Genomic DNA, 56,879 nt, shown 5'->3' on the forward strand with positions numbered 1-56,879 from the left:
GGGTTGCCTTTAAAGACGCTTCAAAATGTAATGCCTTTTGTAACTTGTCTTGGCTAAGCTCCCACCCTGTGGCTGTTTTCAGAATGGGAAGGAAGCAGTCATCCATTGGGGGGGGTTTCAGCCCCCACACCCAAGGTGGGGTAGGTATATTACAAACCCCAGCTATAGGGAGGCTCCAATACACCCACCCCACTATTCAGTAGGGGATGGGGAACCCCTGGAAGGAGGTCCCTCCCTGCCTTCCCCCCTCCCATTCTGAAACCAGCGAGCACAGGGAGAGAGCCTGGCTGTTGCTATGGGAACCTGGCTGTAGGCTCCCCCCAGCTAGATTCCCCTCCCCCTGGAACCAACAACAGCGCACGTCTATCTGGTCGGAGTAACGCTGTAACTCAGAGCGCTTTGCAGAACGGGCTCCGAGTTACAGCTGGGAGCTGCACCTCTGTCTGAATCCCAAGAAGGTGCTTATGCCCGATTTCAGCTAACTGCCGCCATTCGGAAGTTGTAAACCACTGTCTGAGTAGGTTGCAGCTCCTAAGCGAGGCTGAGCGTCTCCAGACCGAGACCCCAAACTGGCCACGGCCTCGCGAAGGCGCTTGTGGAGAAGGACCCGGAGGGCGAGTAGCAACCGGTCAGGAAACACAGCACTTAGCGGCGGGGAGACTTTTTACTGGGCACCCGGGTGATCTAGCCACCCGCCGTCGCTGGTTGGCTCATTCCCCTGTCCAACAAGCCGTCGCCACAGCCTATTGGCCAGCAGGACCCCGCCCCCCGCGCCGTGGCTCCAGGCTGCCAGAGCTCGAGCCCCAAGTCTCACGTTACGCGAGCGGAAGCCGGCAGCCGCCGTTGAGGTTCGGCGGGAAGTGAACGCTTCGCCAACGTCACAATGAGGGCGGCGGGGATTGGGCTAGGGCGGTGACGGGGGCTCCTGCCCTGGTAGACAGGGGTGAGACAATAAGGGAGACGCGCCGAGCGGCCGCACGCCCGCCCGCAGCCCGCGCCGCGCCGCGCCCCTCCCCCCGCTGACGTCGCCGCCCGGCTCTGTCCGCGCGCCGCGGCCCGGCTCGGCCCGGCCGTGCCGGCACAGACCCGCCCGCCGGCGGCCCCGGGGAGCGCCCCCCCCGCACCGAGACCTGCGCCAGGTGAGCGCGGCTGGGCTGGCGCTGCCCGCCAAAGCCGGCTGGCTGCGTATGCGTGCCAGCGTGCGGGGGGGGGGCACTTCCGGCTAACGGACTGGGCGGGGCTCGCGCCGCTTTTGTTCCCGGTCCCGCGGGGCCGCTTCTGACAGGCCCTTGCTCCTGCGCCCGGCGGCTCCCAGGTCTCCCTTCCCTTCCCCTTCGGTTTGGGCGTTGGCGCCCACGGCCCCAGGAGTGGCGGCAGCAGCCCCAAGCCCGGTGTCGTGGGCGCCCGCTCCTAACCCAGGCCGGGGAAGGAGATGTCAGCGCTGGGCCGGGCTGACGCCCCCCGCCCCCCCTGGTCTGGGCCTGCCTTGTGCCCACCCGCAGGCCCAGCTGCCCTTGGTGGAGGACCCTGTTCTTCCCCCCTTCCAGTGTGGAGGAGCTTCCTGGCAGCTCAGCTTCTTGCACAGCTTTATTCCTCTAAGTTGCTTGGAGTGGGAAGGAGTCCCCTGTGGTTCCAGGCTGCTAGGCAAAGATCCACCCCCGCCCCCCACCCCTGGCCAAGCTGGCAGCTGGTTAGTCTCTTTCCTTCTCACTTTCAGTCCCATTTCAAATCTTGGGTTTGGTTCTGAGCAGCTCCTAAGGGGCAAGCGACAAACTGGAGGACCTGGGGAGGAGAGTGAAATTCCAGGGGGCTGCTGCTCCTGCCCTGGGGGCAGAAATGTGTTCAATGTGGCTGTATAAAGACTGTGAAGTACAAAGGGGACTGGCGGGGGGGGGGCGGGACAGGAAGGTGTAAATATCTCACAGAAGGATTATGTCGCAAGAAAGGAAACGCATTGGTTGATAGGAGAAAAAGTGAATGGAAGCACTAAGAAAGTATTTGGCACGCAGATAAGATGTGGGTAGAGATTGGCTGATACAGTGAAATTTATGAGCCGAGGCCAGAGAGTGCAGCTGAAGAGCAGTTCCAGAATCGTCTTTCCATTGCATCGACAGGCTCACTTTTTTTCAGCAGGGCTTTCCCCACAAACCTGAGTGTTGCAGCCTTCCACATGGGTTTGAACCTTTCTTTTAAGGTACATGCTTTGAGCTCTGCCAATAATATGTGGCTATGTGCTTTAATGTGGCTAGCTTGGGATATCTAGCCTCAGCAGCATGGAGCTCTGTTACAGGGTAAACCAGCCTTTGCTGAGATTCATGCTGTTCTGGCCAGACTGTTGTCAGTATCTGAATTGGGTTGAGTAATCTTTAGCTATATTGCAGTCACTTTTTTAACTGTAGTCTAGAAAAGCCCTTTATTTCTAACAGCAAAACTTAGGGGGGTAGGCAACATTTTTCTGCCAGAATTCTGACTCCAGTATTCTGTAAGGCCTTAAAATTGGTGTTCTCTTTGTATTACTCCAAATGTCCTGTAGTATTGACATTGGCAGATACAGATTCTCCCTAGCAACCCAGTACAAGTTCAGAAGCCGTCAGCTTCCTGTTATTTTCCTTCAGTGAATTTTCTATTGATTTATTTATCCTCTATCAGTCCTTGGGTATAAAACCTTTGTGTGTACCCAGATGAAGTTCCAGTTATTTATGAAGCATCACATACTTTTATATGAAATCTTGTGACAGTTAAAATGCAGTTCCTTGATTAGGAGGTGGTTAAACTTTTGTGCTCTGCATCATATCTGAATCCCATTAAAAAAGAAAGGAATTGTCAGGTCCATAAACATGAAAATCTATGCAGTCCAATTGACTTTGGTGGGACTGCTTATGTGCGTCTTTGAGACCTAGTCAATTTGTGTCTTTAGTGGTTCCCACTAAAGTTCTCGTGTCCTACAGATGTGCAAATCCGTCAGACTGCTCCTGTCTGCAACAACCGGCTAAAGTAAAGATATGTACTTTGAAGCTTGCTTTGGAGGGTGACCAACCTCAGGCTAATTTGGATCAAGCAGTGAAAGTAGGTTCTAAAATGAAGGCCTTCTCTTATTAGTACAGTATTCTTCAGCTCTGTCTTTAAATGAAAATCCCATTTGTTTGTTTCCTTTGCATGGTGTGGAAGAGGGGGACACTACTGAGTAAACAGATCCTCAGCTAATTAGCATCCTGGTAGTTAAAACTTAAATTGCCTAAAGAAAAACGGGCAACTTGGGTAACAATATTGGGATCATGTACCCTTAACAAGGTATGCAGCTTACCAAGTAGGCTGTCACTTACTTACATTTTTTTCCTCAGGTAAATTCAAACTCTTTGTTCTTGAGAGTTTTGCTGACAAAACCTGCCTTAAAGCCATTACTATGCTCAGTATTTTCTTCATAGAAACAAAGGACATGATCTTCCTGTTGCCACCTCTTTTGTCCAAGTGTTCAGGCTCATCAGCCTTTTAATGTCTTTGTGCTAAGATGTTATGTTTTTGACTTTAAGTTGACCTCTGAACCACTTTCAAAATGTTTCTCTGTATTGCAGTAATATGCTTGTTGGAGGATGCATCGTTTCACTTGGGGTATTATCTAAGGCATAGTACTTTTGGGAATGCTTAAAATGTACAACTGTTGTAGAATGTTTAGATTTACCTACCGTCCATCTCACTAAAAGTCATTTTAAACTAATCAGTATTACAGAGATCACTGTTCTTATTTGTTCAGATAGAAGGTTTATTTGTCACTTAATGAATTTATGCTTTATGGTCTTGTAATGCCACAATTTAATAATGCAAGCACACCAACCTCATGCTGATCACCAATGTACATTACTACTGCCTCATCTCAAGTATGATGTCACAATCTTCTACTTTTATACAACTGGGAAAATGAGAAAGGAGGAGGTAGTATTAATATGTCTTAAAAGAAACATTTTGTGTTACAGAGTTAATCAAGCGAGTGACTTGGATCCATTGGACACTACACAAACAGAGGCTGCACTGACATGCAGCCTTCTATGTCTCATGTATCAGCATTCCTGTGCTTTAAAATGGGGGCGCTTTATCTAAAGATCATTGAGCTTGAGTTCAAGCACGCCCACTGCCATTTTTAAGTGTGGGGACATTTTAATTAGAGCAGCTCTCGGATCCACTCTAATGAAAGCGCTATCCCCTTCCCACCCCCAGAGCACATGTAAAAATGCCCATCTGTTTTGGCTAGGAAGCCCTTAGCAAATTAGTATTGCAATTTGGAGTTCTTAAACATAGCTTTTCACTTCATGGTTCCATGTGGACATGCATATTTTAATTTTTTTAATGGAATGAAAAAGTAACGTGTTACAAAATTATATAGAAAAATAGTACTTGTGCTGTATAACTTGATTCATTGTACTAGCTGAATATTGACTTCATGGTGCACACATTGCTCAGAGATGCCAACTGTTCAGATAGAACATAATCTCAAGTGCTTCAGTTGTGTTAACTTCCAGTGTAGATGGCCTTGTCACAGTATTCTAGTTTAGGGGGTTTTGCTTCATTTGGTAGAGTACTAAATTCCCTTTTGATCTCTTATAATAGTCTGGGTTGTAAATATGTGTGTAAAATTCTCTTGGAGGGCTAGCCAGCCTCAGTAGGATCTTGGCACAGATTGTGGTAGAATATGGTGATGATGCAGTAACCACGTTCAGTTAGCACTATCAGTTATTTGTCCTGTACACTTTTAGGAGTGGTGCTGTTCCTGTCCTTTGCATTTTCTTCCTCAGCTGCATTATTCTCTCTGATTGCACATAATTTTGTACTTGCAGTAACTTCCCTTTAAAAAAAAAAAAGGGATGGGGGAAATTTGCATAGTTGGAATATCATGCCTCATGAGTCCATCGAGTTGGCTCCTGGCAGGTTGTGTGTTAGTGCTCTTATATAAACAAGCAGAAGATAAATTCTAGAACTGTGCAACAAGTTTGGCAAACATAGAATAAATGTTCAAGGCACTCAGCAATACTATCATATCCTTAAGGAACACAAGTCTTCTCTGCAAAATTACTACTTCACAACTGTTGCAGTGCCATCTAATTGTGAATTTGTCTAGGGAAGTTCAGGGTTTCACATTTGCTTGTCCCTTAGACTTGTTGGAATATGGTAGTTGGCTGTGCTGGATCAAAAGTGCTTCTAAGAACATGGAAATGTTCTGTGGGCGTACATGAATTTGGAATGTTAGTCTTGGGCTGTGATGATCTGAGGTAAAATGGAAATCACTTCATGGATTTGTAACATGCTATGGTTGCATTCTCATTTGTTAAATGTTGCCTCCCCATTTTGTGTGTTGGCTTGTTTTGCTTGTTTTTTTGGTGGGTTGGGGGTGGTTTTATATTGGTATCTTTTACGATAGTTGTCTTGTAAAGACCTATGTTTTCTTTCTCTCAGTACTCAAGTTTTTTTAAATTAAATTCTCCTTTTCTGTAAAGTCAAAAGTACCACAGGACATTGAAGTGCCTTGAGGCATAAATCCCTATTAAGATGCCTTTCCCAGTGACCCTGTGTAGTACATTAGTTTCTCTGCTGGGTCATGCAATGGTGTTGAAGTGATGTTGTCCTATGAATCTTCACTCCCTGACTTGACTGCATAGTTAGAAATACTTTAAAGTAACACCCTTACACATTTTCAGATTATGGTAGCTCTTAAGACAACTTTTGTATTTAATGTTAATGGTTTGATTCAGCATCTTATTCTGCTCAATTATATTTGCATGTCTTTCCCAAAATCGCACAAGCACATTCAAATTTTGGAGAATGGTCCCAGTGAAAGGACATGCCATTTTTATTAGCTTGCACAGGGATATTTTATCTTAACATCCAGGTGGATCAATGGAGATAACTGCTTAAGTACAGCAGTGGTCAGAAAAAAAAGTCATTAAAGGTGGGAAAGATAGATGGGAAACCACACTAAAATATTCTAAGATCATGATGTTAAAGCAGTGATACTTTGTTGCAGAGATGTGGGGCAGAAAACTTTCTGGAAAAAAACTTCCAGTGCTTAATTTTTCCATGGGAAATTTTTCATTTCTAAAAATTCATCGTTTTATAAAATTCATTAGTTATAATGAATGGATGGCAATACAGTATTAGACAAGCTTGGCAATTTCAAAGTTGTAATTATTGTTTTCAGGTGGTTATCCCTAGGAAGTGTGTGAGAGGGCACATATATGTTTTATTGTTTTGTAAACAGGAGGGTAAATACACTTGCACAGTAATCCAAACCAAAAATGAAGTTATGAATTCACTTAATTGGCTGTGCCAGTCAAATCAAATCCAAATGAATCCATTGCTAAGCTTGTTTCTATTTCTCAAAATCTCTTGCTTCTGAATCGGTCAGAAGCACAATTAGTGAAGAATATGCAGTATGATGATAAGTTGCCCTTGCCCATAGACTCATTGGTAAAACCATCCTTTAGTGAATGAGAATGCAGTTCAAGTTATTCTGAATCCGATTTGCCTCGATCTGATTCTGAAATGGAGTGAATAAGTAGTGCAAGCGATTCTCCAGCTAGTGACAGTGAAACTGGAGGTGCCACAATAACCTCAGTGGAAGAGAGTTCAACTCTGTTGAAGTAGATGAGTAGACAACCATGGCGCATCATGCATAGTTCTTTTGGGTGTGCTAAAGTTAGTGTGTCAACAGTTTTCAGTGGCTTTGGGATTTTTTCCTAATCAAATGTTTCAGTTCAAATACTTGTGGCTATTGGGACATAAAATTAACATGGGGGTATTTTTTTTTAGTTTCCTTTACTAAATATAAGTCATATAACATGCTACATCAGAACATAATTTATTTAGGGCAGTGGAAGATTTTTCAAAACTCACATCTCTGCTTAGTTGTATTAAAAACTGCCAGCTCTAATCATTCTTTCAAGAACCCATCCACATAGTAGGTTTGGAGAGTAACAATAGTTATAAGTAGGGGTGTACCAATAAAAATGTCTTTGGCCAATACAGGTAGCCAGTTTATTCACCAGGCATATTGGCTGATACTAATCCAATAACCAATTTACAGGAGCACAGCTGGACAATGTGGAAAGCATCACCCTGCAGGCAACTCTGTGGAGAGGAAGATGCATGGGGGGCAGGGTAGACTGAGGTCCCCATGGTAAGGGAGGGAGTGAAGCTGGGGCTGGGGACACTGCCCAGCCAGGGCTGTGAATGGGACCCCCTGAGCTGGGAGTGGGACGGAGCCACAGGTATCTCTCTCATCCAGGGGATCAGCATCGCAGTACTTAAAAATGGTGTTGGGGGTGCTTGAACTAAACCTAGCTGCAAGCACTGCCACCGCTGTTTTTGTGTGGGGGCACTTTTAGGGGCAGAGCCAAGCAGGGCAAGGGCAGAAGCTGGCTACCTGCAGTGGGCTTGGAGCTCTCTGCCCTGCTGCTTTTGTCCTGGGAGCCACATGCTGACTATACAACCCCTGCTCATCTGGCAGCGGGAGGCAAAACTCGCCACTGCCACTGCTGCTGGATGGGCGGGGGCATGCAGCTAGCATGTGGCTCCTAGGCAAAGGCAGAAGGGCAGACAGCCTAGAGTGGGCAGCCTGCTTCTGCCCTACGCACAAATGTGAGGGAGGGAAGAAGGGAGCATATGCCCCCCCCCCCAATGCTTTCCCTGGGGGAGCCACCTGTCCTCCACACCTGCCCCCACTCCCTGCCCCAGCCCCAGGGTCCCATTCACTGCCCTGGCCAGGCAGTGCCTTCCGCCCCTGCCCCACTCCCTCCTTCGCTGTGGGAGTCTTAATCTGTCGCCTCTTCTCTCCCCCACGTTCCTTCTTCTCCACAGACTGTCAGGGCGCTGCTCTCCACGCTGCCTGGCTGCTTTCCTGGCTGTGTGCATGTACGTGGTTTCTGGGGGCCCTGGCCAGAAGGCATATTGTATTTATTGGTGCCGTTATCCGCTACACCAGCCAAAGAAAGCCTATAGCCGATTAATGTTGATTTTTCTTTTTATTGGTGCTGATCTGATATGACACTGATATATTGGTGCACCTCTAGTTATAAGAATGGAGGGGAAACTCCACCTGAAGAGAGAAGAATGTGCCTCCATACCTCAGGGTAGGGAGGGAGAGGGGGGAACGCAACAAAAGTACATAAAATAATGAATAGTATGGAGAAGGTAGGTAGGAAGCTTTTATTCATATTTTTTGGTATTCAAAAACAACATTTAGTGAAAGTGAGAGGGACCAAGTTTAAAAAGACTAGACATGCTGTCAGATTGTTTGCCTGTGGATCATTAGTCTGATTTAGTATGACAGTTTGTCAAGAACTGTCTTTATTTTGGATCTAATGATGTTTTTCATTTCCATGGAAAACACCTGTGCTTTATCTTAAGTATTTTCCTAAGAACATGTATTCTGGGTTTAAATTTTTACCAAAGTAGAAACCTTTTTAGGTAGTGTAGCTTTCATTATCAATGGCCTGCTCTAATTTCAGAATCTCTTTGTAGGGAAGACACAAGTGTCTTGTTTACTGTATGCTCATGGCCGGAAAAAAAATCTAATGTATTGAAATTGAGGTGCTGGCTCTTGAAGTTACTGTTTCTGCATGAATTTCACTTCTGCATCCCCTCCCTTTAATTATGAATCATGCTGTGAAGCTCCCCGAGTCTGTTTTCTGAAGGTCTGCTCTGACCATGTACCAGCCTGTTTTTTAAGGCCCCTAAGCACTCCTAGCAGTTTGTTTTTTATATGTGGTTATCAAAACCACTCCCTGATAGATGCAGCTTTTTGCTGTAAACCCCACTTGGAAGCTAAATTATTTCTGTGATAACCTTTATGTAAGACTTGTATCTCTTTGGCTCTTCATCTCCAACTTTTAAACCAATGTAGGTATTTTCGAGCTTGGCCATCTCTATTGTTGGTTTAGCTTAAAGCTTTTGTTTTTTGAAGATACTACAAGTCTGACTATTTTGGTGGATTTTAATTGGTAGCAGTCTCTGATGTTAAAGCATGGCTTGGCTCTCAGCTGTGAGTTGATGATTGTCTCAACTCTCCAGTGAGTTAAACTGCTTGGCTTCAGTGGCTGTTAAGTGTTCAGTTTCACTTCTTTAAGTTTCATGTTGGTGCAGAACCTGGTATAAGGATAACTGTTCAATTTCACATTTTTAGAATGTGTCTGGGGAGGGTCAGTTTTTCAGGCTGCTTATCTGATTCATTTCCTCACATTTTTACGAGTAGATAAAAGACCTCTTGAGCACTAATAGTTGGTGTCAGATAAATGAAACTCAGTACCATGGTGTCCTCCTGAGTACAGTGCGCCCTGTGCTTGTGGTTAGTTCTTGTCAATGCTTCTATGTTAGATGAGTGCATTGATGGAAAGAAGATAGATGCAGCACATAAGTAACGCTAGTGAAATCACCAGTGATGAATGACTTCTGAATTAAAGAAGTGACTGTGCAGCCTGCAGTCAGTTTTGATTTAACATCCCAGACCATGACATGGTACTCTGAAGGGAAGTGTAGAGGAAGGGCTGTTCCATTGGGGTCCTAGACCATTGACTAGTGTCATGCTATATTACTAGGGACTGTGACTAGTTAAGGCCCCTCTCATCTAAGCTGGGAAATACCCAGCCCAGATAATAAGGATCCTTCTCTCACCAGTACCTGCAAAGTGGTGCCTTAGGAAAGGGAGAACAGAGAGGTGAGTTCCTTTAGCTCTCTGACGTGTCAGGGTGACTTAAAGGGGGTGCAATATTGATGCAGTAGCACTCTTCTCTCTGCTGAAGTGTGAGTGGGATTGCAAACAGTGTGCCAGCTCTTGCTTGTGATCTGTGTGCCAAGAATTGACTAGATGAGGCCCCTAGTACTGCAGAAGTACTCTGTGGGTTTGAGAAGTTGGCTTCTGTCCCTGTCCTGAGGACTAAGATGTATGGGACTGGAAGTCATCTCAAATCAGTGAATCTAATTCCCTACTAATGCAGGCAATTGCATCAGAGTTGTGAACTCCATTTTTTTGCCGTTTAGTTATATCTTGCTGAGATAAGAATGCTGCCCTGGTGAGATGTGTGCTGTGATACTAGGACATCGTGTGCCCCAATAGTGCTGCCACATTTCTCAGTGTTTAGGTTTTTGTGGAACTTGGTGTGGTGAAGGAATAGCTTTCTTTTGTATTGCCTGTTAGATGGTATAAAGTTGAGGTGCTGCTTGCTTCTCCCTAATCCAGTGGGGTTTTTTTTCCCCCTGCATGCTAGTTTGGACTGTAACAGTTATATGCTGAGGCAGTGCAGCTGATACATGATGAGCAGGGATCCAGGTTTTCTGTTTCCTGTGGAGAAATGTGAATTTTCCTCTTTAAAGGAGAAAATTGGGAAACTATGGGTTTCCCTTCGCAGGCTTGACAGCCTTCTAAACTGCAAGTAGCTGCTTGGGGCTGAGGGGAACAGAGCGAGAGGTGATTGGAGGCAGGGGGTACCATGTGCATCTGCAAGCACACTTTCACATGGCTGACATACAGCCAGGCAGGGTGGTGGGAGCAGCCCCAGCAGCTAGATGCAGGTCAATATGGAGGGTTGGGGGTCGGAGGGCCAGGGCTTAGGGACTGTCTGGGGGAGAGTGGGTGTGTGGCAGGGGTGTGTGGAGGGCCTGGGTGTATGAGATGGGGCAGGTTCTTGCCGGCATTGTGGGAAGATGTCTGGGCATGGGGGCTGTGCCTACTTCTCCAGTGGGAGAAAGGGACAGGGGGGCAGGGAACTGCACAGCCAAGCCAGCAGCATCAGGGCCAGTACCTATGGTCACAGGGGCAGGGCAGCTGGGAGAAGCTGCCTGGGGTGGGGGGTCTGCAGACAGGCTACCTGGTGTGGCACAGGAGCCCCAGCCCAGGGCAGGGGGTGCCACAGGCCTCCCCTCCTTTTCCCTCTAGTCCTCGGCTGGAGGGAAGAGGAGCCACTGCAGCTGCTGTGCTCCAGCCTGGGTGGAATGGGGATAGCTGGTGGGGGGGCAAAGGACTGCGGGTCGGGAGGGAGGGGCACGAGCAGGTCCCTGGGGCTGGGGTCAGGAGCACAGAGCACCAGCGGGGATGGGGGGCCTGTGGGTAGGGAATGAGGCACATCGACATGGGAGGGAGCGCTGCGACTTATGAGTCGGAGCATGGGCAGGGCACTGGCATATCAGGCTTGCTGAGCACCACAAAGCATCTGGGAGGGGACAGCTGCAGCTGAATGACAGGCCAGTGGGTGCTCTGATTTTTCCATGACAAAAAACAAAATAAAATGCCAAAATATAGATGTATTGAGAATTTACTTTATAAGAAAGATTGAGACACTGGTAGGCTTCCAAATTGCTTTAAAATTGTAAATATATCAATAAAACGTGTTAAATTTATATGGCTGTGTGTGTTTATAGTGGTATTTCATTTTAATTGTAAAAAAGTGTGGATTTGGGGGTTTTAAATCAGAGAATCTGGTAGTTTCTTTTAATCAGAGCGTTTGCAGTTTTTAAATGGAGAAAACTAGGATCCCTGACATTGAGCATGCTTGACCTGAGTGCAATTGCTGTAGCTGGGTACTAGGGCTTTGGAGGTTCCCAGGGCCTAGACAAGGGTCATGGGCCTGTTCAGAGGGTCTCCCATCATTAAGTCCTCTTAAACGTCTTTTAGTTATTGGTTGCTGAGCTGTGGATCTGTAAAGGTGAAACAGAGGACACTTGGCTTTCTGTTTCTCAGTGGTCCTTCTCTTCAGTTCTGCTCTTATGCCCCTAACTTTTTCATGTAGCAACACAGTCTTTAGTGTAGTGGTTTAAATGAGGGAGGTCTGAATTTAACCGTTGACTGTTTCATATGACTGTCATTCTTGTATTGGCTGGTAATCCTGGGAATGTAGGATTGGAAAGAACTATGAGCTGAGTTAACCAATTTCCGTGGTCTGAGGTATGGTCATGTATACCTATAACATACTTGCAGATATTTGTTGATTTTTGTATGAATATAAGTAGGGATGTACTCAAATCACAGAGCCTAGGGCCAAATTTCATGGGCTTGCCACAGCCCCAGGCTACAACTTCATGGATGCCTCCACTATGCCTCTGGCTGGGGCAGCCAGCAGCCAAGTGGACTGCCACCTCCTTACTCCCCCCTGGCCCAGGCTGGCCCAGCTCCTCACCTGACCCTGGCCTGTACAGAGTGGGGGGAAGCCCCCCTCATGACTCAGAATGGGCTGCCACCACCCTACTGCCCATGGGCTAGGCCACACTACCCCTCCTTCCTGTCCCTTCCCAGGCCTGCTCCTCCCCCTCCAGCCTTGCTCCCCCCACTCTCCCCAGCCCTGTTTGGACATGGGGATGGACTGTGGCTGGCCCGCTGCTTCCCAGCCAGACCATGCTTTCCCCCCTGCCCAATCCCACTTCCCCCCACCATGGTCTGGCTACACTGCCTCCCAGCCCAGCCCTGTTCCTCCACAGCAGTACAGCACAGAGCAGTACCTGCAGCAGGAGCTGGGCTAGAAAGAGAGGAGTGAGCTGTATCTTCCAGGATATTCCTACTTTACTCACTTAAATACTGAAGAGTATACGAGAGCTCTTCCCAATCTTGAGAGGAAGTGATTGGAATGGTCTGAGGCTTGAGTACTCAGTATGGCACAGCTGCTGATTCACTGTGCCAAGAGCCCTAGATAATGTAGAGAACCAGGGAGTTCCTCTGTGACTTGTTCTGAAGGCAAGGGCCCAAGATCAAAAACCCAGAGTGGATAATGCCTTCAGAAATGGAGATTTCCATGGTAGGCGGGTTTCCATACTGAAGGTGGTGAATACCTCAAAAAGAACTTGCAGCCTAAGCAGAACTGTGGCTAAAAAATAAGGCATGTTGTTTACATGATGTTTCATGGGGATTTTAACTGTTTATCAGTAGGTATCTCCGTAAATTGTGGATGAACTGCCCCCTATATCGGCTCCTCTAATTTTGTTTCATTTTGCTGTTTACCCCCCTGCCCATCCCTGGCCCTTTTTGGCAGAGGAGCCCCGCCAGTCAGCAGCAAGCGGCGAGGACCCCTCTGCCAATCGGCAGCAGAGGTACAAAAACCATGGCATATCTTAAATGATGGTTTTTGCTTCCTCAGCTATCAGTAGCAAGCAGCCCAGCTGGCAAGGATCCTCCATCAGATGGGGGGCTGGGGGAGCAAACAGCAAAATAAAAAAGATAAAAGGAGCCACTGTGGTGGGTCTCTTTCTCTGCAGTTTACAGAGATCACTGTATCAGCTGCAACATGGTTAAACAAGTCTTTGTTGTTAGTATGTTAGACAATTTTCTGTAGCATTTAAAAGTTACAGCTTGCCTCTTTTCTGGGTCTGTTGAAACTGTTATGCTTACTAATCACTTTGAGGTCTTAGATTAGATTGGTCTGCTAAGATAATGAATTATTAAGCTACATAAATCTTTGGAGTTGCACTTATATGATTTTTTTTTTTTTGGACAAAGGTTGTATGTTGGTGTGGTAATTCTTGTTAATATAAGTTCTTGTTGCATGGGATTTTATGGAAATCTCATGTAAGTGAATTAATTAGTTGAAAAAAGCCCTGCTTTGTAACATAACATTACTTTTTCCTTTTCTTCTATTTACAGTATTTGACACTGTGTACCAAAGAAATGGTTATGGAGAAGCCAAGTCCCCTGCTTGTAGGGCGGGAGTTTGTGAGGCAGTACTACACTTTGCTAAATAAGGCACCTGACTTCTTGCACAGGTAACACTTTTAATATAATCAGCTTTCTCCTTGAGTAGCAGTGGCAAATTAATCTAAAAATAGATGTGACACACTATTAATTTACTTTATCTAAATACTTTTACGAATAATCTGACTCAAATTCTTAGGTTTTCAGTTAAAATGATACCACCACATGAGCCAGGTAGGTTATTTCAGCTCTTCTGAATTATAACCAGAAGTTATTGGACTTTATCTGACCAGGTCCTTTTGTATCTATGGAGATATATCTGCCATACAGTCACTTGATAACTAACTTATACTTAAGTGAAGATATCAGTGGTATTTTGGCCTAGCACAAAAATCACTTTGCTATCTGAAATTTTTGTAATCTACTAGTTGTACAATGGTAGCATAACTTAAAGATTAGCGAGTTCTCTTTTTTTAATTTTGGAGGTCATTTGACCACTGTTTTGTGTTTCTCTTCATCATGAGTTCAACATTGTGGCACATGAAGACATTTTGCTTGGCACACCACCTTTTGGGGCGGATGGCAGGGGAGCTGTGAGTGGTCCTTTCCCCGCAGTCTGCTCCAAGGCAACGAGCTGGTTCTGGGCTCCACGGATTCTGATGAAGCTGCTTTCAGCCTCTGGCTTTCTACCACAGTCGGATGAGCTCTGGCAGGCCCTTGCAGCTTGCCATAGAGCCTGAGTTACTCTCAGCAGGCAGTGGGGAGGCTGCAAGCAGCTGCACTCTGTGGAGACCTAGCCCAGCTCATTGCTGGGGATGGTACATGCGCACCTGGCAAACAGCAGGGAAGGAGCCAGGATTGTGTTGCCATAAGAAGGATTGGGCCCCTTGTAGCTCCTTCACCATTCACCCCTGGCACACCAAGATATTACAAGTCAAGGTTGTGGGGGTTTTTGCCACTTTGCCCAAAAACATCACTGACCCCTGAGCTAGAAGAATAAAATCTGCTAATCAAATTAGCAATGGACTCATTCAGGTATAGTACCTAAAGTAAAAAGGTTTTTTCAGTTGTTTAGACTGAACATTGCTTGTAAGAAGAACTGTTTAACTGAATCCTAACCAAAGGTATGCTACTGCTGCAAATTGGGGATTTGTTTTGACCAAGATAAGATCACTTTTCCATTTTTAACCAATCTAATTGTTTCATCACCCTGTCAATAAAACTTTTTTTCTGGTTTTGCTTAAATTTTGCATGCCATTTGAAATTTTACTATGGGTTAGCCAATGTAGGACTGAAGCATAGTTAAGATTGAGTAAAGCTTTTTCAGCACGCTAAAATCTGTTCATGTGCCTGAAAATTCCTATTGTCTGAAGTCCTTAGGGTAAAGCTGGTGGTAGAAATTTCAGATCATTTGGTTAATATGTACACGAGTTAAAGCTTGCCCAAAATGACTGAATTCTAATATTGATGTTATACATAATATTTGCCTGTTTATTACTGAAGAAAGTGTGAAGTACAGGCAATAATTGCTGCATTTGAGTTGCCTGATGTTACGCTGTCAGCCTTGGACCCTAATAATAGGATTATAGAATATGAAAAAAGGCTAAAAATTTAGAATGCCCCAAAACTTAGGAAAAAATCATATGAGGTTGAACTAGTCTTGCATAAGGACACTAGTCTTGCATAAGGAGTGGCCTTAAACTTACGTCAGTGTAGGTCTGATGTGTTTCAACATGCAGCACTAAGTCATAGAATTAAAAGTTGTTTGGCTTGCTGTAAGGCAGGGGTGGGCAAAATACAGCCCACAGGCTGGATCCGACCTTCAGGGTCCCTAAAAAATTTAGAGAATTAGTATTTATCTGCTCCTGTCAAAGATTTTAGGAGCTAAGGGCAGTAGGACCCAGGGGAAGCCATGGTAGGCTCCTGCAGTAGCAGGGCCCACCTGGCCTGCCCCACCCATTCAGAAGCCCCTGCCTAGCAGAGGCTTCTGGCTTAGGACTGTAGGGCTGTTTGTGCCTGCGCCGGCATGGGAAATTCAGGTAAGAGCAGGGCGGGGAGAACTGCAAGGATTGCCCCAGTCCTTGGGGCTGGGCTGGCTCCTGTTGACTTGCACAGTCTGGCCATGCAGCCGGGAGGCAGAGGTGAGCAGAACAGGGCCTGTACCGGTGTTCCAGGGCCAGCGCCGGCAGGGCTTAGAGTGGGCTGGCAGGAGTGCAAGGCGTGGCCTGGCAGAGGTCCATGGAGCCAGGCTGGGCTGCTAGCAGGAAGAGAGGGGACCTGGCTGATGGCTTGGTGGCTTTGGGCTGGCTACAGTGCTCCTTGGCTTCCTGCTCCTTCCTGCTGTGCAAGGCGGAGCGGCCCTTGCGGCATCCCTCAGCGTGGAAGAGGATGATGAGGTGGGCTTGACCATTGCTGGCTTCTCCCACCACCACCACAATGCTCCTGCTGTACCCAGCTGCTGTGCTCTCACACCCAGCACAGCTGCTGCCACAGCCCCACACCTGCCAATCCTCAGCTGCTGTCACTGCTGTTCCTGGCTGCCATGAGTGCCTCAGGCTTGGGGCAGGGACATGATGGTGGTAGCGGCGTGGGAAGCACAGCATTGTTGCCTGGTGGCCACCACCCACCACTGCAGCAGCAGCTGTGTAGGGAGGTGGAGCGCAACAGCATGGCGGGAGCACTGTGGTGGCAGTGGCCACACTGAGCGGCCCCGCGAGCATGGTGACAAGCAGAAGGCAGCGGTGGCCAAGCTCACCTCCTTTGCCATGGCTGTCACAACCATGCTGGCGGGCCCAAGGTGCACTGCAAGGGCCACTCCACCTCAGTGCTGTGGCGGTAGGTGGCTGCCACCAGGTGACAAAGCCAGGCTACCTCCACCACTTCCCCTGCCGCTGCTGCCCTGCCACAAGCCCTCAACAGCTTGCCAAAACCTGGTAAACAGACCTCCAATCAAAATAATTGACCGCCCCTGGTGTAAGGCATAGGCCAGTGGTTTTCAAACTGAGGCCTGCGTACCCCTGGTGGTCCACAGACTTGTCTAAATCAGGTGTGCAAAATACAGCCAGCGGGCCGGATCCAGCCCACAAGGCCATTCTGTCCAGCCCGTGGGGCCCCTAAAAAATGTAGAAAATTAATATTTCTCTGTCCTTGGTTCCTGTCAAACATGACAGGAACCAAGGGGCAGTAGGATCCAAGGAATCCCAGTGGGCTCCAACAACAGCTTGGCCGCCCAGCCCTGCCCCCCCCAGCCCAGTAGGGGCTTCTGGCCTGGGAGCATGTGGCTGCCCCATGCCAGAACCCCAGATAAGGTGAGTGGGAGGGAAGTGGGGGGTGACCCTGGGCAGGGAAGGAGCGGGGGGAGTGGCCCCTTCTCCACCCTATGGCCGGTGCCCCATGTTGCAGCTGCTCAAAACCCATGTGGGGCTGCCTGTGCGAGAACCCCATGGGTTGCAAGCAGTTGCAGCAGGGAATGCAGGCGAGGAGGAGGGGCCCCTACCCCCCCCCGGGGCGCTCAGCTTTTCCCTGGGCTCCTTCCCTGCGCGGAGAAAAGCAGTCCTTGCCTGCCCCATGTCCGGCGCTCCCTGCTGCAGGTGCTCGCAGCCCACACGGGGCTGTCCAGAGCAGGCACAGGCAACCCCAGGCAGGCTGCGAGCAGCTGCAGCGTGGGGCACTGGCCATGGGGCAGGAGAGGGGCTGCTTCCCCACCCCCCACGCTCAGCACCACCTTGTAACCTGGCCCCACTGTCAGGCTGGCAGCAGGGGCGGGTTACAAGCTGGCGCTGAGCGCAGGGAAGAGCAGTTTCTTCCCTGCTGGCAAGCAGGGGGTCGGGGCTGTGCGCTGTCCCCTGCCTGTACTTGCAGGCTGGGGGGCACTGGGTCTGAGTGGACGAGGAGCCAGTGGGAGCACGGAGCCTGCACCAGTATCCCGGGGCCAGTGCTAGCAGGGCCCAGAGCAGGGTGGCAGGAGTGCGGGGTCACAGCTGGCAGGGGCTCTATGGAGCCAGGCCAGCTCCCCACTCTACCTGCTGGTGCAGCCCAGCCCGGCTCCACAGACCCCTGCCAGCCTGTGCCCCACTTCGGGCTCTACCGGTGCTGGCCCTGCGACATTGGGACCTTGGTCCCAAGGTGGTGACCAGGGGGTGGGGCACCTGTTAAGAGGTGGGGCTACTCATGTGGCCCTCGACAGCCTGCCAAAACTGGGTAAGCGGCCCTCCGCCCAAAATAATTGCCTGCCCCTGGTCTAAATGGGCAACAACAACAAATGATCAATGAAAAATGTGAGAATACCCACACTAAGAGTTCAGAGGGCCTGCAGCTTCATTTCAAATTTTTTTTATGGGTCCAAAATCAGTAACATGCACTATGAACTAATGCCTAGAGGAGGAAGATGAATAGGGGGCGTACCAAAACTGGCAGAAGCACGCTGCATGGTGGCTCTTTTAATCTTGCATTTTGCCAACTGGGGGCAGGGGTTCATGGTGGAGAGGGGACCTGTTGCTCACCTTTGGTTGGGAGGAGAGAAAAGCCATGGTTTTAAATACGGTGCAGTTTTTGCCTCCTGCCTCTGATTGGCTAAGAGGCCTTGGTGTGGTCCCACTGTTTGCTGTTGACCAGGTGGAAGGCTAAAACCATGCTACATTTAAAACCACAGTTTTTGCCTCCCTGCTGATCAGGAGTAAATGGCAAGGCCCCTCTGCCAATCAGCAGCTGGGAGTGAGGAGGACATGTGCCTGGGAAACGGCAAAATTAAAGCAACTGTCACACAGGGCACTTCTGTTGTGATTTCGGTAGGTTCCTAAAGATGATCAGTGGTGCTGGTTATACCTGCATGCTGCTGTATACATGTGGGAGTTTCTGGTGAGGGTAGATCATTTGGGTGTTTCCTTGTATTCTTGCATCTGGCTAGGGAAGGAGAGACCTGAGCTACGTCAAGCAGCAAGAACTCAGAACATTTACCAGCATATTGCTTATTGAGCTATGCTAGACAAATATCACTAACTTCTGAAGAATTTCTGTGAGCACACAATCTGTTGCTGTGCCATCCTAGTTTGCAGATTATTCTGGTCTGTGTTTCTCTGATTGTATTATTAAACTTCAGAAAAGCCAAGACTGATCATGATCTGTCATATTTCGGATACTGAGAATTATGTAGGTAGATGTAACACTGCTAAAAGACGTTTTATTTTGGTTCTACAGTAAAAGCTGTGTTACTGTGTAACTTTACCATTCACAATTCTCTATTAACCGGCATCTGTCATAGGCGGCATGTTGCTGTTCAGGAGAGCTGCCGAGCAGTGTCGCTAGCAGCAGTCTAGGCTGCCATCTACCATTGTGATCGTGTTGAGCTTGTGCTGTGACTTTATTGCTGAATATGTTGCCCGTCCTGTAACTATGGCTACAAATACTCCATCAATAAGCAGAGGGGAGAAGTTAAAATACTAAAAATTATTATATCATAGTTAAAATGTCATATTAAAAATTATAACAATGTTATAATATAAATTACTATATCGTAGTTCAAATGTAGGCTTAGTTTCTTTCTTGAAAAAAACATAAGTGTAATTCTCAGATAACGGGCATATATGATTAACCGGCACACCCCATTCTCCATGGATGCTGGGTAACAGAGCTTTTGCTGTACTTGAAAGCTGCAAGCAGAAGCAATCTCTGCTGCTATTGTGGAGGGAAGGATAGATGAGAAAAGAAACCTGTTCCTGAACTCCTGCAGTAAGAGCTAGTGGTAGACAGCTGTTTACCTTTGCAACACCTGTAAAATGGGAAAATAGGCTTCAGGTGCCTGGCCTCCATTGGCTGGAGATGTCATTGGAGGCAGCTTGGGAGGGGTGAGGGGTAGGGCTGTCACCTGTTAAGAAACTTAGTCCCTTACACATTCATGCTGTTAATTTGTCCTTGCTTCTGTGACATTGGGGCATAACTTGGTAAGATTTAAGAAGTGTTTGGCTGGCTGTATGAATAAACAAACAAGTGCCTTCAGAGTTAAAATAGCTGCAAAAGAATCCTGGAAGTGATTAAAAAAAATAAAAAGGCTATGCTTGCAGACTTTAAACTTGTATCTAAGTATTAAGCAGTGCTAGACAGGGTTGGTTATCTCACATCTGTTCGTTGCGAGTTTTTACACCTTCCTTTGAAACGTTGGGTTTTGGTCTTCAAGCTAGGATATAAGTTTTGGCCTTTCAGCTGTATCATCCTGATACAGTATAATCAGGGCCATCCCTGGTGGTGGGGCAGTGAGCTGGGGTGACTGCCCCCAGTCCCGCGCTTTGTGGGGGCCCTGTGGAGCTGGATGGAATGGCTGCGGCAATTCCCTTCACTGACAGACTTACTGGCCGGACACTGATCTCCAAGCTGTTGAGCTGGCTGCATGCATGCTGCAGCTGTGCACATGAATGCATCATTTATCAGCAAGATTATCGGCCACATCAGCCAAAAAAAAGCCGATTGCTGATAAAGTCCATTTTCCTTTTATCTGTGCCAATACGATATGGATTAATGTGTCGGAGTACCTCTGGTTTGAATAGTTTTTGTTCCCTCCTTCTGAAAAGAATGCTTTGAGGTTTTTTTGTAAGTATATGGTGCTAGAACCTACTTGCAGCGGTAAAGCCCTGGAGCTACCCTGTGGATACTACAGAAGATCAAATCTTAACAATTAAATATTGTTCCTCTAACTTGCACTGAAGGCAGTATTCTGCAAGGTTTTCATTCTTGATAAATGCTTCAGAAAAGTAGAGTAAGGCAAGTTACTTTCCTTTCATGCAGTTATACAATTGCACGGTCAAGAAGTTGCAAGTCGGGGAATTCCAAAGTTGGGACTGACCATGGCTAAAAATTCAAAGCATGGGGCAGAGTTGTGCTCTTGCTATCTCAAGCATAAGGTGGAATTGCACAGACATTAGTTTCAAAAGTGTATAAAATGTATCCGGTATCCCTGTTTTGCATGCCAGTCTCCCAGAGAGAATTTTGGAAAAAGTTCTGGCTTTGCTAAGTAGCAGTAGCAAGTTGATGGGATAGTTTGATCTGTACTTAATACAAATCTTTGTTTTGTGTGTTTGTAGTGGGTCTATGACATCCCAACAGGTATGCTGTGGCACACTGGTGTGCTGTTGGACATATCCAGGTGTGCCACAGAATCTTTGGGGGGACTTGGCTCCTGGCAGAGTTTGGCTACAGCCAGTGCTACCTCATGCCACCACCCTGCCCCAGCAGGCCTTGTGCTGATAACTCCCACCCCCTGCTCTGCGTCCAGCCACTTGCCACCCCTTTCCCCCCTGTGCTACGTTCAGCTGCTCTTTCCCCCCCCCACCCCCGTGCTCCACATTTGACCAGTGTGCCTTGGGATGGGAAAGGTCAGGTAAGTGTGCTGTGGGACGGAAAAAGTTGGGAAATGCTGGTCTATGGCTGGGGTGGCAAATCAGGGTGGATAAAAATCAACAATTTAAAAAACAAAACAAATTGGATTTTTTATTTAAATCAGTTGCTTTGATTTAATCATTTTATGATTGTGTTTGTTTGCTTTCTGTTAAGATGATTTAAAAAAATAAACCTTCTATAAAGGTAGTTTTAATTTAAGATATGGTGAAGCTCAAAGAGATCACCATGGAATAGGGATTATAACGTCTAATTGTATACTATTTGAGACTATATATTCATGTAACCTTTTTAGAAAAGTGTTATAAATAGGACACAACATCGACTATATTAGGGGCCTAATCTTATACAGGTTTCCAGAGATTCCTGTATACATTAGTAAAGATGAAAGAAAACCACTCTACCCAATGGGACTCAGTGCTCAGTCTGAAAGATTCCATTAAGCATCTTTGTGATGCTTAGTTTCATTTCTCAAACTGTGGATTTGTTTCCAGAGACAGCATCCTCGTTAACAGTAGTATATGGAGATGAGAGATAACAGACCTGATTACCTATCTTTCAGCCCTATTGTCTCTCTGAAAGTTTGTGTACATAGAGTCAAGCCCCTACCTCTCTCTAAAAAATAAAAAGTTTCAAGAAGTTAAATGAAGAGAGGATTCTTGGGGGTGGAGTAGATCTGGGCAAGGAGGAGGAGTCTGGAGATAAATGTAAGGAGGGAGGGGAAGTAGGAACAAAAGAGAAACATTTTGAGCAGAATATTCCAGAAATCTTGTGGGATACACTTCTGAGTATAGTCTGGCCATTGATTTGAGATCTAGTGAGGGAATGGTATGGTGGAAGGGAAAACCTACCAGGGCAGCAGGCTTGCCAGGCTGTAAAAGAGAGAAATAAAGATGACAAGACATCTAAAAGAAAGTGAAGAAAGCCCCAGACTAATGACATACGGCTACAGTGCTTGTTTGATGTCTTCCTAATACATTGTGGCAAAAATATCCCCCATATATCCATGATTAATCTAGTGCAGTGGTTTTCAAACTTTTTTTTCGCAGACCACTTGAAAATTCCTGAGAGTCTTTGCAGCCTGCTTAAAATAAAAAAATAAATCAAGTGCAGGGCCAAGTATAGATATACTCAATTGTTTTGCAACCTTTCTGTGGACTACCTTAATGGAGCTCACTGACCAGTGGTGGTCTGCAGATCACAGTTTGAGAACCTCTGATCTAGTGAATTGGAGAGCGTTTATCTTCCAATGATTTCACAGGTATCTGCTTCAATTAGCTTTGATAAATAAAGTAACCAAATGATAATTCAGTTTTCTGATGTAGGTGCAAAATTAATCTGAAAAATGTCAAAATAAATCACTGCTTTAAAATGTATAGTGCAGTGATCTCCAACCTTTTTTAAACAGGAGATCACTTTTGGAATTTAAAAGCAACCCAAGATCTATTGCCCTCCCCCCCCCCCCCAAGGTAACTCTGTGGGTAGAGGAAGGAAAGGTGTGGGGGGAATTGAGGCAGATGGAGAAAAAGTTATTTGGGGGCCCCCAGCAGGTAAATTTGTGGGGGACGGGGAGGAGAAAGGGCGGGGGGTGTGCAGATGGAAGTCCTAGCCCCACTTCCTCACTGCTGGGGCCTTGATCTGCCCCCCCCCCCCAATGGCAGTGAGGAAGGGAGTAGAGCTGGAGCAGGGGCAGACCCTGCAGCCAGTGGGGGGGGGGGCAGGGACGACATCCCAGGAGGGCACGAGGGGCACATGCCCCCGGATCTGCACGTGGGGCAGGGCGGGCTGCAGCTGTGGGCTGGGGCTGGGGCTGCGGCGGGAGGACTGGCCCACTGGGAAGAACCTATCCCACGGCAGCAGTGCTGGGAATGGGGCTGCAGCCACCCAAAAATTCACTGTAGCCACCCCAGTCTCTGCTACCAGAGATGCCACCTGCTCTCAGCCCAGCCTCTGCTGGGAGTAGCCCAGCATAGCTTTCTCTTCTCCCTTCCCCCCCCCTCAACCGAGGGCATGGGGGCTGTTGGCATGGGGTAGGGCAGTTGCTGCTGTGGGGTTGGGCTGGAATGGTGTGCTGCACTTGGGGTGGGCAGCAGAACTGGGAGTGGGGCTTGGGGCTACAGTGAAATTTCGGGTGGCTACGGCCCTGCTTCTAGCGCTGCCACCGCAGGCTAGGCTCTTCCTGGCGGGCGAGCTCCCCTCTCCAGGAAGAGCCCAGCCTGCAGCTGCAGTCCATTGTGCCCTGCGTGCAGATCCTGAGGAACACATCCCCAGTGCTCTCCTGGGGTATGTGCCCTCCCCCTGGTTGAGCTGCTTGCGGCTCTGTCTCACCCCACCCCGGCTGCAGGGCCTGCCCCTGCTCCAGCCCCACTCCCTCCCTCACTGCTGGTGCAGCTGCCTGTGCTGCCCTTGTTTGTGGAGGACATGTGCTTCCCTGTCTGTACACAGTGGAGGTGCCCTGAACCCTGCTGCAGCTGGCCCTGGAATGGCTGTATGCCATGTGTGTCTCGCTGCTGGACTGAGCCATGCCTGAATGTGGCCAGCTGCAGTGGGGCTCGAGGTGCAGTGGCCACTGCCTCTGCCCCATGCAGGAAGAGGGGAATGTGTTCTTGGGGTCTCCACTGATGTTTGCCCAGCGGGGGGGAGCCCCCTTTGCCTCTGGATGGCTCCCCAGACTCCAATCCTTTCACCACTCGGCCAGACTGGGGCCCCATGTACCTTCCCCTTCTTCTGGCTGGGCTGAACTGTCCCTCCCTCACCGCAGAGGCCTCGTCCCCCAGACTCCCCCAGCTTAGGATCGATTAAAAGAGACTCCCTGATAGTGTGGACCTTTTAAAAATGAAACCTACATCTCTCTCTGAGTTGTGAATACTATGTATTAAGGTTCTATCAAACAACAAGAATGCACTTATTGTAGAAAACAGTGATAAAATTGAGGCTTCCTGACCAGTGATTTAAATCGACTTGATATAAATCCACCCAGTGGCAAAGTCATCCATTGACAGCCCCAGGGCTGTCTGTAGGGTATGGCTAATTGGGATGACCACCCCAGGCCCTGTGCTTTGGGGGGCCCTGCAAAGCCAGGTGGAACATCTATAGCCCTTCCTGCAGGACCTGCTTGGAACTGGCAGCTCAGCCCCATGCCACGGAAGAAGCATAGAGACCCAAGCGTGCCTCCTTTCCTGGGGTACTATGGCCCCATGCAGTGTTAACGAAGCCCCACACCTTCCTAGGTTTGGCTCTGGGCAGCCCCCTGGGTCCTGCCTTGCTTGCTCTCTCTGGTCTCTCAGAGTTCCACTCTGTTGTCTCATCTGCCACACCTTGATGTTATGATTGAGCGGGGGATTTTGCTTTGGGTCTTAAGCTGCTGTCTGGACTGAGGCTCCCTGGCCTTGGCCCACTTTACTTTGGCTGGACCCCTCTGCCTGAGGTCCACTGCCTGAGGGCCATAGGCAGAGGGGCCCCATTTCCACTCATGCCACCGTGGGCTCTGGGCCCCTCAGCCCCTGGTCTCACCCTCATAGGCTTTGGGCTTTTCCCCCCAATATTTGCTGTCTGGCACCACAGTCCTGCTAACAGCAGTGCTATACCCTTCAAAGGGTCTAGGACCTACTTAGAGTGCCCTCAGCACCCTTCTCAGTGGCCGCCTCTGCCCCTAGAGACACAACTCGGTCCTCCAATATTAAAACACAAACAAAAAGACATGAGCGTCTGCTGTCAAACAAAAGGTTTCTCACTCTGAGTCAACAACATGCTGTGGCAACCGGCTACAATGTAAGGCCCCAAAATACCTATCTTTGTTTGCTTGGTGGTGCAGGGGCTTTCTGCAGCTTCCCTGCAGCCTGGAGTCCTTCCTTCTTGTCCAGTCAGGCTCTTCTCCTTGCTGGAGCTCTGCTTTTTGCAGCCTGCAGGGCCAAACTGCCCCCCTTGCCTCAGGCCCTGGGCTTATATCCCTGGATCACCTTATCCACTGTTTCCACCCCAGGCTTGTCAATCGTTGGCAGCACTTTGCTGACCACACCTGGGGTGGTCAGGCATTTTATCCAAGGGCCCCCTGCTGCTATCAGTTTGTGCAGGAGGCTGGAGCCAGCCAGCTGATCCCTGGCTCCCTCTCCTTCAGTGATGGGGCAGGAGCCCCATTAGTGTTGTATGAAATAATTATTCCTGAAATTACAGAAAATAATGTTGTTAAATTCTTGGAGGACTTTTGTAGTATTAAAAATGGGCTTTTGAAGATGATGCCTTTCAAGTCTTAACAGATTTCTAGATTGCATGTGCCAGTTTGGAGGGTAGGTGTAAATAATAGTTTTAAACTGATCATTTGATTAAACTGGCCAATCAAAACTTTTAATAGAAGAATTCTAGTCTCTGAAAAATAAGTAGACAGTATGTGCATAAAGGATGCCGAAAAAAGATATTGAGTAATGTATGTAAGCTGACTGTGTGAAAGCATAAAGGATCAATATTAAAAATACACTGTCCCCTTTACAGTCTGCATTGCTATCTTGACATTTCACTGAATACATCTCGTTCTTGCTAAATGCCACCAAAGAAACAAAAAATCACCTCATTTACAGCCTCAGTTTTCAGTTGTTTAGTTAGCAGTAACTGACTTGGTTATTTATAAGTATAATTTGAGTAAAACTTTAATGTCAAAGTGAAGGAGAATACAAGGTCATAAACCAGTGTAAGTTTTTAAAATAAGATACCATGTTTCTCTGCAAATTCATATAAGGAATGCATGTTGTGTTTGAGACCATGTATTTTAATGAGTTATTTAGAGAGAGAGAGTGTGTGTGTGTGTGCACAACAAAACCTAATTAAGACTTCATATGCAGCCTTCTCTGTTTTGAAGCAAAGATAGATTTTTGCTTTCTGTCTAGCAGCTCTGCAGAATAAGATTTTTTTTAGAATATCTTCTAAAGGTCCTGATTTTATTTTTTCTGTGTGTATACATCTGGTGTGTTGGGAGAGGGCTTCCTCCAAATCGGGAAGATAGACTAAATTTGTAATCATTCTGTGCAAAATGACAGTTGAATTTTTAAGCACACAATCACTGAAATCTGAAACTAGATGGGACTCATTTAACATGGTAACTGTACTAAGTAGGCAGAAACATTGGTGAAGTAGGGCCCATTCCTTCAGTATGTAGAAGCTGCAGAACCAGCTCAGTACAGTTATGCATTACACAGAAACAGCTCTCCCTCACCCTGCTGCCCCCTTTGCCTCAAAGATCTCATGTAATGACATTTTATTTAAATGCAGTCAGTATCTCTGAAATTTTTTGCCTTTATGTTGAGAGGCTTAAACTTTGTTTTCTTGTTTCATAGGTTTTATGGCAGGAATTCTTCTTATGTCCATGGAGGACTGGATGCCAGTGGGAAACCCCAGGAAGCAGTATATGGCCAAGCTGTATGTATCTGAATCAGTCCTTCAGTCTTTCTCTTAATGGCTGATAATTGATGCAATGTCAATAAAAGAAGATCATGTTTTTTGTTATGGTTTGCTTTTAATGAATTTCTTACCTAATTGGTGAAATGACACTAGTAGATTACTGCCTCTGCTGTTTTGAATGCCTGTGTCACAGCCAGAAGGAAAACGGTTTCTTTTCTAGTTGTAGTTGTTAACTTAAACAAATGTACACACAACTGGAAAGTTTATACAACAATAACCCTCTGTCTCCACCCTAAGAATCTGTGCTGGATTTTCACTTTTGGATCTGTCCCTTCTAAGCACCATGAATCTAGGGTTGAAGCATGTGTGTTTCTTTTGGTCCTGATCTCCTTGCTTCCTGAGGAGTGCTGTTGTGAAAGGTGGCATACTGAGTTGTGTTCCTTTTTTACCAATGGATTGGATACCACCTTTTGGGTATAAAAATTGAACTTTGTATGCTTTGTGGTACAGAGGGACACTATATGGCTCAGATAAGTTGATGATGGGACTTCTGCAGGTACTTCAGTATGTGAAATTTGAGGATTTTTTTCTTACATAAATGAGTTCTTTGGCTCACCACTAAGCCTTGGGAAGTCTTAGTATATGCTGTCTGTTGCAGCTAGGCTGGAAAATTGGTATAACCACGGCTGATTACCTGACCAGGCTGGGAAGCATCTAAGTTGTAATAAATTATCTGTTTGCTTCTAGGAAATACACAAGAAGGTGATGTCCCTGCAGTTTAGTGAGTGTCATACGAAGATTCGTCATGTGGATGCACATGCAACCTTGAGTGATGGAGTAGTTGTACAGGTCATGGGGGAGTTGTCAAACAGTGGGCAGCCAATGAGGAAGTTCATGCAGACCTTTGTCTTGGCTCCTGAAGTAAGTACAGTATCTGTTGTTTGTCTTGGTTGAACTATTGATAGTAGAACCCTAGTACCCCAGGCTGAAAGGCAGTACTCTGTGAGGCTGGAGGGTTGTATTGCTAGGCACCTTCATTGAACAAATATGACACCCCTGCTTGATAGGATTTTGTTCTCTTTAGTTCTACTTCTGTAGCATGGCAGTAATCCAAAGTTTCTTCTAATTTGTATACCAAAACTATCATCTATGCAAATTAAAAAGAATACATATTATGCCTGTTGACACAATTTAGATTGATCCATATCTCTCTGGTAACAAATGTGAATAGTAATTTAAGCAGCATAAATTGCTGCTTCAGTGTGCTAGAAAAGGACACTTATCCTTCTTTGCATCTTTTCAGCCCTATTTAATGAAAATGTTTTTGTGGTAGTGTCTTAGAGCTCTGGAGCTTTGACTACTTTGCCATTTTGAGTAACTCCTTCTGTCAGACTCTTTTCTTAGTAGATATATAGTTATGTGCTGCCATGTAACATTTTAGTGGCCAAAGCAAAATGGCCTTCCAGGGAAATACCACCACTGAGTGTCTGTGAGACAGGTAGGAAAAATGAATATTCAGTAATAAGAAGCATAATTATTGTGAATGGAAACTGGATAAAGTTTTATTCTCACATTTGAAACGGTTGAGCTGATGAGTTGGTCACAGCTATGGACTTCAGTTCATTATTTAAATAAAATAAGCTATGCACAGTCAGCATTAATGAGATGGGAGGACAGTGAAGACTACTTCTAAAACAATTTACTGACATTTACATACTATTGTGTTGAGTGCACTTGAAAGGAGTACTTCAATTTAGGAGTTGTGGATTGCATGAAAGCTTACAGTTAGCAGTATGGACCTCTCATCAATCCTTTTCAAGTTGCTAGTGAATATATACATTTCCCCTCCACAGGGATCTGTTCCAAATAAGTTCTATGTTCATAATGACATCTTCAGATATGAAGACGAAGTATTCGGGGATTCTGAGGCAGAACTTGATGAAGGTGAGAATTTTTTAATATCTAGGGCAGTGATTCTCAACCAGGGAGTTGTGGCAAATGATTTGCATGATAAACCCAGAGGATGTGTCCAGAGAAGCAGGAACATGTGTTTTCCCCAGGGACAAGTAGCAGCAATATACCTTGTGGCACTGCTGTTTGTCCCTGGGGAACACCTGTGCCATGCACACTCTGGTGCATGACAGGTCACCCTGGGTGGGGTAGGGGAGGTTGGAGCCTGCAACTGTTGCTGGTCCCAGCAGCCTTATCTGGGGTCCTGTGGGCATCTAGGAGCTCTCTGTGGTGTTTCTGCAGCAGGAAGCCTACCTAGCAGTCATGTGTGGCTCTGGCTGACCAGGTTCAGGTTTTGGGCAGTGTGCGCTGCCACCAGGTGTGCTGCCCCACTTGGTATTTTTTTGGCGTGGGTTTCTGACCCTGGGATCTCCTGGAGTCACCAAAAAAAAGCCCTGCACCGCAAATTAGCGGTGCAGGTAATGCCTGCATGTGGGGGGTCTGGCGTCACAGACGGGTCTGCAGTGTCATATACCACATGCCCACACTCGTCTGGATGTGCCCAAAGATTTCAAATTGGAATCCACAGTATCAAAACCACTTCTGACCTGTTGTAATCTGTGTTATTTGCAACAGAATTGCTGGGGTTTTTTCTGTTTTTGTTTTTGGAGATTTGTTTGGATTACAGAGAAAATAAGTGAAGCCAAGAGCTGGTATTTTTCTGGGGGTGCTTTGCGACTAAAAGGGTTGAGAATCACTGATCTGCGGTTTTACTCTGTCTAGAGATCCATGAAAACGCAAGTCCTTTCTCATGTTCTTTGTGTGGTGTGCTTTTGGGTTGAAGTTGCAGATTTCTATGACTCCATGCCATTTAGTATAAAACCTTTTTGCCTGTGACCCAGCATGAATTAAACTGTCCTTCCTTAGACTGAAACTATTTGGCTTAGGTGGGGCCTAATTAGAGTGACTTCAGACTTTGAAAAAGAGGCATATCTTCCATTCTGGAAAAATTAACTGCATCCTTATGTCAATCAAAATCAGAGTAAATATTTCATGTAAGAAGTTGCTGTCTTGAAATGGAATTGTAGAAAGTAAGTTTGGAGGGGACCTCCAGAGGTCATCTAGTCCAACCCTTTGTCTGAGGCAGGACTATGTCTATCCAAGCTATCCTGTACAAATCCACTGTCTAACCTGTTAACAAAACTACATCGTTAACCCTGACACAACCACAAGACTTTTCTGTGGCAGATTAGGATGCTGAAGCAGGGGGACCACAGCAGCTAACATCCTGATGCTACAAAGCTTGTTAAAATAGGTCTGAGATCCAAGGAAGAGGGCCATGCTCCCTGCTACAGAGGATGGCCAAACCCCCCACAGTCTGTACAAGTCTGACCATGGGGTAAAATTCCTTCCTGATAGCAAATATGTCAATCAGTCTGACACTGAGCACCAGGGCAAGATCTTCTAGCCAGGAACCTCTGGGTCTAAGTCCCAGCAGGAGGACTGGCACACCCCAATCAAAATTCCCAGCCTCAGCTGCACCCAACACTTGCATCGGAGGGAAGGTATAAGAAATCCTCAGACTCATGCAGCAACAGGAGGGGAAAAAATTTCTCCTGGCCCCATGTAGCAACCAGCAAAGCTCAGAGACATGGGAAATAACCATAGGAGAACATAGGCATAGCTCCTTCTAACTAATGCCTGGCCAGTCTCCTCTTGAACACCTCCAGTGATGAAGAGTCCACAAATTCCCTAGGCAGTTTATTCCATTGCTTCAGTGTTTTAAACAGAGACATTTTACTTGGTATCCAGTCTAAATCTGCTTTGCTGAAACTGCAAGCCATTGGTTCATGTCCTACTCTGCAGTAAGAGAGAGAAGGTGTTTTTCCATCTTTATGGCAGCCCCTCAGGTATTTGAAGGCTGCTACCATGACCCTTCTTTAGCTCCTTTTCTGCAAGCTGAACATACCTGTTGCTTCAGCCTCTTCTCATATGACTTGCCTTCCAAGCCCTTTATTATTTTATTGCCTTGCCTACGGAGCTTTTTTAACGTCACGGTGACGTTTTTCAAATGTGGAGCCCACATACTTCACAAATACACTTCAAATATTTGAGTATTGTGTGCATTTTTTCAGTATTTTTTAAATATGTAACGTGAGCTCATACTTGTGCAAATTCTTAATATTTGTCTATTGAGTTTGGCTTTTTGGTTCTGTACAGTGTAAGTGTTATACTAATGTTATTCTTTGTTATAGGGAGTGTTTCCATTGCAGTATTATCAGCAGGGATCCAGGTTTTCCATTTCCCTTGGAAAAACGGAGAAAACCACGGATTTCCCATTTTTATCAGAAAATGCGGATTTTCCCTTTTAGCAGAGAAAGCCATGGATTTCCTGGTTTTGCAAAGAGCTGTGCAGGCGGGCAGAGCTCCAGCCTGCACAAGCTGATTGCAAAAGAGGTGGGAACCCCCCAGCCCTGCCTGGAGTGGGAGGGAGAAGGGGAAGGGCGCAGGGCCTGAGGCTTTCAGTTACCTGGGGCTTGGGAATTCTTTTGCCACTTTTTAACATCCCCCCCCCCCCACAACATGCCTCTTGTGCCTGCCACTGCTCTGAGGGGCACAGAGCTGCAGGAGGCACATTGCCGTGGCACTGGGGGGACAAGAAGTGGTGAGCAGGTTCTCTTCATGGCTCCTCTGCTCCCTGCTGTGCTAGGTAACGGGGGAGAGAAGCAGGGAACAACAGGCCCCCTGCTTGCTGCTGTTCCCTGCCACTCTGCTTCCCTCTCCTAAGGCCTCTGGAGCCTGGCAGGCATGACCGAGCATGGAAGGCAGCAGCGGAGCTCCCCTCTGTTGCTGCCCTGGCGGCGCATCTCCTGCACACATAGGGCTGAAGTGAAGGCAGCAGTGCAGGGCTGCACCCCTTAGAGCAGCTGCAGGAGCTGGAGGCATGTTGCCAGTGCAGCAGTGGGGGCGGGAGCAGTGGTGAGGAGATCCCTGGCGGGTCCACTGTGCCCTCCTGTGCCGGGTTGTGCCTGCAGAGCTCCGGTCAGCTGTGCACAGGCAATCCTGGCTCTAGCTTTTGGTGTGGCCAAGTTTGCCCTGTGCCACTACTGCCATGATGGCCCTGGCCACGCTCCACCTCCCTGCCATGCGCCACAACTTGCTCCCTCCCCCTGCAGCGGCAGGCGCTGGAGGCATGTCACCAGGGCGGGGGTGAGCAGCCACAAAGAGATCCGTGGCAGCTCCGCTCTTCTCTGCTGCCCTGGGTTATGCCTGCCAGGCTCTGGAGGCCCTGGGGAAGGGAAGCAGGGTGGGAGCCCAAGCCGGCAGCCTGCACCTCCTTCATGTACAGATTTGGGGAGTGTGGGGTATGGAGCGTGGGTCCCTGCCCTGGGAGTGCACGTGGCATGGGGGACCCAGCCCTCCCCCTCTTTTGGAGGAGCCACCCATGGCCCTGTCCTGCTCCCCACCAGGGGCCCTACAGCAAAGCATTGTGGCACTGGGCCCCAAGCCTGATTCAGCTGGGCAGCAGCCTCAGCCTGTGCCTGCCCTGGGTAAAGGTCTGGGGGACATGGAGTGTGCACAGTGTTGAGGAGCCACCCTGTCTGAGCCCGTGGTCCAGTCTGCAGTCCCGGAGTCTGGGAGCCTCCTTTGGCAGGGCTTGGGGAGCAGGGGCTGTGGGTGGGGGAGCAAGGGGCACCAGCAAGGCTGTGGGTGGGGAGTGAGGGGCACTAGTGGGGGGTGGAGGGAGGGGCTTTAGTTTTAATCATGGATTTGGGGGTTTTTAGCAGGGAATTTGGTTTTTTTTTTATTGGGGAAAACCAGGAACCCTGATTTATCAGTGAATGATGATACTCCATAACCTTCCTGGACTTCTCCCCTACTGTCACAGTAACTCTGTATTGCACAATCTGTGGTTTCCTTCTAGCATAAGTACTTCTTGTCCCCTTCTGTGTTGATTGATGTCTTGCTTAAGAGCAGGACCTGACTTTTTAGTGTGCCTTTTACACATCCTGGTTTGATATCGTGGCTGATTCCTTGAAACTTTTGCTGGGAAACCATTGACGTTTTAATTTATTCTGTAGGTATTACAGATGAATGAACTTTAAAAGGAGACTTCATATTTCTTCAGACATTGATCCATTAGTCTTGTTTCTTATGTTAGAATCGGAAGAAGAGGTAGAAGAGGAGCAGGAAGAAAGGCAACCCTCCCCTGAGCCTGTGCAGGAGAACACGAGTAGTACTTACTATGAAAGCCATCCTGTAACGTAAGAAACCCACTTGTTTCTACTAAAAAGAAAATATTTGGTTTGATTCCTAATTTCACAATTACTTCCTGAAGGTGCCAGTTATCAATTTAGTTTAACAAAAATGGCTGTATACCATAATGTATATACTGACATTTGATGAAAAGATATCCCATGAAGATATGTACAGCTCACTTTCACTCTTGGTCTCAGTGTAAAGTGAGATAACATGTATTTAATTTAAATCCCAAATCAGCATGTATGGATGTGTTGAGCAGTCTTATTATTTATATAATAAAAGAGCAGATTGTAGTTGTCTACTTTTGTGGTTCCAGCTGAGCTGGGAGAGGAATCTCCCTTGGAAATGCAACTAAACCTAGATCATGCGGAAAGCCTGTGAAACAACTGAGAACTGAACCCAAGTCTAGGTCTCAGTCCACTGTCTTTAGAAGGAATTTGAAAAACAGCCTTACACTTGATTTAAATTAAGTTTTCATTCCCATCTGTGCAACAACTTTTGTTTTCAATGGGCATAGGTGCAATTAGGGCCGTCCCTGTAACTTCAGTTACATCCCTCCCTGCCCATGCCTAAAACTTCTCATCAAATTCCATTGGCAGTCCATCTGCTTCTGGTGATTTCCCACTTTTAAAGATTTTTAAACACTCCTCCGCTTTAAGCTCATCTCTTCCGTCTTTTTTGCTTCTTCCTCCTCTACTTTCTTTTCAGTCTCTTCCAAGAAATCCTTCATCTTCCTGTCTGTTTCCTTCTTCTGGTATAGCTCTTCATAAAATCATCTTGCCTCCAATACCACCTACTTTTCCACTAAGGCACCACCACCTTCCTGCGCTGCTTTAAAAGGTGTCCTTTTGCTGCCTTCACTCTGGCTGAAAAGTACTGGGACCACTTCATTTTCTTCTACCCAGGGTGCTTGTGCTAAGAACACTTTCTTTCTCTTTTTACTTTTAAACCAGAGTTTGAATTTTTGCCTTGTTTCTTCTAGCTGTTTGTTTCCACTGGGGTCTGTTCTAGTGAAAACTTTCTCCCCTGTCCACACATCTCTCAGTGACTCTTATTTATTATATTTGTTAAAAGTCTGGATGAGCTGTCTGAGGCTCCATTTCTTCCTTCCCCTGTTCTGTTGCCCTCTTCAATTATACAGTTGAAATCTCTCACTATTATGCACGGTTTCCCTCCGAATATGTAAACTGCTAGCTTTCTAAGCAGTGCATTCTTTTTCCTGTTTCCCTGACTGATAGTATTGTTCGTTGCAATCTGCCACTGAAGTCTTCTACCTGCTTTGTTCTCAGCTCTGGGTTCTTGAATAATTTTTCTATCTTTGCTGCTTTGTTCTCATTTGTTCCTAACCACCAAGATGGTCCCCATTTTCACCTTTTTTTCAAAATGTTTATAATCAGTCTCCCCTGGTATACCACATTTTTATAGGCAAATTGTCTGACCTTACTTCGTTCAACACTGGTTCAATCTGTTCCCATCTTTTTCTTGTTAAGATACTTCTGACATTAAGCAAAACTATTGTCAGTGCCATTTGTGCTTGTTTTAAATTGAGTGCATCTGTCTCCTGAAGGCTAGTCTGTGTTACTGCTCATGGTGGTAGACTCCTCCCACTCCATCACTTGTATATCTGTGCTTTTCCAAACTTCCAGATGGCTTTCGCATTTAGGAAGGCTCGCATATTCCCATCTCCCTGCTGCTTCCTGCTTTCTGGTCCCCACTCTAGGCTGGAGCCTAGAGGCTTGGTGGCAGGAAACTGCTCTCCAGCTCTTCCTCTGACTCAGCTCCCTCATTATCAGGTTTCTTCTTCCTGGTCTTCAGCCCTTACGTCTTCTGTTTTCCTAGCTTCTCTTGTTCTTTCTCTTCCTACATCTTCACTTCTGTTGTTTGTATGGTGTCTTCTTTCTTCCCTACCATCACCTCCGTGTCCAAGCTGTTTGTTGTTTCTGCCCTTCCTTCCATTCAGTCTCTTAAGTATTTTCCTGCTGTACCACTCCCAGTGGGCTGGCCTGCCTTGTTCTTCTGCCATCCTCTGCTTCTTGCCCGCTGCACCTTGTCCTGCTGCTCCTGCTCTGTTTCCTGTTCTCCTCTGCTCCTGGCTTCCTTGTGGTGTCATCACCTTTGTCATTGCTGCCTCTGCTGTTGGTTCCACTGTCACCTTTCTTCCTTTCTTTTTTGCCTTTGTCCACTCTCCATCTGGATCTAGATCTTAATTTCCACTCTTCAGCTCTTTTTCTACCTCATGCTTAATTGCCACCACTGCTATTGTTTTGAGCTTGGGTCTCTTTCCTTCACTCCTTGTACCCTGATGCTCTGTTGATTCTGTTCTTTGCCTTCAAGACATTGATCAGGCTTTCAGTGGTGATGGGAACCTACCACAAGGATTAGGTTAGTGAAGCCCATTTGACTGAGATGCATGGCAGTGCCCATTCATGCAGTCTCCCTTAGCACCAACTCTTTCAGGTCACGATGAGCCACTACATTGAATTAGTTTCAACTTCCCCTTCACTCCCGCAACTGACCTGTGACTTTCTGATTTCTAATGATTCTTGCTTCTTCATTAGCCTTAAGTCATCAAACAGGGACCCCCAGCATCTCACCCAGAATTCCTTTGTTGCCTCCTTTCTCAGCCTGTCATACGCAGTATCGCCAGGTCATGATTTTTAGTGTTCTTAAAGTCTGTGCTTCAGGAATGTGAAAAAAAATTAGCTCTTTTCTACCCACACCGTCCCTCGGTCTCGCTTTTGCTCTCCCTCTCTCTCTTTTGGAGGATCCCTGCAGTCATGACAAGAATACCCAGTTCCACTCATAAGTGGGGGCTAATTACTGCATGGCTCCTGTGTGCAGGGTGGAGCATCTGGAGTACACACACTGAGCAGTGCTGAGCTATGGGGTCACCAGGGCTTGAAATGCTGTTGACTCTTCTGGGGGCCCAGTCCAATAAGCTATATGGTAAATGAGCCTTTTGGCTTTGGACTAATGTCATGCATAGTTTGAACTATATACAAGTAAGTATGAAAATGCTGTTTAAAAGCGTGTTTATGGAGTACCTGTACTAAAAATTGGAGCAGTTTCAAAAATGGTAAAATGCATCAATTCTGGATGAATTAAGCCTTATGGTTACCTGTAGTAGTTGCGGTTACAATTTTTAATTATTACAGTTATTGCAGTTATTTCGAGGTCAGGGTTTTCATACGTGCACCTCACTTTCATATGCTCAGGTAGAGCAGGGTCTAGCAGTAAGGAGAGGGAGAAGGGGCTGCAAGGGGAAGTTGTGGGGGAGGGAGAAGGGGGCCATACTCTTGTAGTCCCTCCCCTGCCCTTGCGATTTATTTTCCCCACTGTAGCAGTGGGAGGGAGACTAATTCAAGGCAAACTTCAAATAATTTAGATTCTGTACCTTGAAAATTATAACAAATATAAATTTTTCCATATATAAAATCTAATTATTAGGGGGTAGTCTTATATTCAGTAAATATGGTAATTCTTATTTTAGCCCATGTCAACATGAATTTCACCAGCTCCAGGAACTTGATTCAGTTTTGGCTCAACCAGAGGTATTTGGTTAAAAAAAATAGCTTCTGACTACTGTAAATACATTGGATTACTTGATTGCAAGACACCTCAAAATTAACATGAACACATTGTGGCTATTGATAGCAAGACGCCTCAAAATTAACACGAACACATCGTGGCTATACATTCAGTCAGCTTTCCTAAAATAAAAAATAATTCACTGTTCCGAGCTTTTCTTTTTTTGTTTTGTTTTTTGTAGCAATGGAATAGAGGAACCTTTGGAAGAATCCTCTCATGAGCCTGAGCCAGATTTAGAATCTGAAACGAAAGCTGAGGAGCTGAAACCTGAAGTAGAAGAAAAGAATCTTGAAGAGCTAGAAGAAAAGTCTCCGTCTCCACCTCCTGCAGAACCTGTTTCTCTACCACAAGAACCACCAAAGGTTAGTTATAAATAAACTCTGTCTGAAAGTTATTAATACACAGAATTGATACCTCAGTTTCATGCTTAATGTAAATTGCCTTGTATAAGACTGATGGATTTTTTTTCTCAATGCCCTACTATAAGAACTTCAAAAATAGAACTACTTTTACAATAGCTGAACTTTAAAAAAAAAAAAAAATCCATTTAAAGCTATGAGATCTGTTTATGAAGTGAATGTGGGTTTGTGGGTATAAACCTTCTGAAATGTGAATGTTTTTTACATAGCATCTACATAAATATGTAAAATGGGAATTGCTGCCCTTCCTTTAAAAAAAAAAAAAAAAAGAAAGAAAGAAAAGGAAATTGATTTTTTACTTGCAGGTTGACTGTCAGTGTAGCTTTAAAAATCAATCTGAGAGCTTTAGCTGTCATCTTACTAGCCGGGTACCATATTGACAAAACAGTACGCGCCGTCTGGTATGATTAGAGCCACTTAGAAATGGGGGCAGTAAATGGAAGCTGGGTAGAGTGACTTTCAGACTTCAGCTAGGATCTCCAGTGCTTTTTTTCTCCCCCTGCCTTTTTTTTTCTATTTAACTTCCACTTCCAGCTTCCACTTCTTTCTTTCTTCAGCAGGCAAACTTGAGACCAAACATCCTGTAGTGTTAGGGTTGTGTGCCTGTCCATTTGTTGACTTCTGGCAAGCAGTGTTCTGGGGCCATTTAGAAAACTGGGATTCTGTTAGCGTATCTGACTACAGTACTTGCTCTGTACCATTGGAGTAATTGGATTGTTATCATTGCAAAGCCTTCTATATCGCTTTATTGGCATGTTTAATATATTAATAGTTCTGGTACGATGATTACTAATTGCCTAGATTTTGAACTAAAAAAAAACCAGCAGACTAATTCCCTTTAGGAATGTCAGTGGTTTGCCATGTTTAGTAGCCTAGGTTTGTTGCATTTCCTGCAGGCTTTCTCTTGGGCTTCAGTGACCAGTAAAAACCTGCCTCCTAGTGGTACTGTTTCTTCCTCTGGAATTCCACCCCATGTTAAAGCACCAGTCTCACAGGTAATCCATCTGTGAACACGTTGGATTGTCTCATTTACCTCTGCAAACTGCTTTAGTCTTTAAACTAAGAGATCAAATTGTATTGACTTAAATTGCACAAGTTCACTTAAATGTAAATGTGCTACACCTTTATGTCACAGTGAAAAAGTACATACACTTAGCAGGTGTGAGATCTGGGTGGTGGTGAAATTTGTTTTGTTCACATGCACTGACGAAATTGTTTTTAAATGTTTTGACATTCTTGTTGGGTTATTTTATTTAAAAATTACGGTAGTCTTCTTTATAGTAGTGTGAGCAAAAAGGGTGGTTCATTGGCAGAATGTCAATCCAGTTCTGCTAATCAGAAATGAAATTCCTTTGTGAGAAGGTGCAAGCCTTTCTTTGGGAGTTTGATTGCTGCCAAAATGTTTAAACTCTGTTATCCATATATAAATGAACTGTTACAGAACCCTGTACCAAATTATGACTGTTTATGGGGTGGGAGGTTTCACTTTTTCTTGCCAGCCCCATGATCTCTTCTCATTCCCTGTTACGTTTGAAGTAGTGGAAGCAGATTTTGGGGAAATCCAGGTGCACTTCTCACCCTGAGAAACTTGCACTTCAAGTATAATCGGCACATTCCAAAACACTTAAAAATTCAATAGTAGTAACAGTAATGTCCTGCAAATTATTACCTCAACTTAGTTGTGGTAGTTTGTCCCTGACTACTTAAGTGCTCACAATTTTCAGTACTACAGTAGTTAGCACAATTATTGCAGCTGCTGTTTTTGCATTAATGTCTTTCCTTTTTCCTGTCTGGGGGAAATCAGCAGAAGGGTGATGCTAATCAACGGCATGTATAAAATGCTTATGTGATTCTGCTTTGTTTCTGAAAGGGTTGTCATGGAAATCAGGCTACTTCTTTGTAATGACTGTGAAAACCTGGTTGGTTTACTTTGCTTCACATGTGCTTTGAATAGTCAGGTGATGCTTATCCAGTCAAGATGGCAAATATTTGACACAGGAACAATGGGCATTTTTACACGTGCTCTCAGCACAGCACTAGGTGCTTTTAATTAGAGAGCCATGCTAATTAAAAGCACTCAGCGCTGTATTGGGCACAAGAGTATAAGTGGCACAGCGCATGTTAACACTGAGAGAATGGCAGCTGTGCACTTTGAACCAAAGCACATCAAACGTATTTTAGTTCAAAGCATGCTGCCCACAATTTTCTCAATGCTGATTACACACTGTGCTGCCTATACACCTGTGTCCAATGCAGCGCCAGGCGCATCAATTTACTTTGATGTGCTGGATTTCCAGTGTATCGGAGCAGAGTTACTGCATGTGTGTAAGCACCCAAAAATACTAATGATTCTCTAGCGAACCTTATAGCTGCTTGATTGTGCAGCTTTGGTTCCAGCTGAGATGGAGCACTGCAGCAATAAACTACAGTTTGAACTATTTAGACACCTGATCATTAGGTATAGCTTGCTATCTTCCTTTTGGCCCTTCTTTCACTGTTACTTCATGCAGTTTGATCTGCTTTCTGACAATAATGTTTAGAATCCTTTCGGTAGGATTTGTCTGATTTAGAAGTGTTCAGATAGAAATGATTGGGCTCTTCAAGGCTAGTTTTTAATTCTGTTATGTCTTTGGGGGATGCTTGGATTGATTTCTCCCCAGCAAGTATTTACTACTCAAAATCGATGCACAGAGGACTGGTGGAAAATACAGGGTCAGGAGGATTTTTCAGATTAACAGTGGCAATATTTTTTCTTGTCTGTGGTATCAGAAAACCTGACAATAGATGGTCACCAGACATTGTAACTGTATTGACTGACAAAGGTAACCTTTGCTAACTGTAGTAATACAACTAGAACTTTGCTGCCTCTGTTAGTTAAGTGCTGCTTCTAGTACTTCCAAGAAAGTGTTGTCATACAGTCTACCCTGCAGGATACCAAAAAATAAGAACTTAAAGTTCCACAAAGTCATTTCTTCAGTCACACCAGGCGCATCTACACGAGATGCCTTAATGTGCAGTAGAATTAGTCTACTGCATGTTAAGCATCACAAACATCTGCCTTTGCTACTGCACATTAGTGCAGGTACTGCGCCTTTATCTTATACCTCATATTAGATGTACTAAACTTAATGCGCAGTAGCAAGGGCACATTACTGAACATGTAGATGTGCCCACTGCCACTAAGATTGTCCCCTCCCAACTTCATGCTAATTGGAAATGAAGCACCAGTAAAGTAAGCTCTACTTTGAGGCAATGGATAAGCACCATTTTAAGTTCAGACCAGGGATGCTCAACCCCAAACCTATTAGCCAGATCTGCAGGCAGTGGATTGCAGCTCTGCCCTGGCTCCAGACCATGCTGTCTTGCTGCAAAATCCCAGCCCCAGAGCAGATCCCTGCCCAGCTGTGCGTCCTGTCAGCGTTTCTGGGACTGCTCTCCATAGAAACCCTGGCCCGTGGCTCTGCTGCTCCTGAGGTCTCCATGGAAACCAGCTGCAGTGATGTAGGTAAGGGCTGCTGGGAAATGGAGTCTGCTGCAGGCTGGACTTTGCCTGCCTCTGGTTTAGATCAATTAGTTGCTGCTCATTAACAAGCGACAGGCTAATTATATTAGCCTGTAGTACCTAGGCACTTTTTTTTCCCATTTATTACCTTGCTGGTCAGAAATAGACACTGAACAATATCTATGTATAGCAGCAGTGCTCAGCTCTTTCAGTCCCGTGGGCTGGGTGAGTAGCGTGGGATCAGTCCACAGGCTGGATCCTGCAGGCAAGGTTGGAACGTGGGATTGGATTGTGGGTCCAGTCTGGACCCCTGTGTGCCTGTGCAGCCAGGTATCTGAAGCCATGTCATCTGACCTGCAGGGCTTTCCATGGGTTCTGTGGGAGAGCAGTGGCAGCATTAATTACCACAACTTCCAGAACTGCAGCAGTTAACACTGCCACCCTTCCTCAGATTTCCAGACCCATGGTGGGGAAAAATGTTGGCCGGAGGTTGTGCACCACTGGTCTATAGTACCTTGGACCTTATCTACAGCAAGACTTGAAATTCACCAAAGCAGAGGAATATATGGTTCTGGCATTGCTGGTTTTACACTATTATAAAACTAAAATGTTCTGTTTTTGTTGTCTTGCTTTGGGATCGCTTCCATGTATCTGGTACTATAGAGTAAAAACCCACATCATTAAATTCAAGGCCTAGGTAATGAGACTAGGTATTTTGGTGTTGATTGCTGACCTTTTGCTTGGATGGATGCTGTGACTGCCCCTTTCTCTGGTAAAGCAGAGCAGTACATTTGTCTTTAAACTCACAATTTCCGAGCTAAGTTAGTGACTGCTACAGATTCTAATAGTTTGTTTCCAGCACTGAGCTTTGAAAGCTGTCTCAAATCTGACTTGACTGCTTCCTACCTTGACTGCTTCCTTCCAAAGATATGGGCAAGGGTGACTATTGGGTGTTCTAAGGATGAGCATTTGGGAGAGTGTCTTCTATACAGGACTAGTATTGTGCCTGAGAAGCTAGCTAGTTCTTTATGAATTATCATTTGTTTGTCTCGGTGGCTAGTTTTGAAACCAGATGTTGCAGAAGTCGTAGATCACTTTTGAAAGTCAAGGGCTCTGGTTTATGTGTTCCTATTCTCTGAATAACAAAATGAGTGATTCATCCTCAGTTCTCTTGGAGACAACAACATCATTGTAGTTTGACGCTAGTATTTGTGCACTGTGTTCTGTGTTCTTCCTGACAACTTAGTAGGCCCCTCACTTTCCAGGAAATACCTTAAACTTCCTGAGATGGCAGCTTTCAAAGTAAATGTAGTCTGTGTAGGACCATACAACTTGAAGGAATCCTCCCACCCCCAGCTTTGAGGTGGTAATACTTGTGGCTAGTTACTTGTACTCTCTTTCCTTCAGGCATTAAAGATGACACTGTCAATAGCAGTAGGAGGTCCTGTGCCATATCTTCGTGAACCTAAAATTTTTGTTTTTGTTTCTAGCAGTACCTGCTTTTTGGGGGAAAGGGGGGCATACCTTCCTTTGTTTTAAGACAGGATGTCATGCCCACTTGTCAGTCATTCTGAAACGGGTATCTGAGATCTGCTTACCTGCCTCTCAGTAACAAAATGGCAGCTCTCAATTCAAAGGCCAGTTTGTCAGATTAACACCTATTCCATTTGGAACTGTGTTGTTCTGTAGAAGTGCTTCAGCACCCTAGGAACTTTGGCTGTGTGATTCTAAAGTGAAGGAAGCTGAGTCTATGCATTCTTTATCGAAAAGGGCCATTGGCTTTGGTGTGCTTATGAATTGGGTGCCAGTAGCAAACTAACTGATGAGCAAACTGTCTTCTGCTTTGGGCAGAGAAAAACCTTATTTGGTATATAAGTATTTAGCTGAATGGTAAACTGTATAGCATGAAGCTTTGGTATTCCCCCTCTCCTGCTCAAATAAAGTTGAACAATTATATAAGCTTTTATAATTGTTGGGTGTCTTGTATGCTGAGCAAGTAAAAATCTAGGCCTAGCAGCAGTAAATGTTTGCAAAGTGAGACTCTTAAAGCACCTCATTGCCTTGGTATGTTACTTTCTAGGCATTAAAATTGCAAGAGTAAAAGATGAGAACCATAGAAAATTAGGGTTGGAAGGGACCCCGGGAGGTCATCTAATATCGTTTTAAAATATTCATTTAATTTCTAATTATATCAGTTAAATGATTAACCAGTAACACAGCAACAGCTTCTGTTGGGAGCTGCTCCATCTCCCAGGGCCCTTTGGGGGAAGGTGGGGGAGGAGGCAAGCCCAGCCAGACAAAACAGCCCAGGTCAGCCCTGTGCTGGGAGGGAGGGAGCAGCTATGATGCAGTTCCTTGCTTGATTGAATAAGTCATTAGGCTGCTCCCATTTTCCTCTTAGGCTATGGATATTAGCCCACCTCTCCTCTCCTCTCTTTGCTTCTCCCTTCCTCTCCCTCCCTCCTGTCTGCCCTGCTGTCTTCTGGTTCCTTCTGGGGCACCGTGCAGCTTCCATTTCCCCTTTTCTGCCAGACTGTGCCTGCCCTAAACTAAAGGATAACTGGTAAGTTAACAGTTATCACTGCACTTATCAGTTAAACAGTTTAATCGTTAAGTGTCAGCAAAGTTTTTGGGCAGAGTGACAATACCACCTGCAACTTCGACATAAGATGTTAGCATGTCGGGGCAGACAGCAGGGGAGCCACGAGGAGCCCGATCCTTATGGTGGCGCAGCCCCAGCTCCTTCCCTGCCATCTGCCCTGAGGCGCATGCTAAGCAGAATGCCTTCCGTGTCATACTGGCACCTGTGCCAGGGGTTAGCGACCCCTAGTTTAACTTCACGTCCCTATCATCTAGTCCAACCCCTTACTCAAAGCAGGACAACTGCCATCCCAAATGACTGTCTGGAGTTTAGATATAATTTCATCTTTTGGGTCCCCAAAGATCGTTCTTTTGCTCTTTCTAAAATAAAAATGGTGTTTGGTAGCGTGTGCTTTTCTGGTATAAAGGAATTAAATACTTCCAGATGCAAGAAATTGATGGTACTCTTGTGGCGCTGGACGGAGCTGATTTTTGTTGTTGTCGTTGTTAAAAAATATATATATAAAAGCCAGTTGTTGATATACTCAAACTTTTGACCGATTTCCTCTTTCTCGTACCTGAAATAGTCTTTGGAGAGATGGTCGACTCTAGTTTGAGTGTCAGGAAAACTGGGACGTGATGTTGTGTAATATTGAGACACTTCATCTAATTTAAGGTCTTTCCTGTAAAGTGCTCTGAGCATGTATGTCAATAGTCTTGAATTAACAAAAGAGAACAGGTGTGGTGGAATCTCTTCTGCATATCAGCTGCTTTTTTGACTGCTGTTTAAATGACTGTCTGGAGTTTAGATGTAGTTTCACCTTTTGGGGCCCTGAAGATCTCTTGTTCTCTCCAAAATAAAAATGGTGTTTGGTAGCATTTGTTTGCCTGGTATAAGGGCACTGAATATGTTCAGATGCAAGTTATTACTAGAAGAACTAACACCAGTGGTCTTAAAATGTTATCAACTGGTTTTTATGTTGTGGTTTCCCCCCCCGGATGTCCATTGATAGTTTTGTGGGCAGAAATTAGTTACTTTCCTTGAGGACTTCAATTACATATTTGTAGGAGAATCACTGTCCTTATATAGCAGTCATATAGAAAGTAAGGATGTTCAGGCCTGCTTTTTCAGCTAGTTACACTTTAAGTAGCCCTTAGAAATCTGTATGCAGATGTGTGAAGTGTTTTGTTTTCTCAGTCCTGCCTCATTGTTACCTTTCAGTTCATGGATATTTACTAGAAGAATTTTCCAGGCAATTAGTAAATGTAGCTCTTGTTTCAATATGTTTTAATGTGGGACTTCCTGCTAGTCATTATAGTCCAAGATCGGCACTGGGAATGCTGCAGAAACTTCCATTTTTGTTTTGATTTGCATATTTGTGGATCGGTTTTCAAATTTTCATATTTTAAAATTTCTGGGTCTGTTTTGGTTTTGATTTGTTTTCTGATTGGGCATGACTTCTCCATGCTGGCGGGCCAAAAACTGTGTTTCAGAGGTTTGTGTGCTTTACTGGCTGGCAGAGGAAAACAAATTCTACAGTCCTGGATTGGTACAGAGGAACTTAAAGAAACATGCTATATATGGATCCTTATTTTTCAGAAATGTTATGCATGCCAGTGATCTAGGGGCTGCATTTACTTCCGCCTTTCTTTTAGTAAACAGTGTTTAACAGTGTTTGTGTTCTCCTGTTTCAGCCGAGAGTTGAAACTAAACCTGAAGCTCAGTCTCAGCCTCCCCGCGTGCGTGAGCAACGTCCAAGAGACAGACCAGGGTTTCCAACAAGAGGGCCACGACCAGGTAAAATGACTTAATACTAATTTGGGGGCGGAGGATGAGAGTCTGCAGCTAATTTGAGGATGCTTAATGTGCACAAATCTTTAATGTTTCAGTTTGTGCCAGGAGCCTGCCTCTCCTGTTAGCTTGTATCTGACTCAAAATTCTTCATCCTTTCTTGGGTGTGAGGATACGGGAATGAGTGCTTTCATGAGCTATGTTAATGATAAGTTGCATTAAAATAACTGAAAAAAATTCAGTACTGCAAAGTCGCCTCCTTGTATGCACTGGACACCCTCCACAGCTGTTTTTAATGCTGTTTAAAATATTTCATCTTACAAACTGAAACTGGATTTCTTCTCAGCTTTGAGTGTCTTTTTAATTCCTGATGAACTGAGTGATAGTTCTTCAGATGTCTGTCATTATGTCATCTTTTATTTAAATATTTTGTTAGTGTCTCTACTCCAGGGGTGAGCAAAATGCGGTCCGGGGGCCAGATGTGGCCTGCCAGGCCATTCTATCCGGCCCATGGGGCCCCTAAAAAACATTTGGAAAATTAATATCCATCTGTCCTGGGCTGCCTGTCATGCGGCCCTCAATGACTTGCCAAAACTCAGTAAGCAGCTCTCTGCCCAAAATAATTGCCTGCCCCTGTTCTACTCTCATCAGTCAAGCTTTTTCTCTGAATTTTTTTCATACATAAGCTGTGCTGTTTTGCACCATTTCCGAGCTACCTCCTCTGTTTGTTATCAGCAGTCAGTCCTTTCAGTACGTTCTAGTTGACTCTGCATTAATACTGGTCATCAACTCATTTAATCTATACACAACATATAAAACTCCTTCCTGAAGTTAAATCTCACTAGGAAATAGGTAACTTGTTTTAGTTGTATTTGGGGTTGGGAGAGCTGTATTCTAGTAATATGGAAGAATATCCAAAAGTCTGTCACACCATTAATCCTAAATTCATGTTTTAGCCAAGATCAAGTAAAATTACTTGACCTATATTGCTTAGATGACAATTATACAATCTGGGAAAACAATTTGTGATCGAAGGCCCTGAGCTAGCTGTTGCTGATAGTTTTAGAGCCTTATCCCCAAGACTCTTTTTTTTTTTTTTTTTTAATGGTTTAAAAATAATGATGTCTAAGTGCTAGTATAAAGCAGATGACAGTTCACAAACTGGCTTAGATGCACGTTACTCAGACTCGGTGAGAGCTGGCCTTCATAACTTAAGTTTCTTCTGTTCGTGACTTGGCTTTTTTCTGTTCTCAGACTTGGATACAACAAAGTTTTAGGGTTGGTGGTTAGCTGTATTGGGCTGAAGTCAACAACACGATAATGAAGCAGCACAGGACCAACAAACAGGGGTCTAAGTGGGAGTCCTATTTAGGAGAGGAACAGACTTACTGGCCAGACGCTGCCCTCCAAGCTGCCAGGCTGCATATCAGCAATCTGGTTAAGTATCGGCCAATATGGCTGGTTAATAATTGGCCGTCAATATCAGCCAAAAAAATCTTTATCAGTACACCCCTAAAAATGACTGAGGCTTTGAGGTCATGGATGAGGGAGATTGGAGGCCCAGATGGTGTTCTCATCAATCCTTTCAGTCCAAGGTAAAGGAGATCAGCATGTGGTTGTGTAGATGATGTTGTCAGCAGGGCTTTGGCTTTGTCCGTGGGGTGGAATTTTGGAAAGGTAAACTGCAGGAAAGAGTTGAGGGTTTATCTGACAGAGAGGGAAGTCTGTCTCAGACAGGCTTGCTGATCTAATGGGGAGGGCTTTAAACTAGGTTCACCAGGGAATGGAGACAAAAGTTTAAAGAGTGTGGGATCTGGATAAAAAGTAAGGGTAAGAAATAATGAAAGCCTTACCAATGCTGTCTGGGAGACGGTAGAACAGTCAGGTGCCCAAAATGTTTATATACTAATGCAAGAAGTATGGGGAAGATTGGAGGTCCTAGCAGAAGCACAGAATTATGATGTAGTTGGGATTAGGGAGATGCAGTGGGAAAATTCGCATGACAGCTCTGGTTACGGATGGGTATAATTAGTTCAGGAAGGATTGGCAAGAAAAACAAGGAGGTGCTGTCCCATATAATGGTGAGGCACATGTGTTCAGAGGTGCAGCACGTAGTGGAAAGTAGGCCCATTGAAAGCCTCTGGGTAAAGATCAGAAGGGAGAACAGCAGGGAGAATGTTATGGTGGGCATCTGCTACAAACCACCAAATCAGGAACAGCTTGATATGAGGCCTTCTTTAAACAACTGACAGAAGTTTCCAAATTGGAATTGGATTTGGTTCTCATAGGGGACTTTAATTATTGGGACACCTGATAGGGAAGAAGTCCAGCAAATTCCTGGATTCCACAGTGGATGTGATTATATCTTCACTTAGTGAAGCTTATGATACTCTCTCACAACATTCTCATTAACAAGATAAGGATATACAGATTAGACAAAAACCATAAGATGGACACATGACTACTTGGATCATCAAACTCAACGGCTCCAGTGTCTAGTTGGGAGGAAGTAGCAAGTGGAGTTCCTATCCTGGGTCCTGTATTGTTTAATGTCTTCCTTAATTATTTGGATAATAGGATTGAGTGCACAATTTGCAAATTTGTGAACGGCACCAAATTGAGTGAAGTTGCAGATACTCTGGAGGGTAGGGCTAGGATTCAGAATGACCTAGATAGACTGAAATCAACTGGATGAAATTCAAGGAGTGCAGATGCAAATTCTTGCACTTGCGATGGAATAGATGTATGCACAAATACAGGTTGGGGAATGACTGGTTACAGAGAAAGGGTCTATTGTAACCCACAAGTCTAAGCTGAATATGAACCAGCAGTCTGCTTTTGTTGCAAAACAAAAAAAGCCAACAGCATACTGGGTTGTATTAACAGGACTAGTAGGCAACTGTCAGTCCTCTGGATCATGGTGTACATGTAAGAGGTCTAGTCCAGATGCCTGATGATTCCGTTTGTGACCTGACAAACCCAATTTGAGAGCGATGCAGCTTGTTGCAAGTTTTACAAATTCATATGCTGTCTGAATTGGAGTCCAAGTTTACAGGAAGCTGCTTCTTTCTCACTTTGCTTTTGTCTTCTGGATTAAAGGCGCTTCGTGTGGATCTGTACCCAGTGTCAGAAGGTCCCTCCAGATTAGATGAGATTCTGCGTGCTCCTCCCAGCGTTCTACATTGATGTTGAATGACTTCACATAATTTTTGCGCACACTGTGGTACTGCCATAGAGGGTGACTGCTTTCTAGAATGTCTCGAGTGTCGCTTGGAAATCAAGGAAAATGATTCTTCCACTCTATTCCATGCTGGTGAGGCATCGCCTGCAGTACTGTGTCCAGTTTTGGGCCCGCACTACCAAGAAGAATGTGGATAGTTTGGAAAGAGTCCAGTGCAGAGGAGCAAAAAAGCAATTAGGGGCCTCAGCAACAAGACTTATGAAAGAAGGCTGAAAGAACTAGGATAGTGTTGGTCAGAAGAAGAGAAGACTGGGGGGTAGTGGGGTGGGTTTGTTAAGCCTTCAGATACTTGAAGAACAATTACAGAGAGGATGAAGGTGAGCTTTCTTCTGTGACCCTAGGAGACAGGACTAGGAGCAATGGCCTCAAGTTGCAGCAGGGGAAATTTAGATTGGAGATTAGGAGGAGCTTCATGAGTAGGAGGGTGGTCAGACATTGGATCAGGCTGCCTAGAGAAACTGGAGTTCTTTCATCCTTAGAGGTTTTTAAGAGCAAGTATATTGCATAAACTGATGCATTAAGAGGTTTGATAAATGACCACTGTTAGTATCTGTATGAATTCTTTGGTGCTGTTTTAACTTCTCATGCCTGAATCAGCATACACAATTCCAGATACCATTGTGGCTTTTGGTGATGTATTGATATTGAAGTAAACCAAAGCCATTATTATTTGCAACAATCAGGTTTTTTGTTTTGTTTGTTTTTAAATAATGCAAATTGAGAGAATAATGTTAGCGGAGAGATATTAGGTAGGTCTCTGAAAAGATATTTTAATGTGGGGAAAAATAGACCTTAAAAAGGACAGCATCAAGAATTCTTGTCTGAATGAATACTGTATTGCTAATAGCTAAGAAGTTGCTTAATTTACTAGAGCTTATCTGGCTGTTCTTGCATGGTGTGCTCTATCACCCATGTAATCTGTGTGAAGAAATCCTACAGCCATTCAGCAGGTATCTGCACAGCATACTGGAGGTGGGGGGAATTGCATTGGAGGAGGTGGGGGGAATTGCATTGGAGTATGATGAATGAAAAAAGAAAAGGCAAAAGAATAAAAAATGAGATACAATGTCATATAAGAGATTACCAGACAAGGACTTGATATTGCAATGTAGGGTAAGATCTTGTATTGCTTATTGTAAAGGTAAAGATTTATACCTATAGCAATAAGGAGAAAAAGCCTTTCACAGTGGACAGGAAATGGTACTGTAGCAATCCTGTCTGAGCTGAGAGAAAGGTAACTTCAGCAAGCCATCCTACAGGAGAACAGTTTGTACGTTTTAAACAGTCCAGCAGTTAAGAATTTGTGTATAAAGCAGCAGAGTTAAAATGGAAAAATGTTAAGGCCGTCTGGCCATTGGCATTAAACAGTTTAAAGTTCTCTTAAGCTCTTCTCTCTCCCTTTTACCAGTCATGGAGAAAGAACAATCAGAAAGAATTATGGAAAATGTACAAAAACATTTTAGGAATGTACAGCAAGTGAAGAGGAATTATTTATATAAAAGTGTGCTAGAAATACTGTCTCTAGCCAATTAATGTTTAAACTGAATTAGGTGCAAAATTTTTGAAACTCTAAATTGCAAATAATGTTCGTAAGTCTTAATACGCCTTATTTATTAGATGTTCCTGAGTGTTGCTAGTTAAGCTAATGCTTTAAAATATTCTTGCACATACTATGTCTCACTTGGAAAGCAGAGTGAATAGTTTACATTTCTAAATGTAAAGGAGATACGTGTTCTATATGTAGATGATCAGATGTGGTTGGCCATTGCTGCTAATGGGAATTTGGAGATGGAGGATTTACAGTTATAAGCTGTATTTTTTAATGTTGCTGATAGGTTAGATTATGTTCTTATGTTTACATGGTTTCAATTTAGCACCTTCCACAAAAAATACATTAAGATGAAAAAATGAAGCATGTAGCATGGCTTGTACATAATGAAAGGACTGTGTTTTTACCAATTTAGTTGCATTTTTCTAATTAGTGATGTTAATGGCATTGGATAATCAAGCTTTTCCAGAACAGAAGTTGAAGTAGAAGGGTCTGGAAATGGTTGAGTGAATAACCTGAAAGCTGATGAGTAATGTTAGATGTGCTACAGTTGTTTTTTCCCCCCCGTGCCTAAAACTGATAGTACTTTGTTTTTTCTTATGTTTATGAATGCAGGTAGAGGGGACATGGAGCAGAATGAATCAGATAATCGCAGAATAATTCGTTACCCGGACAGCCATCAGCTGTTTGTTGGCAACTTGCCGCATGATATCGATGAGAATGAATTGAAAGAATTCTTCATGAGTAAGTGATGTTTTTTTAAATTGTTTGAAATTCAGCTCCTGGGATTGAAGCTAGAAGTAAAACTTAAAACCTCTGAATGTGCTTGCTTAATAGCAAAATAACTTTTTTTTAATGTAAAGCAATACTACAAGAGATTTCTTTAAATACATCCAAAACAAAGTGGTTTGTTCCTTGACCTACAACATAAGGTTTGCATGGAGTTTTTCTTCTGTATGTGCTTCTTCCTTTTTTTTTTTTCCCCCCTTAATAGGCTTTGGAAACGTAGTGGAACTTCGCATTAATACTAAAGGAGTTGGGGGGAAGCTGCCAAACTTTGGTTTTGTGGTGTTTGATGACTCTGAACCAGTTCAAAGAATCCTTGTTGCAAAAGTAAGTGTAGCCACATAGCATTGGTGTGTTTATCCTGGGGATAGATGGCCGTTAATTACAAGCAATATGTGATGTTTTAGGTTCTTGCTGCTCTTTACCAGAGGTCACATTTTTCCTTTCTGATGGCTGGTTAAGAGTGTGCTTGGAAAAAAAACACCTGCTTCTGACAATGTGCTTCTACCCAGCATGGGCTATATTAGACCTTCAGTTTATTATTATGACTTGTTCAGGTTCCTCATTTCTTCAGTACCTTCTGTACTCTTGGAGAAGAATCCTTGCAAGTTAGAAGTTCCCAGGCTTGAGGGGCACTACTTTCATCAATAAATCATAGATCAGGGATGTATGTGGAGCAAGTGAAGATGTATGTTTTATGGAGCAAGTGAAATTGGAACTGAAAGATTAGAATTGGGAGTAAGGAAACTGCACTTTTAATGTTTAGGTTCTCAACCAATGTTTAGTTGCTTAGAAAGATGGAAGGTTTTCAGAGAACACTGACATTGCTTGCATCAGGGGCAGTAACTGGCAGTAACCTAGGACTGGCTGCTAGGTTCTGGACTTTAGCTCCATATACACTTTAATTCATTGTGGCATTATAGATATATAATATATGCACTGGTAATGGGCTTAGATCTCTAGCCATGTGTGTCCTGAAGAACTATATGAATCCTTTTCTTAGCATATGTACAGGGTCACTGTTAAGTGTGAGGTAATGAGGCTAGGACTTCCATACAACTTGTATAGCATACATTTTAAGGAATGATGACTAATTTTTGCTTTGTAAACGCTTTCCTCTTTAAGCCTATTATGTTCCGCGGTGAGGTACGCTTGAATGTAGAAGAGAAAAAAACAAGAGCTGCTCGTGAAAGAGAGACCCGAGGTGGTGGCGATGATCGTAGGGATATTCGACGCAATGATAGAGGTCCAGGGGGCCCCCGTGGAATAGTGGGTGGTGGAATGATGCGAGACCGTGATGGAAGAGGACCTCCTCCCAGAGGTGGCATGGCACAGAAACTTGGTTCTGGAAGAGGAACCGGGCAAATGGAAGGTCGTTTCACAGGACAGCGTCGCTGAACATCCCTGCTGCTGGCAGACGGTCTCAGCAGTGGTACATTATTCGTCGTGTTTGCATTCTTGTTAATTTTTTTGGCTTTGGAATGTGACACAGCCTTTTTGATCATTTCTTTGATGTGAAAAGCATCCTTTGGTTTCCACTTAAATTGAGGTGGACATTCTTTCCCCAGTTTCACAACAGGAGTCACACTGTTAATTTATAAATTTAGACTTGCAAAATTAAGGACCGAGAAATGACCATTAAACTATCTGCAACAAAATGGACTAAAGGACATGCCCAATCGATTTCAGGTCCTTTCAGTCAAAAAGCCTCTGCTGCACATTTTGTGTAAGTGTTACTGTTTCTGCCTATTACTGTTGGAAACGCAAATAGTGCAATCTGTGCAATTTGAAGAAGCTTGCCTTTTTTCTTTTTAGAACACTTGGCTCGAAAACAAACGAAACAAACTTGTGTTTATGCACTCATCAAAATGCACTAATGGGTACTCTGAACTCATTTACATTGACATCTGCAGGAGGCATCAGGAAAAATATTCTTCATCCTGTTATTCAGACAGAATAGCTTGTGAAATGATGCGGGCATCTGATCTGCTTGCTGTGACCAACTTATGTACACACACAAACCTTAACAAGACTATAAATGTATTCCAGAAGGAAACCACTTAGTTGTAAACTAAACACAATCCAGAACTCCAGAGTTATGGTCCTGAGTACTAAACAAGTTTGATAGCTCATATTTAAGATTTTTCTATTTGCCCCTCTTCAGTACAGGGATGGCTGGCTGCTCAACACACTCCTCCTCTCCTTTCCCTTCTTTAAGCATTGTACAGTGGAAATAGTCTTTCCTGTATTTGAGTTCTCTGGTAATGTAATAAGCATGATGGTGCCTTCTATTAATACATCATTCCAGTCTTGCTGGTGATTTTGTACAGTAGAGTGTATGAATTACTGTTCTGCAAAGCCAAATGGCTGCAAAAACTGTTTAAAAGAAATAATTGAACAATTGTATAAAAATTGCAGTATCTTTTTAAGTCAGTGAAAGTTGCTAGAATATAATTCACCTTGCTCTTCAATTTAACAACTTTGTATGTTTTTTTGTGGAGAGGGGAAGGGAAGAAGGAAGGCATCTGAATAGTGTCCAGGTTGCCTCTCTTCTTTGATTAATGTGAAAGATGGGAAAGGGATGAAATCTCAATCAGACATTTCAAAAGTCAGTTGAGAATTCTATATATATTTCTGCCAGTTTCTAAAGTGTGCTCAGCTCTGTAGATTGAAGGAAAGTTTGTTAAATGAGGATACTGCAATTTTCAGAGCATAGAAGGAGCAGCTCTAAGTATTTGCATTTTCCATTTTTTTGCTCTCTTCATTTGCACATATCTTTGAACTGATTCAACATCCATGCAGCTCTGAATTTTAACAGTAGGGAGAAGGCATCCTCTGACACTTATATTCCTAAATATAAGAAGTTTACTATTTCTGGATTACTGTCTGCCTAGATAGCACATTTCAATAAACTGCAAAAGTAGCAGACAATAGTATCCAGCTCTGTTCTGGAGAAGTTGACGTGCACCAAGCTCTGAATGCTTCAGGAGTTGGGGGCGGGGGTAAGGGTGAAAGTGTGACCACTTAAAGCTGCTTCTGGGCATGGAAGACCTCATTACATTGTGATTGTTTAAAAAAACAGCGATGGCACAGTACCAGTCTGTTTCTGGATTATGCAACCATTTGCTTTTTTCTAGTGAGCGGGAAGATATTGCACATGTTTGTTTCTGATGTGTTAGGCAAAGTGAGAATGCATCTGTTTGTTTTCCCCCAAACTTGAGGTCTTCCTTGTTTGATGGTAAGTCTTGCACTATTTTCATACATTTTTCCGGGACACATTTCTCAGTTTCCATTTTTTTATATTTACCATTTTTTGTTAAGCTTTTGCATTTTTTTTCAAATGTTACCTGGAAATATATAGTACTTGAACTCCATGAAACATGACTTGACTTACATTTGAAGCCTTTAGTCAAACTGCTGCTTCACTTAGCAGTTTGCCACCAGTGTTCATTGTAGCTTTTTAAATTTTTAGTGCTATGGTATTGCCCTATCACCTTCTAAATTTTTGTGGCAAATGGCACTGGGAGTAATTGCAAAAAATGAAATTAATGATTAGAAGAGCTACTGAGCCAATCAGCATTCTGGCTTGCTTCTTGTTTAAATGCCATGAAATAAAAATAAATATTGAAACATCATACAGAAAAGTTTACATGGTGATTGTTCACCTACTGTACTGTGGACTCTTAATGTTCTTGTCCCTCTTTCAGTAAACGTACCTCTTAAAGCAAAGTAACAAGATTCATTGACCATTACTGTTAGTTGCTGATTTTGTTGATGGTGGTATTCTTTCATTACAATCCTATTTCACCAAACTTGGCTTACCATCTTTGGCTTTAGTAGGTATAAAAGACAGTGGATTACCATCTTTATTGCTGTAATGTGTTAAGCATTATATGCTAGTAGAATCTAGTTAATTGTTGCAGGTGGAAAGTATTTTTACTTTTAAGTTTCCATTTTGAATGTGTTCTGACTAAACATACCAATAAACTACTGATGTCTGCAGCATTTATCAATGTTCCTAGTTCTCTCTTGAAAGTAGGTTGGTGTTTGGCATAGCATTATTTCAGTCCTGATTTTGTAAAAGCAGACTGAAGAATGGCATTCCTTTAACTGATATAATGTCAAAAGTTTTTTTTTTCCCTAAATGTATGATGCTGTACACTTTGGGAGCTACTCTATTTAGTCTGTTGTGACCATCTTGTCTTGCACTGTTGGATTTTTAACAGAATAACATAAACCAATGACTGTTAGGTCTGGGAAGATCTGCTAGTCCTTTCCAATGCAAAATCCTGTATTTAAAGTCTATAGTGAATAATGCTAGCAGGTACCAACTGTTTCAGCCACAATTAAATGGGGAGAACAAACTTAAGAGGTTTACCTTTGCATAGTTGTAGCAGCTGGAAAAATCATTGCACTTCTTCCAAGTTTGTCTATTTGATGGTATAGCTATTTTAATCTCACCATATATTGTTTAATGGCTTAAAGGGGTGGAAAAAAAATGTTTTCAAATGCAGTTAGTGGTTTCTTGTAGCCAAAAATACCTAAGGGTGTTTTCATGGACAGTGAATTACTTGACACTTCAGGAGTCTGAAGAACCTCTCTCTACGGATATTGCAGAAGTCAGTCTCAAGGCTATTGCAAAAGTGGACACTGTTTATTTAATTTTGGATGCTCTCTAAAATCACTTCAGCTGGTTAATATACAGATTGGGATGGGGACTTAGTCACTAAATGGTACAAAATGACATCAGAAGAAATGTATTTTATGTTCAGTTATGTCCTTATTGAGGAATGTGAAGGGTGTTTCCAAAAAAAACCCCCCAAACTGCCATAACTCTTCAAAAGGATGTGGCTTTTTGACTACTTCCTTGAGCCTATCACTTACCAAGAGCTGAGAGAACATATAGTTTTTAGCCTGCAAAGTACTCCCAGACTTCTCTCTCAACTTCCCGGTTTCTCCTGAATTTCTAAATACTGTCTATGCCTTTTGGAATAACTGTCAGTATAAACAATTGGTATTTAAAAAGAAAATTCTTTTAATGCTGGCTGTGAAGCAATTTAATGTAGTATGGTGACTGCATAGATGCAACTGGCACATTAATTATGCCGCTGTTTAATAATAGTCTGAGATACTGGAGTCTTATTAGAGAAAATAGACCAAGTGCATTTTAACTAACTTTTTTCCCACTGCAGCAGGGATATTTAAGACCAGGAAAAGCTGCCTTAGGCATACACTGTTTCTAGAATGTAAGAATTGGCTCAGATAAAATAGAATTCTCCATATTCATCTCTAAACTTGACCACCCTTAAATACTTAACGTAATGTCTTTGAATGTCCTAGCATTTTTATGAAAACTAGTCTTGCTTTTTCAATCTTTAAAACGGAAAAGCAACTTCAGAGATTGTGCTGAATGGTAAAATTGCAGTGTCTTGCAAACAGGCTGCTTATTTACTAGGGAGGAAAGGAGAAGAAACAGACATCTGCTTAATCTGAAGGTAGAAAACTAGTCAGAATTCTTGGACTATTTCTTATTTAGGCTAAAATATCACAGCAGTGGTAGAAAGTTCAAAGGGGGTTGGGGAAGGGAATGTGTATCCTTCCAGATGTTTAAGTTTACAGAGCAATATCATTTAGATTTAGAGTGCTCCTGCTTTACGTATCAGCTTGTCCAGAATTGTTCACATGGCAAGGATGAAATACAGACAGTTTTTATTAGAAAATGTGTATGCATCACCAACCAATATGAGTCGCTACACTCAAGGAGAAAATAAAAATGAACACTACTTTTTTTAGACCCTATTTTGAAGGATGGTTTGTGGGCATGCTCTTTATAGCCATATAGTAGGCTACTCAGGAGGATTAGGCCAGCTGAGGGAGATGATTAGCAGCCCCAGGAAGTTAAAAGGCTCCCAGGGAAGGGAAGCCAGAGGGTTAGATGGACAGAAGATGAGAATGAGTGGCCTGGCCAGTGGCTACAGTGCCAGACCAGGGGCTCTCGGTGTCTGGGAAGAGACCCAGGTGTTGTGGGACTGGGGACTGCAGCACCATGGCAGAAGTCTGAGTCCTTTTCAACCCCTAAGAAGATGCCTCCAGCTTACTGCTTCTCCTTCCTCACTGCAGTCTCTCCTCAGGCTGTCTATGACTCACTATTCTTTTCCTGTAAAAGGCCTTTGTAAAAAGCCTTGTAGGGCACAGTTTAAAAACCTATAGCCTCTGGATAGCCAAGCTTATTTCCTTACCTCCCGATTGAACTGAATTTATGCAACTCATTTTCTTTTCATGGCAACATGCAAAATTATTTCAGAGGCTTACTGCTTCTTTTCTTTCAGTAAGTAAGTGATGTGCCTTTTATATGAAAACTGTCTTCACACATTACTACTGCTTTGTGTAGCAGAAGTAAGTGGAGGAAAGCTTAGCATGATTCTGCTGCTTGGCACAGGTAAGTCCTGAGGACAGATTCAGCAGGCTTTAGAATATTTCTAGTTTGAAGAACTATGGTTTTCTTGACTGAATGAGCATTTACAGGGACACTATCCCATGCCACTTCCACTCCATTATTTACACATTTGTATGCAATGAAGCAGGTAAGTGCTCTTTACTCGGGGGGTGGGGGGAGTGGAAAGCATGTGTGGCTGTATGGAAAAACCTTACTGTATGGTCAGCAACAGCGTAAGCATGTAAGTGCCATATGGTAGCATATCAATGATCCATGTAGCCCAGTATCCTGTCTCTGGCAGAGGCTGCAGTGAATGTTTTAGAGGGAGAGCACTGAACT

At 44.4% G+C, this 56,879-nt stretch overlaps 1 protein-coding gene across 3 annotated transcripts; it reads left to right on the forward strand.

Moving 5' to 3' along the window:
* The first annotated feature begins 864 nt into the window (after window positions 1-864).
* Window positions 865-54,113, forward strand: G3BP2 (G3BP stress granule assembly factor 2). 3 transcript variants are annotated; one of them, XM_090031921.1, is made up of 12 exons: window positions 865-1,139; window positions 13,610-13,728; window positions 26,371-26,452; window positions 27,182-27,355; window positions 28,288-28,378; window positions 32,547-32,649; window positions 36,417-36,597; window positions 37,551-37,649; window positions 44,432-44,534; window positions 49,934-50,062; window positions 50,313-50,431; window positions 51,230-54,113. In XM_090031921.1, exons 2-12 carry the CDS (start codon window positions 13,634-13,636, stop codon window positions 51,500-51,502), a joined length of 1,449 nt encoding a protein of 482 aa, XP_089888047.1. In that variant the 5' UTR covers window positions 865-1,139; window positions 13,610-13,633; the 3' UTR covers window positions 51,503-54,113. The 3 variants fall into 3 exon arrangements, with proteins under 3 accessions (XP_089888047.1, XP_089888048.1, XP_089888049.1); XM_090031923.1 differs by lacking the exon at window positions 865-1,139 and adding an exon at window positions 2,949-3,066; XM_090031922.1 differs by lacking the exon at window positions 37,551-37,649 and having other exon boundaries at window positions 866-1,139.
* The last annotated feature ends 2,766 nt before the right edge of the window (window positions 54,114-56,879 follow it).

This window comes from Crocodylus siamensis, chromosome 2 (assembly GCF_052110815.1).
Source record: "Crocodylus siamensis isolate JL-2025a chromosome 2, ASM5211081v1, whole genome shotgun sequence".
Classification (NCBI taxonomy): Eukaryota; Metazoa; Chordata; order Crocodylia; family Crocodylidae; genus Crocodylus; species Crocodylus siamensis.

What these genes read in the sequence shown, in the direction of transcription:
- G3BP2 (XM_090031921.1), top strand. Translation starts at nt 13,634, where the DNA reads ATGGTTATGGAGAAGCCAAGTCCCCTGCTTGTAGGGCGGGAGTTTGTG. An exon ending in CCTTTGTCTTGGCTCCTGAA is followed by an intron (nt 27,356 to 28,287) that starts GTAAGTACAGTA and finishes TCCCCTCCACAG; the next exon opens with GGATCTGTTCCAAATAAGTT. An exon ending in TATGAAAGCCATCCTGTAAC is followed by an intron (nt 32,650 to 36,416) that starts GTAAGAAACCCA and finishes TGTTTTTTGTAG; the next exon opens with CAATGGAATAGAGGAACCTT.